The following is a 61,840-nucleotide window of genomic DNA, read 5'->3' as shown; positions in this document are numbered from 1 at the left end:
AGATAGATAGATAGATAGATAGATAGATAGATAGATAGATAGATAGATAGATAGACAGACAATAGATAGATGATAGAGTTATGTGTTTGTGTGTGCACACACACATATGCTTGATGTTGGAGGGGTGATGCACCACTATCCATGGCGCATCCATGGATAGCAAAGGGCAACTTTGTTGAGTCAGTTTTCTCCTCCCACCTTTCCATGGATACCAGAGATTGAACTCACTTTCATTCCATGAGCCACCTCACTAGCCCTCTCTACTGTCGATCCCTATGGTCCTAAGGTTCTTCTATATGTTGAAGAACCTTAGAACCAGTATAATTATGCCAACAGTCCCCACAGCTGGAAAGCAGTCTAGAGTGATCTAAGAATGGCCTGAGGGATGCTGGTGAGTTAGGGCTTTGCAAAGTGCTAGAAAGATCTGGGGCATTGCTATTCTTGATTGGAGTACTTAGGGAATCACCATCTCTCTGTTCCCATCCCATCACAGGGGCCAACCTTAGCTACTGGCATTCACGGTCGTGTGACCCTCTCTGGATTCCTATAATCCTGTTTGCATTGCTCCCGGTGACATTTCCTATTTGGCTGGAGCTGCCAAGTGTGAAACTGACCCTTGCCTAGACGGACAGATAAATAGATAGACAGACAGACAATTAGGCAGGCAGACAAAGAGACAGACAGACAGGTAGACAGATCTGCAAAAAGAAGGGGCTGACACATTCTCTTGGTTCTAACATATTATATGCTTATTTTCCTCTATAGCTAATCTTTATGTTTCTCGTTGCCATCAGAGCCTAGAGTAGAAGTTCTCAACCTGTGAGGTCACCACACCTTTGGGAGTCAAAACCTTTTCACAGGGGTTATGTATCCTGTATCCTATGCATCAGATACTTACAATTCATAACAGTAGCAAAATTACAATTATAAAGTAGCAGCAAAATAATTTCGTAGCTGGAGTTCACCACAACAGGAGGAACTGTACTATAAGGTCACAGTGTTAGGGAGGTTGAGAACTCCTGGCCTAGAGTGTAATGCCAGGCTCACATGGGCCTCTTGTACATGTAGTTTTCTATTTCTTCAAAAGCAGTGGGCTTTTCCTATTAACATGGTATCAGAACACAGCCCAAAAATGAAATCGTGGGAGAATTCCGAGTGCTTGTGGAGCACTCCAAAAGAACAAGACAAGAGCCTATTCTTCAGAACACTGAATTAATTTTTCTTGGAATGTGCTTCCATGCCTCTCCCAGGTGTACCGGTTAGGAGTGAGTTTACTTCAGATTATTCACTACAGCCAGCTACTGTTTTTTGTTTATAAGCCTCTATGGAAAAACAGGTTTTTGCCACATGTGGCTTGTCCTTGTGATTGTTCACTTTACTCGTGTGATTCTTTTTAACCCTCCGAGTATAAACTGTCTAATTCTCTGACTAAAGTTAGTTGTTGCATGAGACTCATTTTTAGGCTCCATTCTCCCAGGCTCCAACACCTTGAGGGTGGTAAACAACATGGTGATTTTTTTTTTTTCCAGATAGGATGTTCCTGTATAGTTTGTATTCTCATCCCCTTTCATCATAACTGGGCTATTTTCTGGAAGAAATTCAGTTAGGATATCAAATAGTGTAGTGAAAAGCAACTTAGCCTGTTTTGTGCTGTGTAATTTATAATGAATGGATGCTTGCTTAGTTCTTGAACCTGCTAAATTTACTCTTAAGGTGCCACTGTCTAGTGAGGACCCCTGCTGAGCCACCTCAAGAACTCACTCTTTTATTACAGTATTAACCCTAGAATTACTGAGGACAACACTGGGGATGGCTTACACTGGGGTTCTCCACCTGAGTTTGGCAGGAAGCAAAAACAACGCCCACTAAGCCAAAAACATTACATGACAAACACACGTAGATCTGTGTAAGGACTGAAAACGTACTTCTGCCAAACCCGTCACGTTCTTCTGATGAAATCCGGCCTTTGAGAATTGTGGTTCTAGAAAATGAGCACGATTAGACAAATCTAGAAACATTTTATTTCTGGAAACAATGACACTTCTTCTACTGCCGGGCAAAGGTTAGTTGATCCCCTTGAGGGATGGTAGGCCCAGGAAGGGTAATTATCTCCCAGCAATGCAGTAACTAGAGCAAGTCCTTGCTGTTGGATGTAGGTGGCAGACCATCTCTGCTAACATGGCTGTGCTTTGAACTTTACTGTGTTAACGTGAGGTCAACTCCAGGCAGAGGCTGGCTAAGAAGTGAAAGGTTCATTTGGACTAGTAAATCCACAGGACATGCTGTCTGTTGACATATGCTACAAAGATATTCGTATCCCTTTCTCTTTGGTTTAGCCCACCGAAACTTTTTTTTTTCCCCAGGGCGCTGAGATGCTAACGTGTGTGTGTGTGTGTGTGTGTGTGTGTGTGTGTGTGTGTGTGTGTGAGATCAAACTCATATCCTCCACAAAAGCAGACAATGCTCATAACTTCAGACGCCGTTATTTCTGAAGGCACTTTGCCCTGTACTTATGGATGGGGTGCGGGGGGGAGTAGTCCTTTCCCCTTCCGGCAAAAGGTCGAGTGAGCGCATCCGGCCCCGACCTTTGGGGGAACTGTGCCAGCAAACCCAAGAAGCTGCTTGCTTTAATTAAAGCAGCTCCAGCCCCGGCCCGCACTAGGCCAGGTCCTTCGAGCCCTTCCTCGCAGAGCACGCCGGGTCCGCGACTGCGCCATCCCCGCCGCAATTGGCAGTGACTGGCGAGCCGGATCTGGCCGCGCGGTCTGCACAGGACCAGCTCCGCGGAGCCCAGCGGCCGGCCACCGGACTTCACGCCAAGCCAAGCGGGCGCGCGTCCCGCTGACCCGCGCGCCGGAAGTGACGTCGACGCGCGGCGCACTCCCGCCTTGCCTTTCGTCGCCGTCCTGTGGCGGGAACCGAAGCAGCCGGGGACGGCGGCGACTGTAAGTGTCGGTTCTGGGTGATCCCAGCCTGGTTGAAGGCTGGCGGGGACCGGGCTGTGTCCTTCGCCTCCGCGGTGGTCACTGCGAACCGCGGCTCGGGCGGCGCGGCGGGAGGCAGCAGCCCAGCGAGGTGTAAAGAAACTGGCCTTTTCCCGGACAGTGATCGCGTAGTGGGTTTTCTCTGGGTGCAAGCTCAGAGCTACGTGTTTGAAGTCACTTACGTAATGCATTTGCTTTACGGAATCGGCTTTAGCCCGTTTTCACCTTTCATGCGGTAACACGTACGCCACATGTTGTGAAGTCATACGTGTCTAAGCGTCGACTGTACAGCAGTGGGGGGAAAGAGATCATTGCCATCGTCGCTGAGAGTTATCAGAGAAACTGGTGACAGAGGAGAGGTGGTGGTTTTGAAGCCCCTGAAAACAGCCTGGAAATGCGCTTATGTATTGGTAGTTTAGGTTTTGTGTGAATCTTCACATTTTCTCATTTTGATTTATTTTGAGTTTATCAGAACAGTAGATATCAACACGCTTCTTCAAAGGCCTCACTTTTCCCTCCCTGCCCCCAAATCTCTGAAGACCAGCATTGGCTTTGCCCGTACAACTGGCCATAAGGAATAGTGAAGGTGATCTTAACACGCCTTGCTAAAATGGAGGAGAGTAGTGCTTAGTGACTTTATCTTGGTCAGCTGTTTATGTTTGTCCCAGAATTCCTAACCTGTCGGCAGAAATAAGTCCTTTAAGGACTTTAGCTTCTCTTACTGTGACCGTGAATAGCCTCCTTCAGAGCATCCTAAACCAAGAAGTGATACAGTTTATTGGGTAAGGGGAACTTCCTCATAATGGTTTCTTTTTTTTTTTTTTTTTCTTTTTCTTTTGTCTTCCACTAGGAGAAGAAACCATGCAGGCTTTTCTGAAAGGTGCATCTGTCAGTACTAAGCCACAGTTGACCAAGGACAGGGGGACACCTGCCACTGCGGGAAGCAGTGGAGAAACCAAGAAAGTCAAACCGGTTCCTTGGGTAGAAAAATAGTAAGAACTACTTTTGCTTTTGTCGAAATAACTAATAAGTTTTCTCTCTAATCAGTTCTAGTCACTTTTTTTTTCTAATATAAAGGGAACTTGCTGTGTTTTGATGCTATCTTTGGCAGGGGAGTCACCTAAACATAAGTCATGGGACCTTGCACCTATACAGTAGCCTAGTTTAATTCTCTTATTATTTTTTTTGGTTGTGAGCCTATCCTTTAATAGCTGAGCCATCTCTCCAGCTCTAATTCTATTTTGTAGATGAGCTAAGATTTTTAAAAATTGTACAGTTTTTGAGTTTTAGATACAGAAATGAAGAAAGCAATATTTGTATAAGGCTGGCTATAAACAGTTCTACTGAAATTTAGATTTTACCTTTTATTACTATGCAGTGAAAACTGTTGGGGTTTTTCTTTCTTGAGATTTATTTATTTATTATTTATACAGCATTCTGCTTGCTCACCAGAAGACAATACCAGATCTTACTATAGTAGATGGTTATGAGCCGCCAGGTGGTTGCTGGGAATTGAACTCAGGATCTTTGAAAGAACAGCCAGTGCTTTTAACCTCTGAGCCAGCCCCAACTGTTGGGTTTTTGTTTGTTTGTTTGTTTTTTAGCATAAAAAAAGTAAAGCACCGCTAAGTTGTCACCATCTAAATGATACTAGAAGTATTCATAACCATTAGCTAGATGTAGCTTCTGTGATTACCAAGGATTTTCAGGTTATTTATAAGCCAAACAAGACCATGTGTTACTTTGCTGTTTTAATTTTATTGAGAAAATTAAATGTGTACCCCTTCTTGCCCTCAACTCGTTCCATCCCCCAAAGCCAGTGCTTATATAACAATCTAGATTTTTATCCTTACTGTGCATTCTGGAGAGTAAAGGTGCGTGTGTGCCGTGGCCTGCATGTGGGAATTGTCTGTTGTTTCTCTTGGCTGTGCTGGCTTGTGAGCTTCCAGGCAATTCTCCCGCCCCTCCAGTCTCACTGGAGGAGTGTTAGTATTACAGATTTGTACTACTAAATTTGATGTAGTTCCGTGAGTTTTGTTGATCAGATTGAGATCATCAGAGTTTGAAGGCTAGTACTTTGACCTGTTGGGCCATCTCCCTGACCCTAATCTAGTTTTTTTTAATTTACTTATTATTAATGAACCGGCCATTTTACATGCTAGGCAAACACTACCACTGAATGGGCTGTTGTGGCTCGCTATACTCCAGCCCATAATCCTACATTTTTCCACATTTGTAAAATTTATTGTTGAGAAAGGAGGATGCATGCCATAGAAAGCGTGCCTTGACTCACGTGTGTATTCCATGTATCTAACTTGAGTCTTCTAGATTTTTTTTTTTAATTAAAAAGTATGTGGGGAAGGGAGGAATCTAGATTTCCAGCTTCTCTGATCAGACAGCTCTGGCTATGAGCTCTTTCATGGTGCTCAGACTTGCATACTGCTTCTCCTCTGCAGAAGGCTTTACCTCATCATATATCTGTCATACAACCTTGGCTGTTTTCATTGTTATCTGTCTAATCCTTGCAGGTTTTTGGATGAAATTCTGACTTTTATAGCACACACACACAACCATTCTTGCCCAGCATTAACCCAATTAAGGATCAAAGAATTTGGGGGGCTGCATGGGTAGACACTTGCTGTGTAAATCTGACAACATGAGTCTCTTCCCTGAACACCCCAGTGAAGAGAGAAGTGACCCCTGAAAGTCGTTCCCTTGCATCCTCTGTGTGCCTGTGACATACATATGTACACACACATACTACAAATAAAAATTTTGAATTGTCTTTAGTTTATGAGTGTTTACTCTGTGTATATACCTGTGTGCTCTGTGTGCACCTGGTGCCTTTAGAAGCCGGAAAAGAGATCCAATGCCATAGGACTAGAGTTTATAGATGGTTGTGAGGTGCCATGTGGGTGCTGGGAACTGAACCTAGGTACTCTAGAAGAGCCGCGGGTTCTCTTAACTACTGAGCCAGCTTTGTAGCCCCTATAACACTTTCTTAAAACAAAAGAATGTTTTATTAATTTACTAAACAAAAACCTCAGACTTTGGAAGGACAACTTTGTTGTAGTTTCTCTTAAAATTACTAATTAATGGCTGGACATGGTAGCTCGCCCATTTAGTCAGAACACTGGAGAGGCAGAGACAGGCAGACATCTGTGGTCCAGATAGGGCGTTCTATGCCAGCAAGAGCTACATAGTGAGGCCTTTTCTCAAAAAATAAAAATTACTAATAAATGACTTTAAGATAAAAGTTATTAGCAGGTCATGGTGGCACATACCTTTAATCCCAGCACTCAGGAGGCAGAGACTGGTGGATCTCGGAGTTCACGGCCAGCCTAGTCTACAGAGCAAGTTCCAGAACAGCCAGAACTACACAAAGAGAAACCCTGTCTCGGAGGGAAAGAAAGTGGTACTGACCACTTAATGTATTAGCTGAGAATGTGTGTGTGTTACTTATTTTAAACCAAAGGAGTTGCCAGTTGTTAGATTATTAAATAGTCCTTTTTTTTTTTTTTTTCAAGACAAGGTCTGACTGCGTATGTAGACTTGACTGGCCTAGAATGCACTATGTACACTTGGTTGGCCTTGAACTCAAGAGATCCTACCTCCCCCTTGCTGGGATTCTAAGTTTATTCTTTATGGTATATAAAATTATATTTCTCTGCTTAATATTTTATCATGCAGTACAGGTAGAAGGTAAAAATAATTTTATTCCAGTAGTATGTATTTGCTTAAGGTAAATACAAATGAAGTTTCTGCCTACTTCCATTTTTTAACTAACACGTGAGAGCTATCCTCATGTTATTGTAGCAGAAGGAACACTTGAGCCTTTTCTGTGGCTGCCGCAGTATGCTAAATAACCTTCCTTCCCTCCATCTTCCAGTCGTCCAAAGTGTGTGGATGAAGTTGCTTTCCAGGAAGAAGTGGTTGCAGTGCTGAAAAAGTCTTTACAAGGAGCTGATGTAAGTACATGGTGTTTGATGGCATTGGAAATTTGAAGTACTTATTCACCTTTTCCTTTGTTAACTTTTTGTCCATATTAAATATTTGCAGTAGGTCTTTATTATTTATAAAACCATAATTAGTTTGTCACATCTTCTGTGTAGTATTCAAGTAAAGGTATTCACTCAGAAAGGCTAAGACCCTTCCTCCATGAGCTTTGATTTATAAGAGGAAAGAGACTAAACAAGGAACCCAAGTAGACATAAGCATGTTACAAGTAATTACAGATATGTGGTCTAAAAACAAGTCAGTGTTTTAAATATATATTGTTGGCTGGGTGTGGTGGCATTTGCCTTTAATTCCAGCACTCTGGAGGAAGAGGCCCGTCTGGTCTACATAGTAAATTCTAGGCCAGTCACCGTGAGACGTGTCTAAATTGTGTGTAGACGCTACTTTTTCAAACAATACTTTATTTGTGGATTCCTTAAAGCCTATATACCTCTCTTCCAACCCCCAACCCTGGGTAGGGGGAAAAGAAGGTTGGAAGGGAAAGGGCACATAGACCTCTTTACTTCTTCTGGCTGGGTAGGGTCATGGGATTCTTTTCGGGGCAATACTTTCTGGATATCCTGACAAGTCTCAGTTGTCAGGGTATCCAGACGCCCAGGTAACCAGGAAATGCAGCAAGCCAACCAACCAGCAAACGTAGTAAGCAGCTGCCTTCTTCCTCAGAGCTATTGTATTTATATCCCTCAAAGCCCTCAGAATTTAACTAACTCCAGCTGTCAAAGACCATGCCCCTAAACGAGGCAGTTATCAACTGTGGACAAACTAAAATCCCATACTTATAACAAAAAAAACATGTCTGCATAGCATAACTGAGTTTTTAAGGAAACAAGAACTTCCATTACACGAGTGTATGCATGGGTGCATTTTTTTAACCTAGCTTTAATAGAGCATTTACTTCTTAGAGCACTACATTTCCTGCCGTATATAGGATAAAATATCCTGGGTGACTTGTATTTTAAAATATCAGAGACAACATAAACCCATTTGAAGAATTAGGTTGGTTTTGCTTAGTTTTGTGACACTGAGTTTTATGTACTCCAAGCTACCTGTCAATTCCCAGCATAGTTGAGAATGACCTATTTCAGAGCCTCCTGTCTCTACCTCCCAGATGGTGTGATTGCAAGCATCTAGCTGAGTAAGCAGTCATAAATTGTATGTGAAGAAAGTGTCCCCATGCCATATGAGCTCAGTAAAGAAATCTGAAATGAGCGTGGGAAATAGTTTTTGCTTTGTCCTTAAATTGTTTCCTAAACCTGGCTGCCTTTAGAGATTTTTGGTTTGGGCTACCATTGTTCATTTCTGAAGTTACAATACAGGTTAAGGAGTATTGGTTTTCCAGAATGATTGGAACCAAAGGTGTTTTAGAGTTTGGATTTTGTTTTTTCTGATTTTTGGAATATTTGCTCAGTTCAGCAAGTTTGCATCTTTTTGATAAAATGTCTGATACAAACAAATTTAAAGGGAAAAGTTTGTTTTGTAATAGTTCAGAAGTTTTCCCCACTTCTTTTATTTGTTTGCCTTTTTGTGACAGGATCTTTCTATCTGAATTAGAACTTAATTCACTATCAGGATACAGTGGCCTGAAATTCTAAGTGGAGATGAGAGGGTCAGAGTTCAAGGTTATTCACAATTATCTTTTGACATATAATAATTCTCTATTAGGAAAGTCATCACACCATTCCAGAGTTGGGATTGTCAGTTTTCATCTATTTGTGACAGCATCTTATCTACAAAAATTAAATTTTAATTTCCACAGCTCCCCAATCTCTTGTTCTATGGGCCACCTGGAACTGGCAAAACGTCCACAATTTTGGCAGCAGCTAGAGAACTCTTTGGGTAAGTTGAAGTTGGTTGGTATTTTAGGCTCTATTCGTTTGGTCATTTGGCACATGACCAAAGCAACAATTAAAAAAGAAAGCATTTAATTGGAGCTTGCTTAACAGTTTCAGAAGTTCAATCCATTATCATCATGGTCGGATGCATACATGATGCTGGAGAAGTAGCTGAGTGCTAAGTCTAGATCTGTCAGCAGAGAGAGAGTACCTAGGTCTGGCGTGGGCTTCTGAATGTATGTCACCCTAGTGACATACTTCCTCCAACAAGGCCACACTTCCTTTTCAACTAGTTCCATTCCCTGATGAATAATCATTCAAATAAATGAGCCTATGGATACCTTTTTGTTGTTGTTTTGTGGTTTTATTGGTTTTTCCAGACAGGGTTTCTCTGTGTGGCTCTGGCTGTCTTTGAACTTGCTCTGTAGACGAACCATGTTAGCCTCAAGTGTAGAGATTTGTCTGCCTCTGCTTCCCAAGTGCTGGGATTAAAGGCATGTGCCACCACAGCCTGGCTTGGGAACCATTCTTATTCAGACCACCAGAGTTGGTCAGTTCTGTTTTTAGAGACTATACACCAGAGGCTGAAGAGATGGTTTAAGGGCTAAGAGAGCTTTCTGCTCTTCCAGAGGACCAGGGAGAGTTTGGGTCCTAGTACCCACATCTAGTGATTCACAAATGCCTGTAACTCCAGCTCCAGGGGATCCGACATCTTCTTCCCTCTGAGGGTACTTGAATACATGTGACATACACTCAAAATAAGAATAAATAAAAATAAATCTTTAGAAGAAAGAAAGTGTTTAAGAGATGACTCAAGGGAGCCGCCACGGTGGTGTATGTTTGTAATCCCAGCACTTGGGGAGGCAGAATTATGCAAATCTCTTGAGTTCGAGGCCAGCCTGGTCAACAAAGCAAGCCCAGGACAGCCCAGGCAACATGGAAAAACCCTGTCTCAAAAAAAAGCAACAATTTGAAAGGGGAGGGAGAAAAGTATAAGGAAAAACAATTTGAAAGGGAAGAAGTATAAGGAAAAACTTTCAAGCCTGACATTTTGTATGAGAAAGTAGTCTTTGTTTTTCAGAGCTTTTATTCCATAACTCAAAGATTCAAGCTGAACCAGCCTTAGCTGTGTAATTGTAAGGAAATTCAGTAACATTTTATATATCTTTTATTATGTCCATGGCCAATCATTGTACACACTGTAGCAGTCAGGAGGCTGAGGCAAGGGAGCATGAGTCCAATGCCAACTTGGGCTATATGACAAGAACAGTTTCCAAAATTGTTAGTGATATTCTTTTGGTTTGGTTTGGGTTTTTTTGTTGTTGTTTGGTTTTTGGTTTTTGGTTTTTGTTGTTTTTTTTTTTTTGTTTGGTTTTTGGTTTTTTTTTTTGTTTGGTTTTTTGAGACAGGGTTTCACTTTATAGCCGTGGCTGTCAAGAACTCTCTCTGAAGACCAGGTTGGCCTTGAACTCACAAAGAGTTGCCTACTTTTGCCTCCCAACTCTTGGCTAGGATTAAAGATGAGCACCACCACCACCACCTGGCAGTAATATTTGTAAAGAATTTACTTTAATTGTAAATACCATAGCTGTACATATGACTTTTAAAAGGTACATACACTGAGCTCCCTAAATGTTTAGGCCCATAGAAGAATATTAAGGATTGCATGCTAATAATGAAAAATAAAGAATAAACTAAAACATTGACTTGTTGAGATGGCTGAACTTTATCAAAGGTATCAATGGGCCAGAATTCAGATCCCAGCCCCCACATCAGGTAGCTTGTATCAGTTTTAGGGGATCTCAAACACCTCTGGCCTCCATGGGCACAGATACATAGGCATACATGCATATATACCAAACAATGGTGGAACATTCCTATAATCCCAGCAAAATAATCTCACATTTTAGCAAAGCCATTGCCAAATGAAACAGTGAACATGCACATTTGTCTGTATAAATAAAGGACTAGAGAAAATTTTAAAGCAATTCTTTTCTGGAACATAATTTTATTTTTATTTCTCAGATCTCTATACTGACATATTACTTTAAATATTCATTTAAAATTATTTATATGCCAGGTGTGATGTTGCAAATCTATAACTCCTGCACTAAAAAGTAGAAACAAGAGAGTTTCAAGTTTGAGCCACCTTGGCCTCATAGGGAGTTCTAATCTAGCCTGGCTATAAGAATCTATCTTTTTTTAAAAAGATTTATATTTAGGGTTGATGGCATAGCTCAGTAGGTAGTGTGCTCACCTAGCATGCTCAAGGCCTGATCTCTTGCCATGTACAACCTACCAATTCATGGCTTAATCTCATTAATTCTATGGAAATAATTAAAAATGCGCTAAATTATACATTTAAAACTTGCTGTCTAACAATTGAAGGGTAAATTGCATAAGGAATACATTACTATGGCTTTAGTAGAAAAATATTATACAACTGAGAAATTAATGTAAATACTTGTTATATATTACAGTATTTTTTTTTTGAGACAGGGTTTCACTGTATGTAGACTAGGCTGCCCTTAAACTCACAGAGATCCCAGATCTGCTTGCCTTTGCCCCCCAAGCATCGGGATTAAAGGTATTAGCCACCATACCTGGTTTCTAGGCTTTGCTTTTAGCCAAAATGTTAAATGCGTAGCTCTGCAAAGAAAGAACACGTGTGTGGCTGTGCCTTCTGTTTAGCTCACCAGGTGGGCCTGAACCCCTCCCGTCAGACAGTATGGGCACCTGGTCTACTTAGTGCTGTATGTTTCATAATGGTTTTCATTTTGAAATAGGCCGGAACTCTTTCGATTAAGAGTTCTTGAGTTAAATGCATCTGATGAACGTGGAATACAAGTAATCCGCGAGAAAGTGAAGAATTTTGCTCAATTAACTGTGTCAGGAAGTCGTTCAGAGTAAGTAACTTGCTTTCCCCTCACCAAAATATAGTTCATTGTATTTGCTTTAAGTGTAGGCTATGGTTTGAATTTGGCCTCCAGTAAAGTATTGGAAATTTAAACTGCAAGTTCACGAGTGGATGCTATTTAGAGGTCAGGGAGGGGGTGGGAAATAACTTGGTGAAAAGTTGTGAGGGTTAGTATCCCTGGTATCTTTATAAGATTACATACCAAGCTTACCACAGTTACTCAGTCTGGTCATGTGATTGATTTTATAGTGGTCTGACCAGTAAATCCTCAACAAATAAAATGTCACCATCTTGGGCTTCCTAAACTTCTAGAACTGTGAGAAATAGATTTAATTTCTTTAAATTACCAGACTCAGATACTGTGATATAACAATACAAACTAGACCAGGACAAAATGTACATTGACAGTGGAAAGTGCTTACACCTTGAGTGAGGGGGAGAGTGGAAGGGAGCTGTTGATGCAGCCCTGCCTGCATGGTCCTAATGCTACTGCAGTCTGGCCTTGCTCTGAAAGCCAAATCCCTCCCCTGCACACTCTGTTGGCTCTGAAGCTGGTTCTGCTGCTCTTTGGGGTGGCTAGTGGACATGGCCCCTTTATATATCAGTAACAGCCTGGCAGCATGAAAACTGAGAACTAGTTTTCTGGGTATCATAAAATGACCCTGGAAAAGAAAAATGCTATAGGGAATAAAAATGAAGCAAAATCAATGTACAGAAAAGCACCCACAAAATTGTAATAAATGTTTACAAACCATGTGTCTGGAAAAAGACTTCTATCCAGAATACATAATTTAAAACTCAATAAAAATACAGCCACAGTGCTGGAGAGATGGATCAACGATTAAGAGCACTGTCTGCTCTTCCAGAGGTCCTGAGTTCAATTCCCAGGAACCACATGGTGGCTCCCAACCATCCATACCCTCTACTGCCCTCTTCTGGCATGCAGGTGCACATGCAAATAGAGCACTAATATACATTAAATAAATAAATAAAAATCTTAAAAAAATATATATATGGCAAAAAGGGCAAAGACCATAGACATTTCTCAACTACTACCATGGCTGAAATTTAAAAAAAAAAAAAAAGATAACAAACACTTGTTAGGCAAAACATTGTAAATATTGATTGCTATAATATAAAATAGTACAGTTTTGGAAAACAGTTTGTCAGCTCCCTTAAAGATTAAGCATAATTGGGCTTCATTAATGAGTAAGGTGGCCAACAGTGAAGAAGCCAGCTTCACAGACCTGCAACCTGAGTCCAATCCCTGGACTGTTTTAAGGGAGAGAGAAAAGGTTGTACTTTGACCTCAGGAATGCTATATACACATACACGCTTTTTGTTTTGTTTTGTTTTGTTTTTAATTTATTTTTATTATTATAGTTTATTCACTTTGTGTCCCAGCAGTAGCCTCCTCCTCCATCCCCTCCCAATCCCATCCTCCCTCCCTCTTCTCCTATGCCCCTTCCCAGTCCAATGATAGGGGCGGTCCTCTTCCTCTTCTATCTGACCCTAGTCTATCAGGTCTCATCAGGACTGGCTTCTTTGTCTTCCTTTGTGGACTGATAAGGCTGCTCCCCTCAAGTGGAGGTGATCAAAGAGCCACCCCATGAGTTCATGTCAGAGATGGTTCCTGTTCCTATTATTGGGGAACCCTCTTGAACACTGAACTGCCATGGGCTACTCTGTGCAAGATTCTAAGTTATCTCCTAGTTTGGTTTTTTAAGACAGGGTTTCTCTGTATAACCTTGGCTGTCCTGGACAAAGCCTATGCTTTGTAGACCAGGCCTTGAACTCAGAGATCTGCCTGCCTCTGCCTCTGCCTCCACGCCTGCCTACAACACACATTTTTTAAAAGATAATTAGCACATGACCCAAAAATTCCATTCCTGCTATGCATGCATGCATGCCTAAGAGGTGAAAATTTGATTGCCTAAAATGTGTATACAACATTCATAATTGTTTTTGGTAGTCAATATACCAAAACATACCAAACTGGTTAGTGGGTAAATAAAATATGAAATACTCATCTGACTATTTGCCAATAAAAAGTCTATTTGGTACATGCTGTTGTGTAGATTAACCTCGAAAATACCCAGTGATAGAACTTCCAGAACAGGCAAAGCTTAGGAGACAGGAAATAAACTAGGGATTGGAGCTGGGAGTCCTGATAAACAGCTGCTTTGAGGTGAAAAGAGTCTAAAAATAGACTTGATGGTGGCTTTACAGTTCTTGAATACAGTTCCTCCCCACCCCTATATTAGTTTACTATGGTTAACTGTGTTTTTAAAATGACTGGCAGAAATTTTCAGAAGTTTTTGTTTTAAATTGCATACCATTCGTTCAGTAGCTTGGAGAAACGATGTCTTTCTGACCTGTCTAGGACATAAGTCATTTGTCTGAGTGTCCACCCTGAACTGTTGGTGAGAGGTGTTACTCCCCTTTCTCTCCCTAACCCTAAAGCACAAGAATAGTAATGTTATTGTTATTTAATTTCACTGTATCATTTTATAAACAATATAGAGATGACTCAGAGGGAGAAGTACTTGGCATGCAAGCCTGAGTTTGTTCTCTAGAGCCCATGTAATGGTGGAAAGAGAACCATCTCTAGGGTTGCCCTATTATTTCCATGGAGTGCTGTGGCATGCATGCACCTTCCCAACACACACGCACCAGTAGAATTCTAAAGGAGACTGTATGACCAAGAGTTTATAAGGTATGGGTTACCGTACACTAAAAGATACATACTGTGGTTGTGCACTAGAAATAGATGAACTGTGTTTTCTATGTGTATTGTGCAAAGGTACTCATCAGTGTTCAACTTCGTTGTTTCTGATGTAGTGGGAAGCCATGTCCTCCCTTTAAGATTGTAATTCTGGATGAAGCAGATTCTATGACCTCAGCTGCTCAGGCAGCTTTAAGACGTACCATGGAAAAAGAATCAAAAACCACCAGATTCTGCCTCATCTGTAACTATGTCAGTCGGTATGTATAAGCCCTGAAGACAAAGATTAAGCAGCCTTCTTTAAATTGACACATTAATGTTACACATTTATGGGGCACCAGGTGATGTCTATACCACATTTATGTGTAGTAATCAAAGTCACTGACCTATCTTTCACCTTGGATTTCCTCTTTTTGTGCTACTTTAAGATACACCATCATGATTGTTTTCAATCTTTTTCAGCATAATTGAACCCCTCACTTCCAGATGTTCAAAATTCCGCTTCAAGCCTCTGTCAGATAAGATTCAACAAAAGCGATTACTGGATATTGCTGAGAAGGAAAATGTCAAAATTGGCAATGAGGTAATTACTAATTATTATGATAGTTATAATTAGCTTTATAATGCTAGTCCCTTTTATGAATCTTAAAAAGATCCAAGTTAATGCTGATTGCTTAAACTCATAGGTGAGCAACAGTTGAAACAAGATTCCACACATGATTTTGAATTTTATAATCAGGGTCTAGATAGGACATTTTTAGTATCCTAAAGCATAGAATCTGTCCTTATCCAAATAAGTGGGTTTGTTTGTTTCCTGTAGCTGTTCTGAACTCACTTTGTATACCAGACTGGCCTGCCCCCTAATATTGACATTTTGGACAGATGCTATCTCCATGAACCCATCTACACCCACACCCACACCCACGGTGCTTGGTTTGCTTATGTAGGTCAGAGGTTCACTCCTTAACACTGGGTTCTGGGTGTTTAACTCAATTGAGTTTATGTGACAAGCACCTTTACCTGGTGAAAGGTCTGGCCAGCCCAATTTTCTTGCAAATCCCCTCTTCAGGAAATAGCCTGTCTTGTTAAAGTATCAGAAGGAGATTTACGGAAAGCTATTACGTTCCTTCAAAGTGCTACTCGACTAACCGGTGGAAAGGAAGTCACGGAAGATGTGATCACAGACATTGCTGGGGTTAAGTACACTTGTTACTTGTTAACTTTCCTGGCTCTTGCTTGTCTTCAAGCTAGCAACCTTGTCCTTATTATCTATTATCTAATCCAGGTAATACCAGGTACAACCGTTGATGGAATATTCACCACATGTCACAGTGGCTCTTTCGACAAACTAGAAGCTGTGGTAAAGGTAATGAAATTATTAGAACACTGCTGGTCAGTCCTGCTCTTGGGAATCTTTATTAGTTTTGAGGCCAATCTGGTAGACTGGGGTTCTAAGACAGCTAAGGCTGTCTCAAAGAAAAATTCTAATGGAGAAAACTGCATGGAGGACTAGAACAGAAAGGTTTACCACCTATGAGCTGTGGTTGGAACCCTAAGTCACCATGGGGTCTCTTGATCCCACCCCATATTAGATGCTAATCACCATGGACAACATGGCACAGGTTATTAAAAAACTAAAACTGGTTCTGTTGCAGGACCTAATAGATGAAGGACACGCAGCTACTCAGCTTGTCAATCAACTTCATGATGCAGTTGTAGAGAATGAAAGCCTTTCTGATAAACAAAAGTCCATCATTACAGAAAAACTCGCTGTAAGTATTATACACATTATTGTGGTAGAAACCCACCAGCCTTTTCTGACCCAAATCCTAATTTATTTCCTTTATAGGAAGTGGATAAGTGCTTAGCAGATGGTGCAGATGAACACCTGCAGTTGATGAGCCTTTGTGCAACTGTGATGCAGCAGCTTACTCAGAACTGAAGACACCGACTCTTTTGTATAAAATTACCAAACCAGCTTTGAATAAATGACCAGATGGCCTGTAAAGTGAATATACAATTTTATTTAACATTCAAACTTCATTAAGACATGTGCAATATGGCAATTTTACTGGGGGTTTAACCCTACCTAGGATGATTGCTTGCTGAGGCTTAGCAACAGGGTCCAGTTCACACTTAGCACTAATTATTTTATTGAATAAATACAATACCAACAAAATGCATTCAAATTCTAAAAAAAAAAATCACTTTTAAAGGCCTTTCTAATCAGGCTAATGACAAACACAATAAAGGCAGATATGCTAGTTTAACATAATTGGCTGATTTTATACAGCACTTATATCTTTTAGTCCACAAGTATATTATTAAATGATAGAGAACATCTAATACAACCATTTCTACATAACTAGTAAATGAATTTCTAAGAAAAAAAGATTTTACAGACCCCATCTTTTATACCCACCCCCAACAGTCTAACTCTAAAGAGGATGAAGCCAATGCCTTTCCTCACAAGAGCTCAGGACTAAAGTCGCTTTGCTATCAGAATCTGTATTTGTGATCCGTTATGAGCATTGAGACAAGATTCAAATATTCTCAAAGAAGCACAATGCACGTTGTGATCGCCTAGTCAGCAACAGCGAGCACTGCATTCAAAACTATCTCATCCCAGGAATTAAATAAGGTCAGCCACATTCATGGGCATTTCCTCCACTGTAGTATTGTAGAAAGTCTCAATGTCACGAAGAATCCTCTTGTCTTCTTCAGTAACAAAGTTTATAGCCACACCTTTCCTCCCAAATCGACCCCCTCTGCCAATTCTGTGTGAGAAAAAGAAACCAGCAGTCAGGAAGTTGCTTTAGTATTATTTTAAACTACTGAACATGACGATCCACTTGTTAACCATCAGCTGCTGCTTACTTATCAGGGTTATAGTTCGTGCTATAGTGGAGCACTAGCTGCTAAAACCAGTATCCAGGCGGAAAAAAACATCTTCCTTTGCAGTTAGTGCCAAAAGATTTCAAGGCTTGTCTGGCTGCAAAATGAGATAGGCGCCTTGAGCATTATAATAAAGCAGATGACAGTATTGTGTTTGGGGTGAAATTAAAGCCCATACCAAAGTGGGCCAGCCAGGAGCAGTTGTCAGCCTGGGACAAATGTAAACACCAGGGATAAAAGAAAAGTTATAAAATCCATTTCGACGCACTTCTGGAACTGTAAGACTGTAAATACAAATGCTGCAAGGTTAACTATTTTCTAAAACTTACTTTCTTCCAGTGGGAAAACAAGTATTTGGTATGGTAACCCAAACTTATCACTGCTTTTTGCTCAGCTTCTTTTCACACGTTATACTCAAATTACTCAAACGTGTTACCTCCAAAACAACTCTACCTTCCTACACTATAAGTACCAGACAATACAAACCATCTAATGCTCCCTATCAGAAATGCTAACATACAAAATGCCTTGGGCTGGAACAACTTAAAATATCAAATAATCATGACAAAAGAAAATCAAATATAAATACCGACTCGCTCTTTATTCAAACAGTGTGCTGTTTCGCTTATGATTCCACGTCCTAAATTACGTCAACGCCGTTTCTGAGTGCCATCTCGTCATCAACTGCCGCTATCGACTCCTGTATTTTTTAAAAAGTCTTTTTTTACATCATATAACAAGGTACAATTCAATTTATTTAGGGATAAAAGCCACTATAACTAAACCAGGGAATCACTCAAAAATGCCACCAGCAACACCAAGAAAATCCCAACTATACAGACTCAATCACCAAGAAAAAAAGAAGCACATGGCCACAAGAAAATCACTAGTAAGGCTCAAACAGTAAGACCAAAAATAATCTAAAGCAACCTATTCTGCACATATGTTCACAACCTTAGCCACATTACCAAGTTTTCCCACTTTGTTCTGTCCAATGTTCCCAAATAGAATTTAACTAGACCTTGGTAAGTTACTATGCCTTTTTACTGCAATCTATACCCTCATTTGCCATTACCTTATATACAAAACACCGAAGAAAAAGTTTGACTTTACTTCTCCAATACAAATATTGGAGATCCTTTCTTCTCACCTGTGAATATAGTTTTCACGATTGGTAGGTAGATCATAGTTTATAACCAAGGACACTTGTTGCACATCAATCCCACGAGCCTGAAATAGAAGAGGTTGTTAAATATTCTAGTTCAATGAAATGTGCATCCCTATCATCAATGTAGGCCACAAGATAGTAATGAACCATACTAGGTGGTATAGCCCACTGTGGAGTGTGGTCTTACTCATTCTGCCAAATAGCAGGAGATGGTTAAGGTTATTTTAAAAAACCTTCCCCTCAAAAATCTAGCTTTTGGTATTTTGGGGAGGAAAAAAAAAAAAAAGACTTACCAACAAGTCAGTAGTGATCAGAACACGGCTTGACCCTGATCTGAATTCCCTCATGATGACATCTCTTTCCTTCTGGTCCATGTCACCATGCTGCAAATACAACAACCCTTTAATCAAGAACCTCTAATTCAGGTATACATGTTACTTCTATCATGTATGAGACCAAGCGTCCCTGGCTGCTACATGTCTAGCAGACAGGTATAGTTAAGAAACAATTGCTTTGAGCAGGGGGAACGACAACACAGCACTGAGCAGCCATACTGTAGTTAAATCCTGCTTAATGGACAGAATTAGCATTACTAAATCCAACTCTTACCAGAGCAGAAACTGTGAAGTCCCTGGCATGCATTTTCTCAGTGAGCCAGTCCACCTTGCGCCTCGTATTGAGAAAAATAACCGCTTGTGTGATAGTCAAAGTCTCATATAAGTCACAGAGTGTGTCCAACTTCCACTCCTAAAGTAAACAAAGTCAAGTCAAACAAAATTTCCATCTTTAAAAAAAAAAAAAAATGTTCCCTCATGTTTTGGTGAACCCTCAGCAATAAAAATTATTTTCATTGCTACTTCATAATTTTGCTGTTATGAATCATAAGCATCTGAGTAAGTGAGCCCAGAAGATCACAATCTACAGGTTGAGAACTGCTGGTCTAAAGGCTTATTGCACCAAATCTTATGACAAAGGACACTGGACATTAAGAAAGAGGTCCACCCCTGTCTTCAGGATCCAGTGCAGTTACTTTTCTTCTTGTGTGTACTCTGCTAGCATTATTACAAAAACCAAGATAAAATCCTAGTTTCTGCAATTTTAGCACAGTGCTTATACAAGAAGGTGAAAAAAAAATTACATTTAACAATGAGAGAAATTACCTCTCGCTCAACATTTATATAAAATTGTTTGATTCCTTCAAGGGTCAATTCTTCCTTCTTCACCAGAATTCGAATTGGATCTCTCATGAATTTCTTGGTCACTTCTAACACATCAGTTGGCATTGTGGCAGAAAGCAACACAACCTTTTAAGAAAGAAATGCTTGTTTTTATATACATATTTTGTAGACCTCAGCTAATACTACAGAACCAAAAATGTTTGAAACCAAGCGTCTCTGCCATACTATGGTAGAGCTAGGCAGAGATAGTAATGTGTCAAATGCTTTCAGCAGGGGGAACGACAATAAAACACTTCAGTTATATTGTAACTGTACCTGCATGAGACCAAATCCCAAATGTGTAGAAAATCTTACCTGAATGCTTGTATTTAACTTTTGGAAAATCTCATATATTTGATCCTTAAACCCTCGGCTCAACATTTCATCTGCTTCATCCAAAACAAACATTTTGATCCATTTTGGAGCTGTTAAAAAAGAAAATCATATTGCATCTCAAAGTTCTTGTAACCGCTTTTGATAGTAATAAAGAAGGACCTTAAGGAATACTTACAAAGGTATCTTCTGTTTAGCATGTCAAACACTCTCCCTGGAGTGCCAACTACAATGTGAGGGGCTTCAGCCTGCAACTTCTGCATTTCATTTCTAACATTTGTTCCTCCAATGCAGGCATGACAAGTTGCTCCCATATAATCTCCAAGAGCCAAAATTACCTTTTGGATCTAAAAGTAAAAATCCCAGTTACCATCTTGTAAAACTCTAAGGTCAAAGACTAAGCTCCAAGGCATAATTGTACTATATTGTATGCCAATAGCTTTTATGCATGCATAGCAAAAAAAACTTAAAATTCCAAGCTAAAATTCACTTATTCTCCCTTGTCTTTCAGTGTGGGACCCTGCTGTTTCAAGCACCAACTGGAGTAAAAAAAAAAAATCTCTACATTCTTCACTAAGTAGGGCACAGAATGAAATATATTCTAAGGACAGATGTTAATTTTTCCCATGGCACTAATCCATATAATCCTGACCTGAACAAAGCACACAGCTTTATTAGGAAGTACTACTTCAAAGCCAATAGAGCAGTGCTTTGAAAACATAGCATGCAACAGATGCATCACAAACTACTGAGACAGTCAAATAGTTAACATGTCACTGCAGTTTTCATGTTGCACAACTGCATTCCAACTTTTAAAATGGGTACAAGATCTAATCCACCCTTTGAGGAATCTATGGGTTAACTGCTGAGGCACAATCCTTAAAAGCTATACCTACAATACCCATTTCCTGCTTAGCTTTCAACCAAAAACTCCCTTCATGCATGAACAAAATGGGGGCTGATAGGACTAGGACAATTTATATGGTTTTAATTTAAATTGTTCACAGTTGTGAAACCTGAAACCTATGCAACACGCAAGCAGTTTTTTGAACTACACTATCAATACCTGTTGAGCCAGTTCTCTGGTGGGGGCCAATACTAGTGCTTGGGTCTCCTTGAACTCAATCTCCAACTGTTGCAGGATGGAAATAGCAAATGTGGCTGTCTTGCCAGTACCTGACTGAGCTTGAGCAATCACATCATACCCTAAAAAAAGTAGGATACATATTTACCGATCCCACACCAAATTGTCACTTCTACTATACACCCTGTATTCCAGTTGGAACATAAGTTATGCCCAAGAAAGTGATCAGCATAGAGTATTCTCTTCATTTCAGGTCAGTCCCGAAAGATGATTGCCATCATTTCACTTTTAAGGAATACAAACAGGTGCTACTACATCCCCAAGTTACTTTCCCTCTTATGGTCCACATAGATGTAAGAACACTTATCTAAATGTCAATTTTGAGTTTTACCTTTAATACAAGGGATAATAGCTCTCTGCTGAATAGCTGACGGCTTCTCAAAACCATAAGCATAGATGCCTCGAAGAAGAGACTCCTTTAAATTCATATCATCAAAGTTATCAACAATTTCATTCCAGTTGCTCTGCAAGTTAATAAGACGACGATGAGTAAAATGAAAATTATTTGCCTTCCCAATCCTTTAACGTCCACACCCATGTCTTACCTCGATGACACCATCGGGGTCCATTCCCTCTGGGCCGCCATGTTCTCTGCTGACAAGAACACTGCAGTTAGGACAACCTTGCTTGCTCCTTTCCAAACCACTAGCAGACCCTTCCCACCCGGTTCAGTACCCTCCGTGCACACGTACCCTTACTGAGAATACCCCAGGAAGGGTGGCACCCCGGGTAAGCACCACTCACTTCCCCAATGGCTGAGGATTTTGGACTCTTTGCGTGGAAGTCCTTTTAGTGCCCTAGGAGCAGGCCCTCCCGTTTGGGAAGCGGATCTCTCGCGAGTGCTCCGCGCGCCGAGCTCCGCCCCTAACTCTGCGCAAGGCGGCGTGATTGACGCCGAGAGGCCCAGGCAGGACCATGCCAACGGTCCCGTCGCCCCGTTTACGGTCCAGGGCTGATGGTTCTCTGGACCGTCCCATCTCCCACCTCGACGGGACCCTAAGAACACCAGTCCGCGCCGCTGGCCGAAAATCAAAGCTCCGGGACCCCGTTTCCCTGTCCTAATCAGACTGCGCCATGGCCCCGCTTGCCCCGTCCCGCACGGGGAGGGGCAGCGGCCAGGATGTCACAATGTCTCCTAAGAAGGGCATCCCCAACACTCCGTTCTCATACCCATCCTGTCTCCCCACCACCCGGAGTCCCACCATCATGGAAGCTTCTCGAAGGACACAAGGGGGGCTGTGTGTGCCCTACGAGAGAGCCCGCACGCCTCCAGGTGTGGGCGCCGAGCCACCCACCTCAAGCGCGGGTCCCAGTGACCTCCCCCGCTACAGGCCGCGGGCCGCCCCGGGAGCGCCGTACCTGTTGTAATCCGCGGAGCCACCAGACATGATCCGAAAACCCACTCAGCGCTCGACTGAAAAGACAGGCGGACGGCGCCGCCCGTTTTTTATAGGCTCGCGGCCGGATCCCGTTTTTTCGCGGAGGAATTTTCTTATCGCCGCCCGGGAGCCACAAAACTGCGCTCCTAGAGTGTGCTACCGCAGGCGAAACCCTAAGGGAGGCGACGACAAAATTCACATTTCACTATTGCTTGGCGTAACAGCGTCCCCGGGGACCGCACGAATCGGGTGCGGGGCTGGGACTCTTTGCTCTCGGCGGAAGAATATTGCAGCAGCGCGACCGCGCGCCGCGCTCCTCGGCCGCCCTGCTCCTACGGGGTTTCCGCGGCCCTGCCGCAGAGGCCGGCGGAGCCGGGGGGCGCCTAGGGCGGAAGCCGGGGGCGCTGTTCGCTGGCGGGCGGCGTCTCCGGGACGCAGCTCCGGGCTGCCCGCACGTCAGCGTTGCCTGCGGGCCGGCCCGCCTGCGTTCCGCGCCGGAGCAGGGTCGGGTTACGCCGCCCGTTCTCACCGCTGCTTAACGTGACAGTGAGGGCTACCTCGGCGTTTCGCCCAGCCATTTAAATAGCCATTCAGATCTGGACCGTGTGGAAACCCCTGCCCCGGAAAATGTCGGCCACCCAGCACCTCCGAGGAAAATCCGGGTCGCGGTTACATTTTGTAAGACGAGGGGCAAAATGTATGGTAACACGTTAACAGATGGTCCCGGAATGGCCATTTCGAGTATCGTGCCCTTGTGGTTTGCCTTTAGCTCTGGTTTAAAAAAAAAAATAATGCTTAATAATAACAGGTGAGAGAAACGATCGGTAGAATCCTTACTAACTTTTGCAAAGGACCTGTCATTTCTTTGTGACACAGAAATTTAAATGGGTGCTCCTGACTTCAGCCCTTAGCACTTCATGAGTTGATTGCCTCTTTTGGTAAGACAAAACAAAAGCAACTATTTTAATCGCTTAACGTTGCCTTCTTGAAATTGAGAGCAATACAGTTCTTACTGCCTGTAATAAACTTGGCATGGCTGCTTAAGTCCAGATATTTCTAGTCAGTCACAACTCAGGCCCCTTGCTAAAAACATTATATATTATATCATATATATTATATTTTATTATATTTTGAGACATAACTCTCACCGCTGTTCAAGATAGCATCATGAACACTCAAATTTTTTTTCTCATTAATTTAAAAGACCAACACCAAAGGCTGATTTACCAGAGAGGGGTAAAGTTCAATTTTCTACTTTAAAGAAAATATTTGGCCCTAAGAAGCATTTTTTTTTTTTTTTTTTTTTTTTTTATGATTACATTGTATTTGTTTATTGAGCCTGCACCTCGGCGCCTGTGGAAGTCAGAGGGCAACCCTTGAAAGTTGGTTCTTCTCCTACCTCGTGGATCCCACAAGTGGGTCATGGGGATGGAATTCAGGTTATCAGGCCCTACGACCAGCACTGATCCACCTTGCCAGCCCTAGATACCATCCTTATTCAAAAATAAAACGTTTAATTATTGTGTCAGAAACTGTTACAAAATCAAGATGACACAATAGAGGCCGGGCTAGAGCAGGCCTTTAAACCCAGCACTCCGGAAGCGGAGGCCCGGGGATCCGGACAAGTCTTATTGGTTCCAGGCCAGCAAGGGCTGTACGATGAAACCTGCCTCAAGGGCGGGGAGGGGTGTGTGACAAAATGGACAGGCCATCGTGTATATAGTCTCATTCAGAGTCGCTTTAAAGAAATTTTTTTTAAATATAATGCCTGATATAAGAAATGCAGGAAAGTACTAAACCAGAAATGTTACTGTTTACTGTTCCACTAGGGAGAAATAGGTCTACGTACTCTGCTTGTGGATGTTTTTTTTTTTTTTTTTTTTTTTTTTTTTTACAGTTAGTATTGCCATTAGATGTCCTGAAGGATTTTATTCTAAGTCTCTTAAGAGGAAATACTTAAGGGCTAGCCTTTAAACTACAACTGTGGGAGAAGTTTTGTATTTAAAGTTAAGTGTAGCCTCGCGTAGGTATCTTTAATCTCAGCACTCTCCGAGGCTGGTGGATCTCCGTGAGTTTCAGGCCAGCCTGGTCTACAAAATGAGTTCCCGGACAGACAGTGCTACAAAGTGAAACCCAGTCTCAAAAAATACCAAAAAATAAATAATAATAATAATAATAATAATAACAATAACAATAATTTAAAATTAATAAAATCAAAACATCTGTCATCTTACAACATATTTACAATAAATGTGTTTATTCTAGTCTTACCACAGAAATGGCATCAAGTAACATAAGCAAATAAAGTATATATTTTAAGGTTTTGCAAATCTGCAAAAAAAAAAGCTCAATATTTTCAGTTTAAGGTGAGTGACTCTACTTAGTGTCTGAAATTAGCCTTCTCCAAGTTAGCTATAAATGTTCCTTAGCAATCTTGAAATTTGTGAGACCAGTTCTACGAATGATTTAAAAAAAAAAAAAAAAAAAACAGGCTGGGCCAGTTTTGGCACTCGCCTTTAATCCCAGCTTTTTGGAGGTAGGGGCAGGCAGATCTCTGAGTTTAATACCAGTTTGGTCTACACAGAGTGAGTTCCAGGAAAGCCAGGCAGGGCTGCACAAAGAAAACCCTGTCTCAAAAAGCAAAAACACCGAAACAGAAACCAGATTCTAACCAGGCCACGGGCCTGTGATCCCACCTCCACAGGAGGCTGTGCCAGGAGAATCACAAGTTTGAGGTGCACCTGAGCTACATACAGCAGGAGCTAGGCCACCCGGCTACATAAAATACTGCTTTGAAACAAAACAAAGAAACAAATTAGAGCCCTGTATAGCACATGCGGTTAACCCCAGCACTCAGGACACAGAAGCAGCTGGATCCCCAGGAGTTGGAAATCAGCCTGGTCTAAAATAGCAAGTTCCAGGCCAGCCACTGTTGAACACCATACACATACATTAAAATTTTAAAATAAAACAGCGTTTGGAAATCAATTGACCAACAAAAGTTTTTATGTGTATTTTAAGTCCTAGTTACTACTTGTGAAAGTTTACTGTTTAATAAGCAGTACCTGCTGCTTTCTTAATCTGTGAGTATCAGAAAGGACCTAAGCTATATCAGAATGGCTGTTGCTGCTACCTGTGACTTCGAATTATTCGGCTGCTGGAGCAGATTACAGGACAGATTCTGCTTGTGCGTAGCAATGTTTCCTGGAGCCAGTTAGCATTCACTGTCCTGTCCTTTACAATAACTGCTAAGCATGTGTGGGCCAGTGAGATGGTTCAGTGGGTAAAGGGGCTTGCTGTCAAGCCTGATGACCTAAATTGGATCTCCCTGTGCAGTCCAGAATGATCCTGAACTAGTGGTCATCCTGACTCAGCCTCCGGAGTGCCAGGATTATAGCTATTTATTCACCATCATAACACATGTGTCCTTAAGACGAAGACATTTCAGAGGCCAGAAGTATTTCAGAGGTTTCAACTGTGATCCCTGTACTCACCCCCACCCCCCCAGCATTTTGTTGTAGATGTAAACATGGTTTTGTTTCCATCCCAGGTGTAGGATATAGAACTGATTCAGATGGTCCACAGCAGCAAAGTATTTGCCTCATGCAGGCTCTGAGAGGGGCTCTTTCCCAGCTGCAGATAGTTTAACTCTGGAGAGGGCTCTGGAGAGGGAATAAATGTCAGAGCCCAGAGAGTGGTGGGGAGCTGCTCGTGCTTTCCCCCTGCTCCTTCTCTCCTGAGAAGACCTTGGAGACATCTTGAAGTGAAGATTGGACTTTCCACAAGGAACCTGACAACCCTAACCGGCAGGAAGCAGCTAAGAAAAACTACGCCCCTTTTCCCCACTAACCTTTTTTCTCTCCTACCAGGTGTTGGGGTGTTGGAAGAGATTGGGGTGGAGAAGGGAGGTAGGAGCATAATAAACCAAAATAAAATAGTTAAAATTACACTAACAGTGTTTCTCTGTGTAGCCTTGGCTGTCCTGGACCCCAGGACAGGCCTCTCGCTTTGTAGACCAGGCTGGCCTCTGCCATGTGCCACCATGTCCGCTCCCCTTCCTTTTTTTTTTTTTTTAAATGGTGAAAAAAATGTGTTACTCGTTTGTCATTTTCCATTCTGCTGCTGCCCACACCAAAACCAAAGTAACCAACCACCTTTTGAATTTTAGGTTTTCAACCGCTTTTTCAACTCACAACAGTTCTAAATTTTAGGAGATAATACGCTTTTTTCATGTAATTAGAAGTTTAGGTCTCCGGACAGTTAGGGCAGACTGAGCTGCCAGGAACTTAGTGTTCATTAACGATGAGACAACTGGGGCTGGAAGATGTCTTAGCTGGCAGCAGGAGCCTGATGGCCTGAGTCCTGCTCGCCAGAACCCACTTCAGCAGCTAAAGGTGGTGGGACGCAGCTGTAACCCCAGCAGCCCTACTTACTGAGACAGAATCGCAGAAACAGTCCTCCAGCCAGCTACCAGGGAGCACACAGCCAGGCAGAAGCAAAAAGAGAGCCTGCCCCAACAAGGTGGAAGGTTCTCCTGAAGTGAAGCCTTCAAGGACGGCTGAAAGCCGTCTACTTTTTACCTCTGACCTCCACACATGCCCATGCTCACAAACAGGTCAAACAATTGGTGTACAATTTTTAAAACATTTATTTGGGGAGGGAGAAGGAGGAGACACAAAATGCCAGCCTGATCTACAGCTCTAGTTCTAGGACAGCCAGAGAAATCCTGTCTCAAAAAAACAAGTGAATGAATAAATAAAATAAAAATGGGTACGCTTGTTTATTTTTACACAAACAACTAAATCTTGACTGAATTTGTGATATCTCAGGACACAGCATATCGGAATTTCCAAAATTAACCAGTATTTGATTTTGTAACTATCATTTCTGATGGTTTGTTTTTATAAGTATATAGTATGTGATAGCAGCAATACAGTTAGGTCATTTTAGAGGCTGTTGGAAATTATCCTAATCCTAAGGCAAAATACATTGCATGGGAGTTAGGAAACAAGTTAGGAACTCAAGCATTTACTTTTAAAGTCAAGCATTCCTACACAATATGATACAAAGATATTAATTTGGTGTTTACATGTTGAAACATGATGGTAAAAAAAATAGTGTTTTTTATGATTAAGCCATTATCCCTTTATAAGAGGAGACAAGTTCAAATGCACAATAAAAACATTCCCTTCATGGAACACATTAGCCTTGAATTTGAGTTCAGGTGTTTTTCTTTTTTACTGAAAGTAGATTTTCTTTTCCCAGTTCCCAACCCCCTCAGAGTTTCTCTATGTGTAGATGTGGCTATCCTGGAACTCAAGAGATCTGCCTGCTTCTACCTCTAGAGTGCTGGGATTAAAGGCATGCACCTCGGCCCCATGGCTAGATTTTATTTTTTTCATACAGTCTCCATTTTTGAAAGTAGGATTCAGTCAGTATCACACAGAAATCAAGGAATGCACACCTGTAATTCCAGGGCAAGAAGGCTGAGGCACAAAGACCTGGTTGGTGTTCAAGGTTAATCTAGGCTAGACCAGGTTGATACACAAGAAAAAAATAAAATTGATGCGATAAAGGACTAACAGATTTGTTTAGGAGACAGTCACACAAGTGGAATCTAGCTAAAGGTGAAATACCTCCAAAATACCTCAAGATAAGCAGTGTATAAAATTGACATTTTGCAACACACACACACAAATACATACACACAAACACGTGCAGTGCGTGAGCACACACACACACATAGTGCAATGGACGCTCTCTTATTGCTTTGAGGAGTAACAGCAGTGTGACAGGAAGTCTCCTGGACTCGGCCGTCAGCAGTTCTGCTACCATCAATACCGATGTTAGGTGACTCTAACCAAATCCAAAGCTGAGCCTGGATCACTAGCGGGCTTTCCTTGGTACGAATCCAATCACTCTTCAACTGCTCAGTTTCCAGACCGCCTGACTCATTCACTTGTCTTTTTAAAAGGAGGGTCTTCTGCTGGGGAGGATGTGGAGCAGGAAGAGCACTCCTCCGCTGATGGGAATGCTCATTTGTACACCTACTTATGGCACTCAATACTGTGGTTCCTCAGAAAACGGGGAATAGTTCTACCTCTCTTGGGCATATGCCCAAAAGATACTCTATCCTACCACAAAGACACATCCTCAGCTATGTTTGTAGCAGCTTTATTCATAATAGCCAGAAACTAGAACCAACCTAGATGTCCCTTAAGAACGAATAAAGAAAATGTGGTACATTTACCTAATGGAATATTACTCAGCTATTTTTAAAAAACTGGATGGAACTAGAAAATATTCTGAGTGAGGTAAGCCAGACCCAGAAAGACAAATGTGGTACGCACTCACTTTTAAGTGCGTATCAGCCGTAAAGTAAAGGCTAATCATGCTACAATCCACAGATTTTCCAGTAGACTGGGGGCTGGTGGAAATGGGAATAGGAGGAATTGGATTCAGTGAGGGAGAGAGTCTGAGAGAGATGACTGTTATTGGAGGGATTTGGGGGTGATGTGGAAACAGTGCAGTAGAAGCTCCCAGGATTCCACCAGGGTGACCCTAGCAAGAACTCCAGCTAATGGAGGATATAGTCTGAGCAAGCCTTCCTCTGTAGCTTGGCAACTACCAGGGGTGGGACTGGGACACCAACCCAGCCAGAAAACCTTTGTCCTGCCTGCAAGGCATGCTGGGACAGTGGAGACACAGGACTTGTGGAAGTGGCCAACTGATGACTACTCTCATTTGAGGCCCATGCCAAGAAAGGAAGCGCGTGCCTGACACTGCCTGAATGATTAGGAATTACAGGCTGGATAGCCTAGAGCCCTAAATAGAAAAAAAAAAAAAAATCAATAAAATGATTTTTTTAATAATATGCTCATAGGATCAGTGTCTGGCCTAATTGTCATTAGAGAGGCTTCTTCTGGTAGCTGATAGGAGCCCATGGCAGAGGCCTGTCAAGCCTTAGGAATAGAGAGAGTCCAAATTAGAGATATCCATCAGGTCCCTCCCCTTGGAGCTTGAGGAACCCCGTGGAAGACAGGGAGAAAGAATTGTAGGAGCCAGAGCAATGGAGGACACCTGAAGAACAAGGCCCACAGAATGAACTAAACAGGGCCCTGAGGGCTCACAGAGACTAAAGTGGCAATCACAGAGCCTGCTTGGGTCTGCACTAGGTCCTCTGTGGATATGTTACAGCTCTTGGTGCTTTTGTGGGACTCCTAGGAGTGGGAGTGGAGGGTGTCTCTGACTCTTTTGAGTGCTCTTGGGACCCTTTCCCTCCTCCTGGGCTGCTTCACTCAGCCCTGCTATGAGAGTTTGTACCTAGTCTTACTGTAACTTGTTATGCCATGTTCAGTTGATAATCCGGGGAGGCCTGCTCTTTTCTTCGGCAAAACAGAGGAGGAGTGGATCCTAGGGCAAAGGGGAAGTGGAGGGAGGGGACTGGGAGGAGTAGAGGGAAGGGAAACTTTGGTTGGGACGTAGTGTATGAGTGAAGGAATTAAAAAAAAGAGTTTAAATTAAAAAGTGTTAAAAAAGAAAAAAAGAGGGACTGGAGAGATGGCTCAGATGTTAAGAGCACTGGCTGTTCCTCTAAAGGTCTTGAGTTCAATTTCCAGCAACCATCTATATTGAGATCTGGTGCCTTCTCCTAGCATGCAAGCAAACATGCAGGCAGAATACTCTATAAATAATAAATAAATAATTCTAAAAAAAAAAAAAGAGGAAGAAAGAAAAGACAACTCCAACAAGTTGTCCTCTGACCTTCACACTCTATGACATGTGTGTTCGCCTCTCATATAGATAAATGTGACAAAAATTAAAACAGAAACAAAACAGCATCTTTCTATGTAGACCAGGCTGAACTGAACTCACAGGAATCCACCTGCCTCTGCCTTGTAAGGACTGGGATTAAAGGTGTAAGATACCATACAGAAGTATTAACTTTTTCTTTACAAATATAACTATGAACTACACTTTGGATCTACTTAGCTCCGGTGACACCATGGGTTTGTTTTCCTTTTCTTGTGAAGATTAAATAATTGCATAAACACTGGAGAGAGAGCTCAGGGATTAAGAGCACTTGATGCCCTGGGTGGTGGTGGCGCAACCTGTGATCCCATCACTCAGGAGGCCGAGGTAGGCGGATCTCTGTGAGTTCCAGGCCAGCCTGGTCTGCAGAGTGAGTTCCAAGACAGCCAAGACCACATAGAGAAGCCCAGTCTTGAAAAACAAACAAACAAAAGAGAGAGCACGTGGTTCACAGCCAGGTGTAATTCCAGTTTTAGGTAATCTGATGCCTTCTGGCTTCTGCAGGCACCAGCCAAACAGTGTACATACAAACAAAACAAAACAAAACAAAACAAAAAACCCAAACAAACAAAAAACTCAAAACAGTTGCATGGCCATTTGAACACTGGGTGGTGATACTTGTGTCTGCAATCTGCCTGTTTAGGACACAGTGGTGTAGACAGTCTCTGTTCTCTAGACTCTGCAGTCAGTAGTTAGACTACAGCATAGGCAAATACAGAGTTTGAGCTCCAATTTAAAATTTGGACTGTGGGCTTGCTAAAGTCTGTGACTAGCTAGGTAAATCTTGTCAGTTACTTTGGTTTTAAAAAAAATTCTTGACTACAAACTAGGAACGGTGCAAGCCTTCAATCCCAGCCCTAGAGAAGCAGAGGGTGAAGTGGGTAGATCTTAGTGAATCTAAAGCCATCCTAGTTTACATGGCAAGTTTTCAGGCCAGCCAGGGCCACATAGTGAGATTCTGTCTTCAAAAAAAAACCAAAAAACAAAAAACTGGGCATGTTGGCATGTTGCCTACATTAGGTTTCAAACCTGGGACTAAGTGCTGAGGTGCTTACTTACTCAACATATCAGATTGAACCAGGCAGCTGGTTCTCCCAGCAGCCCTCAGTCCCTACCTGTTACAGGGTCCTCTGGCTGGCAAACCCCGCCCCCACCCTAAATCTCTCCAGCCCAAGGCCTGCATTGCCCTTCCCCCAACTGCCCATCCCTATATAATCCAACCTGGCCTTTTGACCTCCTAGACTTGGTTTCCCTCTCTCCCTCTCCCTTTCCCACCCCCTTTTGGACCAGCTCAGTCTGGTCATGTCCACTCTGGACCCTCCCAGATGTCCTTGCCTGTGATATGCTCATATATATATATAAAACTTCCTCCTCCACCATACCTAGGAGCAGTTATTATGTCCTTTCCTTTTTTATTTTTTTCATTCATCTGGTGCTGAAACCCGACACCAGTCATGTACTTTCCTTTTTCATTCACCTCTAATTCTAGTAGTTGGGAACAGAGGCAGATCTTGAGTTCAAGTCCAGTCTGAACTACCAAGTAAGACTTTGTTACAACACGCACACACAAAACCAGAAAAATAAATTTGGATAAGACAACAATAACAGTGCCTGCCAGACTGTTAGCCCAGCCACACGGCATCTCTAAGACTATTTCCAAGGTGCTGTGTGACTCACCAGTGTCTGGGAGCCCTGGGGAACTTGGAGCCTTCCCTGTAGGTAGAAGAAGAGACTCAAGGGTGCCACCCCTTTGCTGGAGGCACTAGCCTATCCGCTACGTCATAGGCAGAGGCAGGAGGATCTTAGGTCCACGGCCTGTCTAGACTACGTAGAGGATTCAAGGACAGCCTTGAGAAACTTAGCAAGACTCTGGAATAAAACTAAGAAATATAGGCCACAGCCATAGTTCGGTGGGCTAAGTGCTTTGCTTGATGACCTGAGTTCGATTCTGGAATCCAGGTAAAGGTGGAAGAAGAGAATTGGCTCCACAAAGTTGTCTTCTGATCTCCATATGGGCCCGGTCACCACACACATACACACATGCACAGCATACACAAAATCTTTTGAAAGGCAATTTAAAAAAAAAAAATAGAGCTAGTCTTTTAACCTCTGCATAGAATCTGAGTTATAATGGGACCAGAAAACAAATGTCAAGTACTCCAAATATTCAAAATATTGGGCACTATGGTGGTATCCAGCGCAAAGAGACCAGCTTGAGGGGGAAAGAGCGATCCTAAGAAAGGCCCTGTCCCTGTATATAAGACACCAAGCTCCCACTGCAAGGGGCCCAGCGACTTGTCTTCCCTGGGCTACTCATTCAATCTCTCCGTTCTGCAAAGCAAACATGACTTTCCATTGTTTCTTGTGTTAATATGGGAGACAGGCCAGCGTACAGGGAGTCAGGAAAGTTTGCTGTGACACACACACACACACACACACACACACACACACACACACACAGCAGTCAAACTGGACTCAAACAATCCTCCTGCCTCAGCCCCTGAGGAGAAGGGAGAGATTTTTAGATGCTCCACCACAGCCAGGTGCATTGTTTATCTACAGACTGTGTTTGCAGTAGGAAAATGGATTTTTTTTTTCAAGACAGGGTTTCTCTGTGTAGCCTTGGCTGTCCTGAACTTGCTTTGTAGATCAGGGTGGCCTGGAACTCACAGAGACTCACCTGTCTCTGTGTCTGGAGTGCTGGGATTAAGGGCATGTGCCCAGTGAAAAATGGATTTGCAGGAGGGGGCTGGAGAGATGGTTGAGTGGTTAATTGGGTACTGGCTGCTCTTCCAGAGGTCCTGAGTTCAATTCCCAGAAACCACATGGTGACTCCCAAACATCTATAATGGGATCTGATGTCCTCTTCCGTCATGCAGACTACTCATATGCAGAAATTATGTAAATAAATAAATAAATAAATCTTTAAAATTACATTCTGGATAAACTTTAAAGATTCTTTTTATTTAGTTTTATGGATATGGGAGTTTTGCGTATATATGGCTCAGATCCTCTGGAGTTGGAGTTACAGTTGTTGGCTGTCATGTGGGTACTCAGAAGAGAATCTGGGTCCTTTGGAAGAACAGCAGACTCTCTTAACAACCGAGTCAATTCTCTTGCCCTCTAGAGAAATGTATAGACTTGATTTAAGAAAAAGAGAAGAGAAAGTCTAAGACCTTTGTGTGTAGCTACTTTTTTTTTCTGGTTGTGCAAACACCAGGTGTCTGTATGTGTGTGTGTGTGTATAACATGTGCCTAAGGGTGGGCTCTGCTTCTCCAAAAGAAAGGAAACAACCGTCTTAACATTTGATATATATGCCCTTTTGGTGGCTTTAAGGTGACATCTCAGAAGATTAAATAATAAATGGCCTTCTCCCCACTCTGTCCCTTTGGATAAAAGAGGTGAGTGTGGTGGCTCTAGAGATCCTTGGATGACATTATAATCTGAGCCCGAAGCCACCAGGATTGCATAAAGGAGTTTAACAGATATGTAAATGAGATGCCTAGAAAATTGCAGGTTAATGGCAGGGATGGGAGATGGCCTCAAGCACTTATTAACTGTGCTGGAATTCTTCCTCCCTCCTCCCCTCCCTCCCTCCCTTCCTCTGTTGTATGTTTTTGCTTGTTTTGATATTAAAAGCTCTATTCATGTGTGCAATTTATCCTGATCACATCCACCCCCACCGCTTTCCCCAGGACTCCCCCAACCCTTCTACCTCCCACCTTCATGTTCTCTTCTTCTTCCAGTCGCCCAAAGGCACACAGGCATGGGGCCATTCAGTCATGCATGGGCAACTTACCAATCGTGCTGGAATTTCTGCTACAACGCTGGTGAGAGGCCTCCACTAGGTGCAGCCTAGGTGAGGAGCTCTCTCTCTCTTCTCTTGCCTCCCTCTCCTACTTTTCATGTCCCCCTTCCTCCTGGTGGCCAGACTAGAATTTGAGGCAAAGCTTCAAAGGCCCATGAAGCCCTTTACACACAACTCTTAAGCAGCTGTGTTCTTTGGATCTCTACGGAAAAGGAGAAGAAAGATGAAGAAAGAAAGAAAACAGCACATCCCATAAGGTGGGAAGATGGTTCAACAGATAAAAGTACTTGCCCCGCCTGTGAAGGAGAGAGCCAAGTCCACAAAATCATCCTCTGATCTCCACACATATTTCATAGCACACAAATACACACACACACACACACCACCACCACCACCACCACCACCACCACCACTACCACCACCAACAAAAAACAATAAAGTTTATTACTTTTTAAAGAAAAGCAGAGCACAAACAATGTTTGGGTCCCTAAATATCTCTGGCCTCTGGGCAGGCAGAGCTGGTTGTTAAGGAGGAATTTCTTTACCATTTTCTCATCACTGGGTTTTGGACAAGGTAGTACTGTAATAAACTTAGTAGGCAAACTCCCCACAGAAAACTCCCATGGGAGACACCGGAAGCTCTCAGGCCAGATACTCTGAAGTACAGCACAACAGCAGACCATAGACACCCACTCACCAAGACAGTAGGCTAGAATTAACTCCTGATTTTGATCTCCATGAGAGCATGAGGTAGTTTCTCCCCTTCTTTCTCTCTCTCTCTCTCTCTCTCTCTCTCTCTCTCTCTCTCTCACACACACACACACACACACACACACACGAATATGCCTGAGCACAGTGGTATCCCTTAAATTTTGGCAGAATACATATCTGCTCATCCAAGGTAGAGTGACTCTCTTCTCCTGAGAAAACAAGCCCCAGATCAGTGGGATTCAATATCTATGCATGTCAAATGATAGAGGAGTCCACAAGGAAGCTCAAAAAAGGAAGTTTGAAAATGGCTAAAAAAAACGAGCCGAAAAAAAAAAAAATTAAATTAAAAACAACAACAACAAAAAAAAAAAAAAAAAAAAAAAAAAGGGAACGAGCTGGGGGGTGGGGACCAGCCCTGTAATTACACCAATCTGGGAGGGAGAGGCAGGCAGATCTCTGTGAGTTTGAGGTCAGCCTGCTGTACAAAGCAAGTTCAGGACAGCCAAGGCTACACAGAGAAATGGGTCTCAATAAAATAAAATAAAATAATAAAATAATACAATAAAATAAATAATAAAATAAAATAAAATAAAATAAAATGGCTAAAACATACAAGAATCAGATTCCTAAGAAAAGAATGGGACACCAAGATTGTATCCAAAAAAAGAACATGAAAGTGAGACGGGTGAGGACAGTGCCTCCCCCTTTTCTCTGCCCTTCCATTTTCTCTTCTCTTTTGTTTGTTTTTCTTTTTAAATTTCTGTGAATGTGGGAGACAGGTAAAGGTCTCTGTCTCTGGTAAGTTTCCTATTGTTATGAGGAAACACCATGACTAAAAACAAATTGAGGAGGAAAGGGTTTATCTGACTTATACTTCCAGATCACAGACCTTTATAGGAGAAAGTCAGGATGGGAGCTCAAGCAGGGCAGAGCCTGGAGGCAGTAGCTGATGCAGAGGCCATGGAAGGGTGCTGCTTACTGGCATGCTTCCCATGGCTTGCTCAGCCTCCTTTCTTAGAGAACCCAGGACCAGCAGCCCAGAGATGGCACCACCCACAATGGGCTGGGCCCTCTGCCATCAATCACTAATTAAGAAAATGCCTTACAGCCAGATCTTACAGAGGCATTTTGTCAATTAAAGTTCCCTCCTTTCAGATAACTCTAGTGTGAGTATTACATTTACCTAAGACTAGCCAACACAGTTCTTTGCAGCTAAATTAAGAAAGACCACAAACATTTATATCTTTCAGGAAAACCCACTAAAACTGACCAGAGCGCTATATGTCTCAGGACAAACCACTATGACTAGAGCAGTTATTTGTTTTGTTCTGTTTCAAGACAGCTACTCAGTATGCTGCTAAACTCCTAGGGCTTATGTGATCCCCCTGCCTCAACCTCCTGAGTAGCTAAGGCTAGAGTTGCTCAGGTCCAAAGGGAGTCCCATCCTCCACTCCCCAGAAGGGCAGGGACTGACTCAGTCCAGATTGAGTCTAGGTCCAGTTCAATCTGTCCTATAGAAGGATTTGTGGAAGTTAGGAAAAACAAACAAACAAACAAACAAACAAACAAAAAACAGCATTCCAGGTGGGGCTACAGCTGGGATACAAAGTGAATAAATTGTAATAAATAAAGAATTATATTTAAAAAAAAGATGAATAAAAAAAACAGTATTCCTCGGGAACCTGTAAAACCAGTTCTTATCTGACAAAAGGAATCATTTCCTCTGGCAAAAGGGACATATGGCTCTGCTGACTCATACCTGTGGCCTATGCTGGCCTCCAGGTTCCCTCAGTCCCTAGTCACAAGTATTTGTCACCTATTTGAAAAGTCCACAGGCTTCCCTCTACCCAGACACCCCGGTTGTTTTCTTTACAAAGGAAAGGTTTCCCCGAGTGAGTCCTGCTATTCTCACTTTGCTTTCTCTATTCCCTAAATCCTAATAGTCTCTCTTCTCTCTCAGATAGCCCTGGTCGTATCCAGTCTGCTTTCTTTTCTCTCTACTATGGACCCTATCTTCTCTCTCTCTCTCTGTCTCTCTGTCTTCTCTCTGTGTCCCTCTGTCTCTCTTTCTCTCTTGCACAATAAAACCTCCCCCTTGTACCACGGAGCAGTTACATCAGCAGTTTCTCTGCTGTGCCTTGTTTGTTGTACTTTGCTTGTTCGTTTTCTGCATTTCTATATTGCTGCAGAAAGAGCCTGGAGCTTCCATTATCTAGGCTCACACTCTGAGCTACACCCATCCTTTCAGTCCTCTCCTTTTTCTCATCAAAACAATTATTTAAATTAATTTATTTTTAGCCGAGTGTGGTGGCACATGCCTGTAGTCCCAGTACCCTCTTGACAAAAAAGGAAAAAAGAAAAACAGAGAGAAAGAGAGAGAGAAAGAAAAGAAAGAAAGAAAGAAAGGAAGGAAGGAAGGAAGGAAGGAAGGAAGAAAGAAAGAAAGAAAGAAAGAAAGAAAGAAAGAAAGAAAGAAAAAGAAAGAAAGAAAGAAGAAAGAAAGAAGAAAAGAAGGAAGAAAGGGAGACAGGCAGGCATGAGTTTAAGGTCAGCCTGGTCTACAAAGTGAGTCCAGGACGGACAGTCAAGGCTACACAGAGAAACCCTGTCTTCAAACAAACAAACAAACAAACAAAACCCCCAAACCCAAACCAAACCAAATAAAAACAAAAACAAAGTTTAAATTGATTTATTATTTTGTGTGTGTGTGTGTGTGTGTGTGTGTGTGTGTGTGCATGTTTTGAGACAGAATTTCCTTATGTTGTAGCTCGTGGCTGCCCTGGAATTTGTCATGTAAACTAGGCTGACCTAGAATTCACAAAGGAATCTGCCTCTGCCTTCAGAGTGCTGGGATTATATAGGTGTGTGTCACCATCCTGGCAATTCTTTACATTTTTAATCTTCAGAGTCCCCGTTTTTAAGAACACGGATTGCAGAATAACAGCTCCTTAGGTAAAAGGCCACCACTGCTGCTCAGGGGAAGGGTACACTGAAAATGGTTTGGGGTGAGTGAGGGCTGGAGAGTTGGTTCAGCAACTGAGAGCACTGGCTGCACTTCTAAAGGGCCAGGGTTTGGTTCCCAGCACCCACATAATGGGTGCTCACAACCATCTGTAACTAGTTTCAGGGGGTCCGACACCCTTTTCTGACTTCTGCAGGCACCAGGCATGCACATGGTATACATACATACAAACATGCAGGCAAAACATGCATGCACATAAAAGAAATAGAATAATATTGTCTATCTCCATAGAGCAGTTCTGTTGAAGCATCCCTCCTAATCCAAAGATATGGCCAGACAGAGCCCATTTTCTTGTTTATACTGCTAGGATCAGCCCAGGGTCTCCACTGCTGAGCTATATCCTAAGCCACTTAGATTATTGTCTGTTTGTTTGTTTTTTAGAACAGGGTTTCTCTGTGTACCCTTGACTGTCCTGGACCTTGATTTGTAGACCAGGCTGGACTCATTCTCACTGAGTTGCCCAGATGCAACTGATCTCTTATTGAGATCTCAACTGGGGTTTGATTGAGGTATTTATTTATGTTCCTCTTCATATTTTTCAAGGGGTTTCCCCTTCGTTGTTTATTTGTTCATTTGTTTTTTTGTTTGAAAGAGGGTGTCAGGCTGGAGCGATGGCTCAGTGGTTAAGAGGACTGGCTGCTCTTCCAGAGGACCTGGTTCGATTCCCAGGACCAATGGTGCTATAATTACCTTGTAGCTCACAACAGTCTCTAATTACAGTTTCAGAGCTGACATCCTTTTCCAGCCTCCATGGTTACTGCATGTTTGCGGTACACTTACATACATGAAGGCAAAACACTAATATTCATGAAATAAAGAAAGGTGTTTAGCCAGGCAGTAGTGGCACAGGCCTTTAAGCCTGACACACTGTCTTGAAGAAAAAAAAAAAAAAAAAAAAGGAAGGTAGGAAGGAAGGAAGGAAGGAAGGAAGGAAAGAAAGAAAGAAAGAAAGAAAGAAAGAAAGAAAGAAAGAAAGAAAGAAAGAAAAGGTGCTAGAAAGATGGCTCAGAGGCTAAGAGCACTGTCTGTTCTTCCAGAGGTCCTGAGTTCAATTCCCAGCAACCACATAGTGGCTCACAACCATCTATGCTGGGATCTGTTGTCCTTTTCTGGCACATAGGTGTACATGCAGATAGAGCAGTCACATGTATTTAATTACAAATATTAAAAGAAAAAAAGAGAGAAAGAGTCATTATGTAGACAGGCTCCCCTCGGGCTAAGCTCCCTTGTCTCCTGAATGATTTTACAGCTGTGATTTACCGTAACTGGGGCCTTCAGAAATTGTATTGATTGGTTGGCTTTTATGAGCTACATTTGATTTGTTTGTTTATTTAGCTATATGTATGTGAGTTGAGTTGGGGGGGCCCCAGTGTGTGCATTGCAGAGGCCAGAGGCTCCGATTCCCTGCAGCTGGAGTTGTAAGCCATCTTGTGTGTGCTGGGAACCACGCTTCGGTCCTCTGCCGGAGCAGCGAGCTCTCTCAGCTGCTGAGTCATCTCTCCAGCCTCTCACTTATTCTGTGCTCTAGTGCGCTTATGCATTTGTTTGCAGACCAGCGTAGCACTTGGTGGAGGATCGGGTCCTAGAAACCGAACCCAGATCTTCAGGATTGGCGACAGATGGCTTCACCTGCTGGCATCGTCAATCCATTAATTGGTTCTTGAGACAGGGGCTTGCTATGTAGCCCTGTCTGGTCTAGAATGTAAAGTCCCCCCTTTCCTCTCCCTCCCGAATGCTAGGACTGTAGGGGTGCATCACCACAGCTAACCCTTGATTTCGTTTTTTGAACAGACAATATTTTCACAAGAATTACCCCATCTAGGGCTGGAGAGAAGGCTTAGAGGTTAAGAATGCTGAGTTCAACTCCCAGCAATCAGCGGGGGTTCACAACTCTCATGATGAGATCTGGTGCCCTCTTCTGGCGTGTAGGTATACATGTAGACAGAACATTGTATGCATAATAAATAAATTCTTAAAAAAAAATTACCCCATCTCCCTGAACCTAATTATTTCCTCAAGATTCAACCAATGATTTCTTCTGTGTGTTTAATATGTATTAAAGCATAAGCAAGAAAACGTGATAATGCTCTTTCTCACAGGAAATGACAGCCTATTCTTTCTTTCTTTCTTTCTTTCTTTCTTTCTTTCTTTCTTTCTTTCTTTCTCTCTCTCTCTTTGTTTTTTGTTTTGTTTTTCCAGATAGGGTTTTTCTGTGTAGCTTTGACTTTTCTGGACTCACTTTGTAGACCAAGCTGGATTTGCCTGAGTGCTGGGATTACAGGCGTGCACCACCGCAGCAAATTTCTCTATATTTGTTTTAGTTTTGGTAGTTTTGATATGTGGTAGCCATGGCTGGCCTGATACTCTTAGGTTTGTGCATGACATGTGTGCCTGGTACCTGCTGAGGTCAAGAAGGAAGAGGGAGTCAGATCCCCTGGGACTGGGGTGACAGACAGCTGTGAGCTGCCGTGTGGGTGCTAGGAATCAAACCCAGGTCCTTTACTAGAGAGGCCAATGTATTTGGGACATCAGTTCCACATCATTAGCTAACAGACTCCTTCATGCTTCCTTGGGTATGCATCGCATTCCATTGCAGTCGTACTTGAAGTCTGACCACAGACATTCATCTGTGGCCATCTTTAATTATGACAACCATTGTCAGAGCTGGCACTGCGTCATAGGCCAAGGATGTGAGACTGCTTTAGAAGGGAGTTATTTCATTCCCTCTGTGAGTATGCAAAACAAACAAACAAACAAACAAACAAACATCCTTAGTGCAAAAGGACAAAAGTGGAAGTAGGGCTTCCCGTTGAAAAGTTTTGCTTCTGATCCTCTCCATCCAGCAATTCCCCTGTGAGAACACAGCCTCCCTCTCAGATCCTTGAGCAGCAAGGTGGGCCTTTATTCCATTCAGGAATCTCTTCCCTCCTCATTTTCTGCAGTTTACTAATTGTTGTCTTTTTCTTTTTTCTTTTTAATAATTTATTTAATTTTACTTTATGTGGATCAGCGTGAAGGTATCAGATCCCTTGGAAATGGAGACAGTTGTGAGCTGCTATGTGGGTGCTGGGAATTGAACTCAGGTCGTCTGGAAAAGCAGACAGTGCTCTTAACCACTGAGCCATCTCTCCAGCCCCTAATTGTTGTCTTGAAGTACACATGCCTGCCTTTAGTCTTTGCTTTGCAACTGAGGTGGGTCATTCAATGAAAGTAAAAAAATAAAAAATAAAAATATTTTTTTACACAGTATAAAAATCTAGACCACTTCACCAATTTTCATGTCACCCTCTAGCAGGCAGCTTGCTAATCTTCTCTCTCTCTCTCTTTTTTCCCTTTTTATTATTTATTACAATTTATTCACTTTGTGTCCCGGCTGGATCTAATCTCTGTATTGGTCCAGTTTTACTATATGTGTTGCTGAAGATAGCACAAGAAAGTTGAAATTAGTCGGGCAGTGGTGGCTTGCTCATGCCTTTAATCCCAGCACTTGGGAGACAGAGGTGAGTTCCAGGACAGCAAAGCCTACACGGAAAAACCTTTTCTCAAAAAACAATGACAACAAAAAAGTTGAAATTTTTGTTTTTCTTGATCTAATGAATATTTTTGAGTGTCTAGGTTAGAAAATCGTAGACAGTTTACATTTTATTAATAATTTAATTCTCTGCCTTTTTCAAGACAGGGTTTCTTTGTGTAGCTGTGCCTGGCTTAACAGTTACTCTGTAGACCAGGCTGGCCTTGAACTCAGAGATTGGCCTGCCTCTGTCTTCCAAGTGTGGGGATTAAAGGTAAGAGCCATTAGTACCTGGCAGTAAATATAAACTAGAATATAATTTATATTTGTAAATGTTATTTTTGTTATGACAGATATACTGAGACTCTTCATCTAGAAACAAAGACACCATCTGTTTGCTCCTGGTAGAGGAGACTTTTAAGATTTTGGTCTTTGAAGATTCAACTTTCCTGTGGATTTTTGGAAGTCGCAGGGTGCAATTTCACAGATGAGCACCAGGTGGCAGAACACTACTCTTCACTGTGCTGCAGAGTTTTAGACTGACTTGAAGTCGTGTTTCTTCTGATAATTTAAAAAAAATAATCTTTATTTTTATTTCATGTGCATTAGTGCATTGTTGTTTTTCCTGCATGCATGTCTGTGTGAGAATGTCAGATCCCCTTCCCCTGGAACTGGAGTTAGCGATAGCTCTGAGCTGCCATGTGGATGTTGAAACTTGAATTTGTAGAGAAGGGCAACCAGTACTCTTTTTTTTTTTTTTTTTTTTTTTAAGATTTATTTATTATAGAGCATTCTGCCTGCATGTGTGCCTGCACTCAGAAAAGGGCACCAGATCTCACTGCACTGTATATGGTTGTGAGCCACCATGTGGTGGTTGCTGGGAATTCAACTAAGGACTTTTGGAAGAGCAGCCAGTGTTCTTAACCTCTGAGCATCTCTCTAGCCCCTCTCCTGAGAATCTTTAAGGCTGAGTCTACAGAGCCTGCACCACTATACCCAACAGAGGTCAACATTTTTAAGCTAAAAACAAAACAAAACAAAACAAAACAAAATAAAACAAACAAACATCGATGCAATCCTAGCATTCTGGGAGGCAGGAGCAGGCAGCTCTCTGTGAGTTTGGGGCCAGCCTGGTCTACAAAGAGAGTTCCAGAAAAGCAAAGCCAGCACTGTTACATAAAGAAACCCTGTCTCGGAAAAAAAAAAAAAATCCCTACAGGAAGATTTTACGAAAGCATTTCCTCAACTGAGGCTCCCTCCTAGCTTGTGTCAAGTTGACAGAAAACCAGTGAGCACAGCATGAAATGCATTCACCAAGAGGAGAGAGCAGGTTCTCAGAGTAGCCACAAATCCACAAAGAACGCCACTGTCGAACTCACCCTCTGGGGATGGTTGGGGTGGAGTGGGCAGCAGTTTCCTGCCAAAGCTGAAGGACAGCCTCAGCCAGGGGCAGTCTCCTGGAAAGCCATGTCATCCCAATGTGGCTCTCTGCTGGGACCCCAGGTTCACAGAATCCTCACATATCGAATGAAACCAAACACTTAAGAGAAATCACCTCTCAGGCGTGGGAACACCTGTTGGTGTCTCTTTAAGTTATTATTATAATAAAATAAATTACGGAAGTTTTAAAATGGATTTATAGGATTTGAATCTAAAGACACACCTAAAAAAACTATCATTTGTCTCACTCAGTGGCTCCAGCTAGCCTGGAACTCTTTATGTAGACCAGCTTGACCTTGAACTCAGAGCTCCACCTGCCTCTGCCTCCTGGGTGCTGGGGCTGAAGAAGTATATCAGCAGGCCTGATCCTCATTATGTTGTTTTTATACTTTTGAATTTATTTTATTTAACGTATGTGATTTCTCTACCTGCGTGTACACTTGCAGATTGAGCCACCATGCAGTTGCTGGGAACTGAACTCAAAGACCTCTGGAAAAAGTGCTCTTAGCTGCTGAGCCATCTCTCCAGGCCTGTGTTTTTATATTTATAGTAACAACAGAGATTACAAATCGCCCTTACAGCATGACTCCATTTGTGGGAAACACACACATGAAGACATTTGGCAATTATATTTCTTAAGAGTTATAACCAACCTGGTATGGTGGCACACCCCTTTAACCTCAGCTGGAAAGGGTAGGGGGTGTGTCTGCTAGCGATACCCTGTATCAGGTAGGGATGGAAGGATGCTGGGAGAACTGGAGGCCCCGTGGGCTTTGATATGTTAAACAGACACCTCAGCTGCTCGTCTCAGGTTTGAAACTTAACATAAATATTTAAAAAATAATAAACAAGGGGCTGGAGAGACAGCTCAGAGGTTAAGAGCACTGGCTGTTCTTCCAAAGGTCCTGAGTTCAGTTCCCAGCAACCACATGGTGGCTCACAAGCATCTATGTGATCTGGTGCCCTCTTCTGGCATGCAGGCACACAAGTAGGCAGAATAAACAACAATTTAAAAAACTATAACCAAGACTTCCAGTCATTTCCTTTGACTGACCCCTTTACTTTCTTTGAGAGACAGGTTCTCTCTACATAGCCCAGTCTGCTCTTGAACTTTCAAACCTCCTGCCTCTGCCTCCCAAGTGCTAGAATTACAGGCATGCACTTCTGTTTCCATTACTATTATTATTATTTTACATTTTCTGCCTTTTCCATATTATACATTAAGATATAAGCTATGAATAGTAAATATAGCAGAACACACACATTAGGAAACAGAAAAATAGTAATGAGCTTTAAAATAAATACATAAATGCAAAGTATCTCAGTCCTGTATTTTCTTTTCTTTCCTCTTTTCCTTTATCTTCCTTCCTGCCTGTCCCCCTTCTTTCTCTCTGCCTCCCAGAGTGCTGGGATTACAGCACTCTTGCATAGCATTGTTGAGCACCATGAGTACTGGTTATCAGGGAGGAAGCTTCCAGTCCACTTCTAACTTGATTTCTCTGTGTTCTGTATCTGAAGTCTGTTTTCTTCACCAATAGGTCTTACTATCTATCGTAGTTTTGTTGCTGTGATAAAACACTGACTGGGAAGATGCTGGGGACAAAAGGGTTCATTTTAGTTTCCAGGTTATAGTTTGTCATTGAGAGGAGCCAGGACGGGAGCTCCAGGCAAAAACCTGGAGGCAGGAACTGAAGCAGAACCCACGGCGGAAGGCTGTTTACTAGCTTGCTGTCCATGGCACGCTCAGCCTGCGTTCTTACACAACCGAGGACCACCTGACCAGGGCTGGCACCATCTCATGTGGCCTAGGTCCTCCCATATCAATCATCAATCGTCGAGACAATGCCCTACAGATTTGCCAGCAGGCCAACCTGATAGAGACAGTTTCTCCTATAAGGTTCCTTTCCCCTCGTGACTCCAGTTGTGCCAAGTTGACAAAAACCTAGCAGCCCTGGTGGGCAACCAGCCACTGTAGCAATAATCCATGTTGCCAGATGTAGTGGCATACACCTCTAATCCCAGCCCTCGGGAGGCAGGCGGACCTCTGAGTCCCAGGCCAGCCTGGTCTGCAGTGTGAGTTTCAGGACAGCCAGGGCTACACGGAGAAATCCTGTCTCAAAAAACAAAAATGAAAAAAGACAAACAAACAAACAAACAAACCCTATGTTGTTTTGTATCCTCTGGGGGCTTGTGGCCAACAACTCACAGGAAGGCATCTTGTATCTAACACTGGAATTTTGTTTTAAAAACCCGTGACTCCTGGGACCAGCATTATCCATTCATTCAGGGAGGCTCTATTCAAGAGTCTGATGTTCTTAAACATAGGTTTTGGTCACCTCATGTATGTTCCTACATGACTTTTTCATACGTCTTTAGCTTTGGTTAACCCTCCTCAAACCTGCCCTTTTCTAATCACCACCCCCGTTTAAACCTTCCCACTTCCAGCTTCTCTCCTCTGGTTTGTTACGGCATATACGTTTTTACACTTCTCTCCTTTCAGTTTTCTTCCCACACTGCCACCGCCTCTGCCTCAGGCCTCCTTCCTTCATTCCTGGCCTCTACAGATACTCACTTGCCTTTAAACACAGAAATCTAAACTCGGAATATAGGGTTCAACATCTGAGAGACAACCTACATGTCTTTCCAGGCCCTGGTTACCTCACTCCGTAGAGTTATTTTCCAGCCCCGTTCACTTTCCCGGAGTTTCCTTTGCTTTTTAAAATGCCAAGTAGAGCTCTCTTGTGTAATTGTGCCACATTTTCATGATCCATTCATCTGATGAAGGCCATCTAGGCTGACTCCATTTCCTCAGTATTGTCAACAGGGAAGCAATCTCCGTCAGAGGATGGAGAGTCCTTTGAGTGTTTGCCCAGGAGCGACAAAGCTGGGTGATAGTTACTTTTAACATACTTAGAAACCTCTCTGCTGATTTCCGTAGTAACTGGGCCAATTTATATTCCCACCAACAGTGCAAAAGTGTTCCTCTTTCCACACATTCTTGCCAGCACTTGTCATTTATTTCCTTGATAATGGATATTCTGACTGGGGTGAGATAGAACCTCAGATGGGCTTTGATTTACATTTTCCTGCTGGCTAGTGATGTTGAAAACTTAAACATTTTTGTTTTGGATTTATTTTGTATTTTATGGGTATTTTTGCCTCCTTGTACGTACATACGTATGTATGTATGTATGTATGTTTGTGCATGTGTGTGTGTATGTGCGCCATGTATACATGGGTGGAAGTCAGAACAGGGTGTCAGATTGCCGGAAGCTGGAGTTCCAGATGGTTCTGAGCCACCATGTGCATAACCAGGCTGAATCCAGGTCCTCCTCAAGAATAGCAAGTGCTCTTAACCACTGAGATGCCTCTCTTGCCACCGATGTTGAACACTTAAAACAATCCTTATTAGTCACAAGTCTTACTTTTTTTTTTTTTGAAGACTGTTTAATTCCATGTTATTGCTATTTATTTTTTGAGTTCTTTGTATAGTCCAGGTATTAACACCATTGGATGTGTAAATGGCAAAGGTTTTCTCTCATCCTCAAGGCTGCTGCTTCACTTGACTGAGTTTCCTTCGCTGTACAGAAGCCAGAGTCCCAGTTGTTAGTGGTTAGCCTTAGCAACATGGGTCCTACTCAGAAAGTTCTTACTCGTGTCTGTGTCTCATTCTGGACATCCTACCTTTTCCTCTTGAAGTTTCAGGTTTTACATTGACACCCTTGATTGGTCCACCTGGAGCTGATTTTTGTGTGGAGTGAGAGAATAAGAATCTCGTTTTAGTCCTCTTCATGGGGATATCCAGTTTCTCAGCACCATTTGTTGAAGATATCTTTTCTCCAGTGTGTATTCTTGGCAGCTTTATAAAAATGTCAAATGGCTATAATTCTATGGACCTCTATCTGCAGCTTCTGTTCAACCCCATTGATTGATAAGTCTGCATTTATGCCAGTACCATACTGGTTTTATTCCTACGGCTCTGCAGTATGGTTTAAAATTGGGTATGGCGATGCCTCCATTAGTGCTCTGGATTTCTTTGCATATCTGGGGTCTGTTGTGCTGTTATATGAATCTTAAGATTTTTTTTTCTATTTCTGTGAAGAATAGCAAGGAGATTTGATTGATATTCCAATGAACTGCAATCTGCAGTGATAGCTTTTAGCAGGATGGTTATTTTCACAACATACATTGTAATCCCTGAACACAGGCGATTTTTTTTTCATCTTCTGTGTCATCTTCAATTTCTTTTCTTGGAGATAAGTTTTCATTATAGAAGCAGTTCAGTCTCTTGTTTATGTTTATTCCAGGATGTTTTCCTAGACCCTATTGTGGACGGCATTGTTTCCTGAATTCTTATTTCTCAGTACGTTTTTCATCAGTATATAGAAAGTTAATACTTTATATATTAATTTTATATTATACTGCTTTGCTGAAGAGTTTTTTTTTTTCTTGTTCTAAGAGTTTTCTGGTGGCAACTTTAAGGTCTCTCTTAAACTTTTGAAAATTACTTTCATTTATTTGTGTGTGTGTTTACGTTTACGTGCCATGGAATGCATGTGGTGGTCTGATTGATAGGAGTTGTAGGGGTTGGCTTGTAGGGGTTGGCTTTCTCCTTCCACTATACAGATCCCAGAACTGAACTCGGGTCCTCGGGCTTGGTCATAAGGACCTTTACCCACTGATCCTTCAGGCTTGCCCTAGAGTCGTTTATGTATAAAATCATACCATGTGTAACCAGGAATACTTCTATTTCTTTTCCTATTCATATACCTTTTCTTCTCTTACTGTTTTAGCCAAGACTTCCAAAAACTATACTGAATAGTAACGACAATAATTGTCAGCCTTGTCTTGCTCATGATTTTAGTGCTATTGCTTTAAGTTTTGCTCCACTTGGCATGATCCTCCTGTTCCTGTATTGTGTTGAGATACATTTGTTCTAAAGTAGTCTTTCTTTTTTTTTTTTTTTTTTTTTTTTCAATAGGGTTTCACTATGCACCCCTGGCTGGCCTGGAACTTGCTTTGTAGCCCACCGGGATGGCTTTATACTCATAGGGAGGCCCCCTGAGTGCTGGGCTAAAGGCACGTGCTCCCATGTCTGGCTCCCACCATGGCTTTTATTAAGGGATATTGGACGTTGCTCTGTGTTGAGATAGGGTGAGAACACCAGAGGGAGATGGGGTGAGGTCACTATCTGTGCAGCGAGCAGGTGTTCCAGATGTGTCCTAGAACTCTCTTTAGACCAGGCTAGCTTCAACTCAGAGATCCACCTGCCTCTTTCTTCCCAGCACTGGGATTAAGGGCAAGCACTACCATGCTTGGCTTGTTTTGTTGTTGGTGGTGGTTTTTTGTTGTTGTTTTGTTTTGAGACAGTGTTTCTTTACGTATTCCAGGCTGGCTTTGAACTCACTATATAACCTAAGCAAACCTCAAGCTCTCAGCAATTCTCCTTTCCCAGACTCCCCAGTGCTGGAATAACAAGTGTATGCTGTCATGTTCACTGGGCACCTTCCAGTAACAAGAAGTTGGTAGATGTCATATTGGCATAGATTCTTCTCTATTTGGGTAACTACTCAGATTTAGAAATACTAGCGAGCAAGTCTAATTATTCCTAGAGTTGGCTTGGTGAACAGAAGCAGGGTGAAGAAGAAAGAACAAGTTCTTAGAAGTGCGACTCCCTAAGCCTTCCTGTGGCACCCGCGGTGTCTCGGTGGTAAAGTTCCGTCTAAGGATTCCCGTATAATTTAGAGAGAAACGTTCCACGGTGGAAGCGTAACTGTGGCCAAATCCAAGCTCTGGTGACAGCTTCAATCTGCTACAAGCCAGGCATGGCTGAAAGGAGACCACCACGGTGAACTCATCAAGTCTGAATTTTATTTCACCCAGGAGCAGAGTGATGAGGGACATTCTTCCATGTTACACATATCCCAGGATGCTTCGGTCCTTCCACTCAGGGCTGCTGCTGGGGCTATTGTGCCACGCGTGAAGATCCTACATCCATCTCGGGTGCTGGCTCTGCCCCTGCCTTTGAGAGTCTGCCCTCGTACTGACAGGAGTTCAGGAGCCTCTGTAAGTATAGTAAAATGCTGTTAATCTCGTGCTCCTGTTCAACTTTGGCAAAAGCGATGCAGCTGGTTGACAAGGTGAGAATGTTTCCTAATGTCATTGGTTCTTCTGTTTGAAAATGTAGACCGACCGTGTTTGAAATGAAAGAAGCACTCAGAGCTCAAATGCCTCCAGGAATTTCAAACAGCAGCAACGCATGCATACACCCACAGGTTGGTGTGGTTTTTTTTTAAGGCCACGTCCACATTTTTTTCTTCCCGCACTTCACTTGATTGCATTTTGTAGATATTTTGCTTTCTATAAACTGCAGGTTTGTGGCAGCTCTACATTAAGTGAGCCCCTTGATAACCTATGTCCAGTGGGGGAAAGCTCACTTCCTGTCTTTTTCACATTTTGGTAATTCTCAAAGTCTTTCAAACCTTTTTGTTTTTATGTGTTTTGGTTGTTTATGATCACTAATGTGTGTGTTTTGTTTTGTTTTGTTTTGAGACAGGGTTTCTCTGTGTAGCCCTGGCTGACCTGGACTCGATTTGTAGACCAGGCTGGCCTTGAACTCACAGTGATCTGCCTGTCTCTGCCTCCCTGAGCGCTGGGACAAAGGGTGTGCGCCACCATGCCTAACTACGATCACAAATACTTTAAGTTAGCTAAATTTGTTCTTTGACAATTTTACACACACACACACACACAGGTGTACACACATATATATTCTTCTTCCCCACTCACTTGTTTTCTCTCTCCCATACCTGTCAGTGGTTCCTCCTTCCTACAGGTCCATTTCTCAGGTTCAGGTCTTTGTTTGTTTAGTGGCCACTGAATTTAACCAGAGTGTCTCAGTGCCCATACGTATGGAGCCATCTAACGGAGCCTGGGGGAGCTTAGTGGGTAAAAAAAAAAGCTATATCTTGTTTTTCTAAGCAAAAGCATGGCATGGGTTATAAAATGCATACTGCCCTCGGATTGCAAGACAATGAGACACAATCTCTTTCTCTTTTTCCAAAATCAATGGTCTTCAGTGCCATGGCAAAATTTGAAGTGATTTTAAGGCTAAGAAATTGGCTCATAGAAGGAGGAAATTTGTGTCAAATCCTATGGCATGCCCTTGTCACAGTAAATAGAAGGTTGCCTTAGCAAACCCGTTCTAATATTCTTTCCATCCTCATTGTTAGAACTCCTGAGAACTAAGGATTGTTCAATCTAACCTCAGCAACACCAACAGAAAACTCCTGCTTGAAAGTCTTGAGGCAAAGACAAGCTAGTGAGTAGACTAGTGAGGCACACCCTCACCCAGAAAAGGAATTCCAAGAATAAGCTGCTCAAGTGAGAGCCTCATTTGATATAATGAATCTGTTTGAGAAACAAAGTCAATTCATTTATTTTTCCCCTTTCTCCTGCTTTCCCCAGCCTGTGTTTCTGTTTCCTGATCAGTCTCTGACATCTAGAAGTTTTGCTGTTGTTCCCCATCCCCATCTATAAGCTCAGCATTCTATGTCTTGATTTTCGTTATTTTCTAGACACAGAGAGCAGATGGCACAGTTCTCTAAGGACATGCTAACGTGCATCTTAAGATACCTATGCATCAGAGCAGTGAATTCTGGCAGACAACTTCCTGTATTGGTCTAGAAAGCATGTGAGGCAGGCTCAGAAAGGATGCAGAATTATGGCAGTTTTATTAGTCCACAGAGATTTATGGAGTCCTATAAGAGGCTTAGTATGTCTAGGCTGTTCTAAGCCTCATGATTTGGTGACTTATATAGCAATATTTGTGCTTGGGCACTAGGGAATGAGGCTGGGAAAGGGTTTGTAAAGATACCCAGGCTCTATAAATTAAGAAAGAGCATCAACGAGATCAAAATCAGAATAGTCTCCCGTTTCTGTGGTATGATCCTTTGCATTAACTGGCTTCCACGGGCGTCCAGGACACTTGTGGGAAGTTGCTTCTGGAAAATCAGATATCGGCTTAAATGAAAGGCTGTCTGGCTGTACATGGATATCAGGGATCAAATCATCACGGATCTCTGTGGCATGTGGCGATGTGGTTGCCACCACACCTTCAATGAAATCTGAGTCCTGAGAGCGAGAAGGGATAACCATTACACTTGGCTGGGCCAGTGGAGGGTTCAGGGTGCTCCCTTCTGTCCTCCCCTGGGTCTGTGTGGGAGAAGCAGTACTGTGTTCAGAGGAGCTTGTCAAAGGCTCTGCTCTCTGGTCAGTGTGCTTTCCATTGTTTCTGTCTTTATTTTTGTGTTTACCATTGCCGTGACCATGACCATGACCATGACCATGACCATGACCATGACCATGACCATGCTTACGACCATGTCCCAGTGTATGCCCATGGCCAAAGCCATCTTCCCCTTGGTGTTTAAGATAATCAAGTTTAAGTTGATGTCCATGGCCAACACCATGCTGTTTGTGATGTCCATGGCCAAGGCCATGGCTCTTTGGGGGCTGATGGCCTTGGTCATGCCCATGCTTATGACCACGGTCAATCTTATGCTTTATTTGCTTTTCATGCAACCAGCTATGCTCATGAGCGGGTCCAAGTTCTCTTTCTGGATCCTGCTCTTCTTGCACCACAGCAGTGTAGGGCGGACTTACAGTTGCTCCTTTATTTGTTTCTTGTACTTGGACTGCCCGGAAAGGTGAAAAACCTGGAGGCCTTATCCTCAGTAAAGCCTACATAGGAAATATGAAGATGAATACATTGTTAGAACCATGCTGTCAGTGAAGGAAGAGGAGAATAACAAGCTGATGAGGCCATTTTGGTTTACAATGGGGTGAGTCTTTGCCAGATTCTAAACCAGAACCTAAACTACAGCGAGAGAGGTGGCAATTTTCACAGAAGTATGGCTTTGTGGATAACTCTCCACATCCACTTTTATCACCTGTGTGAAGGTGATGGCTAAAGCCAGTATTCAGAGGTAAAAGAACTTGGACTTTTGCACCAAATCAGATCTTCTAGGCATCAGAATCACGTTGGAAAGGGTGGCCTCTGATTTAACCCGCACTCAGTGCCCTACATGCTAACTCCACTTCTCTGCAAAACAGAAATAACAGCACCTGCCTCCCAGGGCCCTCCAAGGACTGGGAAGGATGTAGGACGCAGTGATGTGGTTCACTCTGGAGCCTCAGAGCATTTCAAATCTTGGTGACTGACAACAGCGTTAGCCATACCGGGCGCTGTTTAAAGACTTAAAAAGAGGATGGAGAGTACTGCCTTTCAGATTTGAATTGTGTGTGAACCCTGTGAGGACCTTTTTAAAATGCGGGTTGAGATTCATTAATCGTGGAAGGGGAGTGAGTCCATGTTTCTCACGGAGTCCTTGAATGTACAAAGCAGAGCGCAGCGCAGTGCCTCATGCGCCTCAAGCATGTCTTGGAGGTGTGTGGCTAATGTTAGCACCTGGGCCGCCTCCTCACTACCAGCCAAAGAACTTCCAGGGAACACTGACAATGAGTTAGGTGACCAAAAGGTCGCCTGTTCTGCCTTCCAGCCGTAAAATCAAAATCTGCTTAGAAATGTATGGCTTTTCACTATTTTAAAAAGATAGCCCCTCCCCCAGTTTATTTCAGTAAGATTCCCTTTTCAATCTCCAGAATTTTTCAGAATAGGCAGAGGTGACCCCAAGATGATTGTAGTTAAATTCCTACCATGTTTGATGCATGGCAGTTGACAGTCGGCTGGACTTTGTTCTCCCACGGTCTCATGTATACGTTAGCTTTGCACTTGAGAATTTGCTAATCATGAGAGCAGAAGCCAAGAGAAAAAAGGAATCCGCTTTAGTCATGGGGCACGTGAACAAAGTGGCCATTAAAGTGTCACGCAGGTACAGTGCTACTCACACCAAGATGCTTGGTCTCACAATTCTCTGTCAGCTCAGTGTCACTCTCCTTGGAACAGTTGGTTTCTCTGGCTATGAACTCGATAAAATAATTAATTCCAGCCACCACCTGTAAAGTTAATTAGAGCGAAAGAAGTACTTAATGAGGATTGGTTTAATAAATTATACTTTTTCTTTTTACTCCAGTGAGTTTAAAGTTGGAATCGTGAGATGTTAATTGTATTCTGACCATCTTAAAATGGTCATACTTTAGAAGCTACCAGGACCTTCAGTCTGTATACATGGCTAAGATTTTTGGATATTAGTTGGACCAGCTTCCCTTACTGAGGAATATACATATACTACTTTTGATATTCAAAAGCTGCCAACTGTACCCACTGGTAACTCAAGGGCTTAAATTACAAGTCAATCCGAGGGATGGGAGGGAACAGTTAAAATATTTTTTTAAACATTTTTTATTGTTTTACTGCCAAATACCGAGTCAGTAAATTCATATGTAGATTAAATTATAGAATTAGGAAAATATTTAAATATTATCTATTGCTTCTCCTATATATCCCTGAGTGCTGGGATCAAAGGCGTGTACCACTGCCTGGTTTCTTTCATATATCTAACATGAATAAACTTTTAAACTCTTTAAACAAGCAAGGTAGTTGTGGTGCACACCTTTAATTCCAGCACTTGGGAGGCAGAGGCAGGTGCATCTTTGTGATTTCAAAGCCAGTCTGGTCTACAGAGTGAGTTCCAGGACAGCCAGGACTACATAGAGAAACCCTGTCTTGAAATGCCCTACCCCCTAAAAATCTTTAAACAATTTAGAGATTTACTTATTTGTTTATCTGAGACAGGTTTTTCTCAATGTAGCCCTGGCTTGCTCGGAACTCACTCTATAGACCAGGCTGCTGGCCTCAAATTCACAGAGATCTCTCTGCCTCTGCCTCTTGAGTGCTAGGATTAAAAGTGTATGCCAGCATGCTCAGCCTGGGATTTATTTATCTTTACCTATGTGTATGCGTGTTCTTGTATGTACATATGTGCGACACACATGTGCAGCAGTATCCTCAGAGCCCAGAAAAGAACATCAGATACCCTGAAACTGGAGATGCAGATGATTGAGACCCACCATGTGGGCCATGGGAGTTAAACCCCAGTTCTCTGGAAGACCAGTCATTCCTCTAAACCACTGAGTCACCTCTGCCGCCCTCCTTCCATTTAAATGTTTAATAACAGTTTTAATCACTACATGAAATGTTTATAAACAGCCAATTTTGTGATCTAATTATATATTGTAGAATTTAATTAATTAACTAATTAAGTTATTAATTATTTTTGGGTTTTTCAAGACTGGGTTTCTCTGTGTAGCCTTGGCTAACCTGGAATCACCTTGTAGACCAGGCTGGTCTCAAGCTCACAAAGCTCGGCCTGCCTGTGCCTCCCCAAGTGCTGGGATTACAGATGTGCACCATTGTGCCCAGGTCTGTATTATAGAATTTAAATGTATGTGTGCATTTATACATTTATACCTCACATAGCTACTGAAAAGAATGTATTAGGACAGCCAAGGCTTCATAGAGAAACCCTGTCCCAACAAACAAACAAACAAACAAAAACAAAAAAGCATCTATATGTATTGACCTGGAAGGAAAGCTCTTATTGGAAAAAAGGGAATTACACAGTGATAGCACAATCCCATTTTGTAAAAAAAAGAACTGAAACCTTTTTTAAATCTTTGTTTTCTTTTTGTGTACCTCTATCTGCATGTACATATGCATGCCAAAAGAGGGCATCAGATCCCATTATAGATAGTTGAAAACGGGACTTGAACTCAGGACCTCTGGAAAAGCAGCCAGTGCTCTTAACTGCTGAGCTGTCTCTGCAGCACACTCTTTATGCTTTCGTTGTTTTATTTTTGTTGTACTAGGGATGGATGGGTGCTTGGACCCAGTCAGGGACCTACCATTAAGCTATATTCTCAATGTTTTTAATTTTAATTTGAGATATAATTTCATTATGTAATTCAAAGTGGCATGTAATAAGTGGTCCTCAAAATCATGAGTCTCCTGCCCTAACCTTCCAAGTGCTGGGATTATAGGTGTGAGCCACCATCCTGGCTTCCTGATGCTGACAGCTCAGCTTAACTCAGAGACTGGGGGGCAAATTCGACACACCTAGGAGAGTTTCAAGACTGCATCCACACTGCCACCCCGATTGGGGTTTTTAATCAAGGTTTCCTATGTATGAAGTCTGAAGCCACTGTGCCCAAGTTTGTTTGCTTGTTTGTTTTCTGGTAGAGAACACTATATGTCAATATAAATTCCTAATGTATTTGAAGTTAAAGAAAATGACTAATGGATAGATATTCCTCTGAACCCAGGATATGGAGGGGGCACTCGTAGGAGAAACGTAAGTGGAGAAAGCCTTAAGTGAAAGGAAAATGTTCAAATTGATAGACAATGGTAAAAGTCATTTCTCAAAAATCAAAGTGGTATAGCACAGTGGTTCACACTGTTAATTCCAGCATTTGAGAGAAAAGGCAGGCAGATCTCTGTGAGTTTGAGTTTGAGGTCTACATAGTGAGTTCCGGGCCAGTCTGGACTATATAATGAGATTCTGTCTCAAAAATAAGATAAAATAAAATAATTTAGGAATATATCTAACTAAAGAAATAAAAAACCTCTACAATGAAATTTTCATGGTATTGGCAAAGAAAATTACAAAAGATACTAGACAATAAAAAAATATTCCATGTTCTTGGATAGGCAAAATTAATATTGTGAAAATGACCAAAATTAATGTATAGAATTAATGCAATACCTATAAAATTCCCATGTCCTATTTCATAGGCTTAGAAAAAAATAATACAAGAATTCATATGGAATCACAAAAGACTGAATGGCGAAAGCAATCCAAAGGAGTAAGAACAATGCTGAAGGTATTATAATACTTGACCTCAAATTATACCACAGATCTATAGTGACAGAGACAGCCTGCAACTGGCACAGAAACAGACAGGAAGAACAATAGCACAGGCAGGAACCAGCCCCAGCCATCAACCGATGGGAATATGTGAAAATGCAAAGGCTGTTCACAGCAAAAGAAACCACTGTTGGTTTCTGCAGCATGGCAGATGATCTTGACCAGCCCACATTTCAGGCAAGGAGCTACTATCCAGAATTTGCAAAGAATTGCAGAAATTAAATACCAAGGGATAAAACTGTCAATCAACAAATAGGCAAACAAACTTATAGGAAGTTTTTTTTTTTGTTTTTTTTTTTTTTTTTTTAACTCAAAAATGTTCAATAACTATTCTAAAAAGCCATCAGGGGCTGGCTCAGAGGATAAGAGCACTGACTGTTCTTCTAGAGGTCCTGAGTTCAATTCCCAGCAATCACATAACTATCTACAATGAGATCTGGTGCTCTCTTCTGGCAAATATGCAGGCAGAATACTGTCTAAGTAATAAATAAATCTTAAAAAAAAAAAAAAAAAAAACAAAAAAAAGAAAAAAAAACCCCAACCAAAAAAAAAAAAAAAAAAAAAAAAGGAAAATCTTGGGCATTCCTTAAAAAAAAATAAAATAAAATAAAGAACTACCATATGATCCATGGATTTCATTCATGTACATATGCCCAGAGAACTCCACACCCTATCATAGAGATATTTATACCTGCCTGCTTATTACTGTTTTACTTATTATAGCAAAGAATTAGCATCAACCTCATTGTTCATCAACAGATGAATGGATAATGAAAAATTGCTATATACCACTATATTCCCTACTCAACTCTAAGGAAAAATAAAATGAAAAATTTGCAGGAAAATGCATGGACTTAGGATGTGTAAAATTAAATGATATCTCAGGAAGAAATATACCACATTTTCTCACTAAGCTGCAAAACTTAGCCAATAATATATGTAAATAAATGTACATGTGAGTATGGTATAAAATGAAGAGAGGAGAACAAGAAAATCGAAATATAAAGGGATGAGGAAGGATTGAATGCAGGAAATGAACACAAGTCATGAAAGAAGATACAAAGCTAATTGGGTTTTTTAGTGTTAATTCTTTCATGGACTTTTTAAAAGATCTATGTATCATCTATCTATCTATCTACCTACCTACCTATCTATCTATTTATTTATTTATTTTGTGTATGAATGCCCTATCTTCATGAACACCTGCAGGCCAGAAAAGGGCATCAGATCCCATTATAGATGGTTGTGAGCCACCGTGTGGTTACTGAGAATTGAACTCAGAACTTCTGGAAGAGCAAACAGTGCTTAATCACTGAGCTATCTTTCCAGTCCTTCTCAGGGACTTTTTGATTTTGATGATGAATAACTACATAAAATACGTTCGATACCGAAAGTATAAAACTTAATGTGAAGCATCACAGCTTTTCTTTTGCTGCCAGTTACATTTGCATAAGCTCATTAAGTTATATAGACTTTTGGTCTGGTTAATCTTGGTGTGTGATGTTTTTATTTGTCTATTAAAGTCTATCAAAATGATAAGTAAAATATCACAGCAAAATTAAAAGGTAAATAGGCGAGGCTGAAATGTAGGATAAATGTTGTCACACGCATAAAGCCCATTGTTGACACACAGACATGGGATCTGAGTATCTCAGACAAGAAAATCCAGGGTGTGCCAGTCTGAAGAAAGTTTAATGTTGCTGATAAGCAAAGACAGGTGCCTTGAGAAAGAAACATCAGCCTCAGTCGCCCACGTGAGCAAGGACTGAGGACATACCGCATCTGCTGCTGGCTAAGGGCACATTTGCTCCCTGCTAGGACGAGTAGAATTGAATCTGGATCCTTTTCAATGCTCCTACCTCAAGGGTTGGATCTTGTCTCCCATGTCATGAGGCATTCTCTTCTAGCACAGAGCTCATTCCTGAATCACACACACACCAGCTCCCTTCTTAAATCTACCTCCCATCTCTCCCTCTTGTTTTCTCAGCATCTTGGTAGTATGGTAGTCTGCATCAAAAGTTTCAGCTCTATGCAAATTGAGTTGGGGGTTTTAGTTCAGCATGGCAAGCCCAAGGCTTTGGGTTCAGTCCCCGGCACCACAAACAGACACATAAACAGATCCCCCCGAATCAGATATATACAAATTACATTACGACTTCTGTGAAAAGAACATTCTCCAAACTGTACACAGATGCTCAACATTTCCTCATCGGAGCAGTTGGAGAAAGACACTCACGGCCCCAGGGCCAGCCGCACTGGGACAGGGACAGCTGTAAGCTGCAGAAGCCTCAGTCTCTGAGGATGCAGGCCCAGTGCTGGGTGCTACAATTCAGCCAGCCTGGACGGACAGACGGACGGACGGACACACACTCTAGTAGGACCAAACAAAGCCAAGGCGAGGTTAAAGCTATTAAAAAACCTGCATTTAGCAAGTTCCTCACAGCTGAGCGATTGCCTGTAAATTGCTACTTCCTCCTCGGCTGCTTTGAGTGACCAATCTAAGTGGTCAGATGGCTCTTTCAAATGAGGGGTTGTCTGCTCCCTCAGGCAGGCTCACCCTACTTTCTCACAGTGTACCCTTGGCATCCTTAACATAAGCACACATGAGAGAGGGAGAGAGAGAGCGAGAGCAATAAAAGGTTCTCTCCTTGACCCCAAGCTCCTGATGTGCAATACACGATGCACAATTCTGACATCATTAAGAATAAAGGAATTTCATAGGACAGCAGAAACAGCCAATAAGAAGTAAAGCTCCCCCCCCCCCCCCAAAGAGGAGCAGTGTGAATCGGCGGCCCCTTCAAGGAAGCTGGCCTGGGTCACGGGCAGTGAAGTCAGTGAGCACGGTAGTGCGAGAGGGACAGCACATCCTACAGAGATCAAGTACTGGCTGAGATTTATTTTCATAAAGTTTGTCTACTCTTTTTGGTCAATCAGAAAGCTGAGGAAATTAGAAAGGCGGGAACAGTCCACTGTGTCACCACCTAAAAGCCCCTCCTGTGAACAGTCGAGGCCCGTCAACACTGCACCTGTTTCTCTTGCTTTCTCTACTTTCCTATCACACAGTTGAGAGCAGATCGTTTATTCACTTTTGTGGTCTGCTTTTGTTGAATACTAAAACATGAGACATCCCTCCCTCCCCCATCAAACACTCCTTATGAAGATGCCTTTAAGCTTCTGCCTAATGGTCCACTGTGAGGATCTGCTAGGCTTTACTTAATCATTTCCACATTGTTGATCCTGTGATGTTAGTGTGTGGGGTAGGGTGTTCATGCCATGCATGCATGTGGAAGCAGAGGACAACTCTGTGGAAGCGGTACTGTCCTTCCATCTTTATGTGAGTCCCGAGGGTGGGATTCAGGGTGTCAGGCCACTGCAGAAAATGCCTTTCTCATCCGAGCCATCTCACTGGCCCGGCTGATCAGTGTGACAGTTTACTGTGTCTTTTGCTTTCATAATTGAAAGACAGTGACTTGTCTGTTGTTTTAGATTCCTAGAAATCCAACTACTAAGCCAAAAGAATCAACTTTTAGGTGAGAATTTTCTTACTAGATTTTGAATATGGCATCAGCTTCCGCAACAGTTTGGTTCTATTTTGATAGAGTGTCTTTCCCCTGTATCCAGGGAAGCCACGCTCTAGCTACGGAATCAGTCCTTGAACATTCTGATCATAGACTGCCAGAGCTGTTAGAGATTTTGGCTCTTCTAGCCCAGCTTCTCATTTTACAGATGGTGCCACATGGGCGGGGCTTTGCTAGCCACACAGAATCAACAGGATAGAGGCGACGGAAGAGCTGATCCTGTGACCCCAGACGAAGGCAGACAGCCTTTGTTGATAGAGTGTGAAAGGAGAGCTGAGTCCCTAGAGACATAATTATGAGAAATGAAAGCACCCAGAGCAGAGGGAGGAGAGGGAGAAAGAACATGGCCACGTGAGAGTGTAGGGCAGTTAATGAGGACAGACTAATGATGTCATTGAGGAGTCCAGGCGGCTCAGCATTTGTGTGTGTGTGTACACACGAATGCATGTGCGAGTGTGCCCATGTCCGGGTGTGTGTGTGTGTGTGCCTGTGTGTTAAAGATAAGATCTTGCTATATAATTCCAAGCTGACCTAGTACTTGTGGCAATCCTGCCTCAGCTTCTGAGAGGTTGGATTATAGATGTGTACCACACCTAGCACTAAATGTTCTTATGAGAGATGAGTCTGGAAGGCAGAGAATAAAAATCTTGCTTTTTCCAGCTGGTATTTTGCTAATTACACAGTGCTCTCTAGTATCTGAGTATCTGTACAGCCTTTCAGAATTTGGAATTTACACTACATTTCCTAATCTGAGCTCTGCCCCAGACATTTTCAGGTAGAGAACAGCTAACCTTTTGTTTTGTTCTTAAAAACAGGTTTTCTCTGTGTAGCCCTGCCTGTCCTAGAACTCACTCTATAGTCCAGGCTGGCCTTGAACTCAGAGACCTGACTGCCTCTGCCTCCCTGAGGGCTGAGATCAAAGGTGTGCACCACCACAGCCCATTGAAGACAGAACATTTTAAAGATACTTGTCCAAGACATTCAAGTACACAGCAGAGTTGGGACTTGGAATTTAAACCAACAAATCCTGTAACCAAGTACTGTTTTTCCAACCAGAGCCAAGATCAGGGGTCAAATCAGCAATTGGTATACACACAGGCTGTGACCTCCCGCCTTTCTAACTTTACAGACCTGTGACGTTGCTTTTATCACGCTGTCAATCTTGAAATAGAAAGGATGGTTATGTTCTGCATTAAGCTTTTTGATGGAATGTCCCAGTGGCTCCTTCAGATCTGGGCTGTCTACAGGTATGACTACGGGGCAGCCAGGGCAAATCTCAGGAAGTGGTTGAGTCAAATCTTCTCCTGAAAAAAAAAAATCATATTTAAAGTCAGTGGGTACATCAAAAGAGTAGTCTAGCCTGGCTCCTGTTACACACAAACCCAGCACCCTCACTTACACACGGGCACAGTCGAGCTTCGCATCATGACACACGCACAATCGTGCTTCTCCTCATGCAAATTCACAACTATTTGTAATGCAAGAGAAGTCAGCCCTTTCTATGAGAAACACGGACCTAACCATAAGCTTTCCACACGGCCCCCTCCATCATAGCACATGGGGAAACCCACCTTTACCAGAAGAGATTCCATTGTGGGTGGTTAAAAACAAGACGCAGTTTTCTCCAACTCAGAATGCCATACTTAAGGACAATTGGTAGAAGTGGAAAAGCAGCTGGCATTGTGCCCGACAACTACCTTGTCTAGAGAGCACACACTTTGGTCTGCCACTGGGCTGCCTTGGCCAGGCCCCACTGACTCCCGATGGCTCCGTACCCGCTTTCTCACCTGGATAAAGGTCACAGCTCTGGGAGATGTCAGCAATGTTTTGAGCAATATCCACATAGGCATTATCTCTACATTCACCAAGATCCTGGTGGTTCAAAATCATAAACCGAAATCAATTTTGAAAGCAAACAACTAGTAAAAATAAAAGGCAGTATGCCTACTTTACCAATTGTTGCATGGACTAAAGGAAAAAAAAAAAAAGGAATAAAAGCTGAAAGCAAAAGAGAAGATCAGAAGCATCTGAGAGTATTGATGGCAATAGGTAAACGCAGGGGAGTATGAAATAAGAATGCCCTTGCACACATCTATACAAGTATAGGTGCCCATGGGGGCTAAAAAAGGGTGTTGAATCTCTTGGAGGTTGTGAGCTTCCCAGTGTGGCTGCTGGGAACCAAAGTCAGGTCCTCTGCAAGAGTACTTCTTCCTTTTAACTGCTGAGCCACCTTTCTGGACTCTCCCCCTATTTTATGAGCCAGGCTCTCTCACTGAACCCAGAGCTCATTGATTCCCGTAGGCTGGCGTCAAGTGAGCCCAGGAGTCCTCTCGCTGTCCCGTCGGTGCTGGGATTACAGACATCTGCATGGGAGATGAGCACTTTGCCAGTGAGACATCTCTTCCCCAGCTTCCATTTTTGCTTTGTTTTGTTCTGGAGACGAAGTCCAGCTGAGCATACGG

General features: G+C 42.4%; 3 protein-coding genes and 5 non-coding genes across 14 annotated transcripts in view; 1 reads left to right on the top strand and 7 right to left on the bottom strand.

Moving 5' to 3' along the window:
- The first annotated feature begins 2,753 nt into the window (after positions 1–2,753).
- Rfc4 (replication factor C subunit 4) lies at positions 2,754–16,483 on the top strand. The gene is made up of 11 exons (XM_055625014.1): positions 2,754–2,945; positions 3,835–3,976; positions 6,874–6,952; positions 8,758–8,837; positions 11,620–11,739; positions 14,592–14,735; positions 14,938–15,058; positions 15,545–15,670; positions 15,761–15,841; positions 16,131–16,247; positions 16,325–16,483. The coding sequence occupies exons 2-11, from the start codon at positions 3,846–3,848 to the stop codon at positions 16,415–16,417; spliced, it is 1,092 nt and encodes a 363-aa protein (XP_055480989.1). The 5' UTR covers positions 2,754–2,945; positions 3,835–3,845; the 3' UTR covers positions 16,418–16,483.
- On the bottom strand, positions 16,480–22,683 carry Eif4a2 (eukaryotic translation initiation factor 4A2). 5 transcript variants are annotated; one of them, XR_008722157.1, is made up of 12 exons: positions 22,592–22,683; positions 21,778–21,823; positions 21,564–21,696; positions 21,155–21,294; positions 20,267–20,435; positions 20,071–20,180; positions 19,699–19,842; positions 19,148–19,285; positions 18,832–18,921; positions 18,521–18,600; positions 17,960–18,070; positions 17,177–17,252 (listed from the first exon to the last, which is right to left on the bottom strand). XR_008722157.1 is itself a non-coding variant. In XM_055625013.1 (11 exons), the coding sequence occupies exons 1-11, from the start codon at positions 22,618–22,620 to the stop codon at positions 17,108–17,110; spliced, it is 1,224 nt and encodes a 407-aa protein (XP_055480988.1). In that variant the 5' UTR covers positions 22,621–22,683; the 3' UTR covers positions 16,480–17,107. The 5 variants fall into 5 exon arrangements, 2 of the variants coding, with proteins under 2 accessions (XP_055480988.1, XP_055480987.1); XR_008722155.1 differs by having other exon boundaries at positions 21,778–21,826; positions 22,592–22,676; XR_008722156.1 differs by having other exon boundaries at positions 17,179–17,252; positions 17,964–18,070; positions 21,778–21,826; positions 22,592–22,676.
- Positions 18,659–18,800, bottom strand: LOC129689878 (small nucleolar RNA SNORA4). The gene has a single exon (XR_008722200.1). It is a non-coding gene; the product is annotated as a small nucleolar RNA SNORA4 (small nucleolar RNA).
- On the bottom strand, positions 18,984–19,110 carry LOC129689876 (small nucleolar RNA SNORA63). Its single transcript, XR_008722198.1, has one exon. It is a non-coding gene; the product is annotated as a small nucleolar RNA SNORA63 (small nucleolar RNA).
- LOC129689890 (small nucleolar RNA SNORA81) lies at positions 19,485–19,662 on the bottom strand. The gene has a single exon (XR_008722206.1). It is a non-coding gene; the product is annotated as a small nucleolar RNA SNORA81 (small nucleolar RNA).
- Positions 19,913–20,037, bottom strand: LOC129689877 (small nucleolar RNA SNORA63). The gene has a single exon (XR_008722199.1). It is a non-coding gene; the product is annotated as a small nucleolar RNA SNORA63 (small nucleolar RNA).
- On the bottom strand, positions 21,392–21,460 carry LOC129689891 (small nucleolar RNA SNORD2). The gene has a single exon (XR_008722207.1). It is a non-coding gene; the product is annotated as a small nucleolar RNA SNORD2 (small nucleolar RNA).
- Positions 22,684–48,765: 26,082 nt separating the features above from the next.
- The window catches only part of Kng1 (kininogen 1), a 29,153-nt gene continuing 16,078 nt past the window's right edge, over positions 48,766–61,840 (bottom strand). The window contains exons 6-11 of one of the 3 annotated variants that reach the window (XM_055624825.1): positions 61,166–61,250; positions 60,510–60,682; positions 52,826–52,933; positions 52,634–52,720; positions 51,581–51,658; positions 48,766–48,980 (exon numbers count right to left, since the gene is read on the bottom strand). In XM_055624825.1, the coding sequence (XP_055480800.1) occupies positions 48,882–48,980; positions 51,581–51,658; positions 52,634–52,720; positions 52,826–52,933; positions 60,510–60,682; positions 61,166–61,250 (630 nt within the window). In that variant the 3' untranslated portion in view covers positions 48,766–48,881. Of the gene's footprint in view, positions 48,981–50,630; positions 51,659–52,633; positions 52,721–52,825; positions 52,934–60,509; positions 60,683–61,165; positions 61,251–61,840 lie in introns of those variants that run through there. The other 2 variants (XM_055624824.1, XM_055624823.1) reach the window with 2 other exon arrangements.

Source organism: Psammomys obesus, unplaced genomic scaffold (genome assembly GCF_907164565.1).
Source record: "Psammomys obesus unplaced genomic scaffold, mPsaObe1.curated_primary_1811, whole genome shotgun sequence".
Taxonomy (NCBI): Eukaryota; Metazoa; Chordata; class Mammalia; order Rodentia; family Muridae; genus Psammomys; species Psammomys obesus.
The sequence above is the reverse complement of the archived record's forward strand: the minus strand, read 5'-3'. Positions and strand labels throughout refer to the sequence as shown.

What these genes read in the sequence shown, in the direction of transcription:
- Rfc4 (XM_055625014.1), top strand. Translation starts at nt 3,846, where the DNA reads ATGCAGGCTTTTCTGAAAGGTGCATCTGTCAGTACTAAGCCACAGTTG. An exon ending in TGATCACAGACATTGCTGGG is followed by an intron (nt 15,671 to 15,760) that starts GTTAAGTACACT and finishes TATCTAATCCAG; the next exon opens with GTAATACCAGGTACAACCGT. An exon ending in AACTAGAAGCTGTGGTAAAG is followed by an intron (nt 15,842 to 16,130) that starts GTAATGAAATTA and finishes GTTCTGTTGCAG; the next exon opens with GACCTAATAGATGAAGGACA.
- Eif4a2 (XM_055625012.1), bottom strand. Translation starts at nt 22,620, where the DNA reads ATGTCTGGTGGCTCCGCGGATTACAACAG. An exon ending in ACTTCACAGTTTCTGCTCTG is followed by an intron (nt 18,922 to 19,147) that starts GTAAGAGTTGGA and finishes TTGTATTTGCAG; the next exon opens with CATGGTGACATGGACCAGAA. An exon ending in TGATCACTACTGACTTGTTG is followed by an intron (nt 18,601 to 18,831) that starts GTAAGTCTTTTT and finishes CTTCTATTTCAG; the next exon opens with GCTCGTGGGATTGATGTGCA.